Source organism: Channa argus, chromosome 8 (genome assembly GCF_033026475.1).
Source record: "Channa argus isolate prfri chromosome 8, Channa argus male v1.0, whole genome shotgun sequence".
NCBI classification, from domain to species: domain Eukaryota; kingdom Metazoa; phylum Chordata; class Actinopteri; order Anabantiformes; family Channidae; genus Channa; species Channa argus.
Genome location: NC_090204.1, coordinates 2,680,138 through 2,752,226, shown reverse-complemented (window position 1 = coordinate 2,752,226; position 72,089 = coordinate 2,680,138). Strand labels below are relative to the sequence as shown.

Sequence of the window (72,089 nt, the reverse complement as noted above, 5' to 3'; positions counted from 1 at the left end):
TACTTACACCCTAAATGTGCAATCTAGGGCATAAAGAGAGCTGTACACACAGCTATTATTTATTCATTTTGTTCCGTGGTTTATGTGATTGTAATTGCCATGGATGTTAAAATGTTTCAGATTCCAAATTTGGCATTTCTGGGCTCTAAACACATAATCAGCACATGAGACTATGTTAGGAGTTTTATATCAGAGGCAAACTTGGCAATAGTACACACATTATTTACCCAAGTAGAAGTACAAATACTATAAAGAACACTATGGTAAAAGTAGTACTGATTCAACTTCTTCACTCAAGTAAAAGTAAAAAGTAAAAGGCCCTGAAACTTCACAAAAATGAACAACTACAAAGAACATTTCATCAGTTTTTTCTAGCTGGACCACACATCATATCAATAAAAGTTTTCATTTCAAAATATATTATTCTGTTTTATTTAGTTTTTAGACAGAATACAGACAAAAATTATTTGAAAGAATCTATTGCCTTACTCCCTTGGCCACCACTTAGAACTGTCCTTACACACACACACACACACACAATCACACACAAAGACTGCAAGCATTAAGTCTTTGAGCCTTATAGAAATACAAGCTAAGTCTTCTAACGTTACAGTAGCTGTCTGTGAACAGCTGCCTCGCACTGTAAATCCCAGAGACATGTCCGGAGCCTCCTGTGAGTAGAGCTAACCTGACATTAGAATACAGCTGAACTGTGGAGGTTAAAACACTGAACACAGCTGCTAGTCAATATCGACGATTGCTGCAAATGGGTAAAAGCTGTGCAGTCACACACGCGAACATACACAAAGGAAAATCATCTCAAACGCAGTAAAAGTACTGAGCCGTTTTTTTAAAATGTAAGGAGTAGACATTACGGGTATTAGTGTAATAAAGAAAATTGCAGATTGCAGTAGAAAGGTATTTGTCCTTTGTTACTCGTCATCTCTGTCCAAAACAACTCTAGAACATCTTTCTCCTCTTAAACACGCTTGTCAGGTTTAATAGTTTTAGTAATCAAATGTCCAGCCAGTGCAACACTTGCTGATTCAGTCACGATTAAATCAAAAAAATTGCATCTATGTTACTGTCATTACCTCAGTGATGTCAGCAGTTTCAGACAGCCAGCACTACTTAATAGGAACATATAGGATGAGAGCGTTTATGGCCCGGTTTCACGTGTGGCTCCTGCCGACATCTTACTGTCTAATGTGATTAGCATCGTCACCATATGACCAACATTTTCAACATTCAGTTCAACTGGCAGTGACTCTGTGGCTGGAGATGAGGAGCTCAAAGGGCAACCACAAGAATGCTATGGATGAGTTTCTGTGAGCGTAAAGCTGAGGCTGAGACTTCCCCTTTGAAATGAAATAAGCCAAATCATCTGAATTTACAGCCAGGTCAGATGCCACCTTAAGGAATATGGTCAAAAATTCATGCTGCCGTACTGTGACGTTTTACATATATTGGAAATGTCCATTCTTGTTTTGCTCTTATACATTTTAATACCGCAGGGATGTAAATTCAGCAACCCAGCCCAAAGTGTTGGTGACTTTTAAAGAAGCCGCAGTGGTCACAGCACCACACCATTGTGGGATATTATATGGGCCTCTTTTGTCTCTCTGGAAAATGTCAAGGCGTAATTGATATTTCTCACTGGGCCCTTTATCTTTGTGCCATGTTTCAGGCTCTATGACCTGGATTCACGCTGACCTTTACCAGTCCACTCTTTTCTCTCACTTTTTTCGGAGGCCTCACTGAAAATAGCTCAATAGGCTTTCGATGGGGTGTCTTTCATTTGAGACAATCTTCTCTTCCTTTTCCTACCCGCAGCCTCTTTGACGGTGGCTATTTATTTTGAGACCCAACTTTTCAGCATGTTGTTTGATCTGAGATTTACTCCCGGTGCTTTGTCCACTAAAGTCTGAAAAAAAAAAAAAACCCCTGTTCCTCAGCAACGGCAGAAGACATGTTGTTGCTGCTACTGTCCTCGGCTGCCAAATCATCAAGGTAACTGTATTTAACATCGCGGTATTATGTTGATCAAAAAGCTGTGTTGTATTTGCAATAATTAATGAAATTTCAAAACTAAAGGTGAAACATGAAACATACTATTTTGGCTCAGTCCAATTCTAAAAAGGTCAAAATAATGTTAACTTGTTCTCCATTATATCTTATTTTTATGTTTGTGGGAATGATTCAGTCAGACTCTATCCCTGCTGCATTAACCTTGGCATGTCTTTCTAATTAATCTCTTTCTTTGCCTTCATGACCACCTAACCCAGCTGTTGAATGTAAACTGTATTTACTCGATGTGTGGAGCATTTCCATTCTTCACTAGGTTAATGGAGAAAATCATGTGCTACCTTTGTCTTCATGGATACAATTCTAAACATGACACTACAACTTTGTTTGGGCACAAAAACTACAAGGTTAGAGGTTGGCACACATGCTTTTTGTTACAGTTAGAGATCAGTGTGATGGTTTGCAATGCAAATAAATGTGACAGCACTGAATAACTTGACTGCATCTTGGACAATGGTGTGTCTTGTTTCACCCTGGCCTCCTAAATGATGCCACACACCGACTTTATGCCTATCAGCTGAAAGTTAGATGGTAAATGCTCTGCTTATATAGCACTTTACAATTTTTCTTCTCTTTCACTCATTCACACGTACTCACAAACCAATGACAGTGGCTGCCATGCAATGTGCTCACCTCACCGATCAGGAGTCACCTGGGGTTCATTGTCTTCCCTAAGGACACTTAGACGTCTAAGGAGGATGGGGAGTCAAACCACTGACTCTGTGGTCCATGGACGACATGCCTTACCCACTGAGCTACAGCAGCTCCCTACAGTTCAGATCTCATGATCAATCAGTAAACATGAAGCTACAGACAGCATAGTTTAGCACAAAACCAGGTTCAGACCACGTGGTTTTTATTTGAGAACCTTTTCACTCTTTCATGGTTGTTCAGTTGCTTTGTTGCTGCCATAGCTTCACAAAAAAAAAATCTTCTGTTCACAGTATTGCTGCATTGTTTGTAATGTCATCATCATGTCGTGTCATGTTATAAATTATCCAAGACAAAATGATCATTGGTCTATTCTGATGTCCAGTTTTTCCCCTGAACCTACATCTATCAGGGTGAATGAGAATGAGTCTCAGAATGATACATTGTTATTAGACTTTGTCTACAGTGGTTTGTAGCTTTGGAAAGAGCTAGAATAGACTTTCTATGCTAAGCTAACTATAGGCAATTTTTGTAAATGATTTTTTTCTAGATAAACTTGAGTGGATAACTGAAATCTGAACTGAATTGTACGCAGTTATGTTTAAGGTTAAATGTTACACCATGGTTCTGTCTTTTTCCTTGTCCTGTGGTGGGACACTGTATGTATCTGTGTATTACCAGGGTCTCTCAGCCCATCATTAAGGGTCTGTTCTTTTAAAGCTTTTGGAAAAAGGCTGAAAATGTGATTTCTTGTGCACAGCGGAAAAACCTGACAGAGATTCCTCATCTGATGCTTAAACCTTCTCCTTGACCAGTCACTGCCGTCTTCCACCCTCTTGTTCACGTCGTTATAAGTTACTGGAAAGCTCCCGGTTCTTGCCCGTGAGGTGTTTGTGCCACTGGTAAACTGTGAAGCAGCCTGCTCACTTGCTCCTTGTCCTCCCTCAGTCCTTATCTCTTGGTCTTCCACACAGACTTCAGCTCTACTGGATTTGCTCCACTGCAGCATTTCTTTAGCACTGGTGACCTTTAGCTCAGGTCAGGAAAAATTCCTTATTCAGGCAGCTGATGGGGAAGCTTCAGCTCAATCTCCTGGTTGGGGAAAGAAATCTACAAGGGTGGTGGCTGATATACCAGTAAGTGAATAATATCATTTAATAAGCATATTCTGAAGAGTTCAAGGTAAAGACGTGTACTGTGTTTTTAATCTGTGCATAGTATAAGGTTTTGTGCCGCTTAGGCCTAAGGACATGTGGGATAACAACAAAATGTGTTTTAGACTGTGGTTGAAGTGCAAATATGTATATATTTAATGGCTTTTTAAAATTGTTTTTTTTTTTTTTGAGAGGACACAGTGGGGCAAGTTACATTTACAGTAAGAGGTGGTGGGATGATTAGAAGGATACTGTAGAAAAATACATTTCTGCTACACAGAGGCCGACATTATCAGAATGTGTTCTAATCTTTACTTGTTAAATAGTGTAAATTATGGGGTTAAAATGTATATATTTTAAATCTGAAAAGGAAAAAATAGGAGATTTCTTGTGTTGACTTAAAATTGCAGTTGGTTGGTTTTATCCATCGATCCGTTATTTCAACTGCCTATGTTGTTCAGGGTCATGGGGGGCTGGAGCTTATCCCAGTAACAAGTCAGAAAAAAGAATTAAGAAACCAAAGACTTGGTGACTAACTAAGCATGTATCAGTTTTGCTGATTAAGATCATGTGATGTGATTGAAAATTGGAGAAAACACAGACTTTTCATTCATTGTACACTCATTCCACGCACTTTTGTCACTTCTGATAATGAAAAAACATCCCTACTAGCTGTGCAGTATTATTATGGTAGGAGTAGGATTGCATCCCCTCCAATGCCATTTCATTAAGCTACTCTACTCTCCATCAGGGTCACTTCTTATACAGCGGTTCCTGTGGAGATACTAGCCCCAAACAAGCCCCACCAAAGAATTTCAACTTCTATGCACGAAAAAGAACTGTGCTTTTATGCTTTTATCAGTGGCAACACTGATAAAAACTACACTACCAGTAGGAGTTTGCCCAACTTGTCACTTGATGCCATAACAACAGCCTACAGCTCAACACATCAAAAACACAGGAACTTATCATTGATTTCTCCCCCAACCCCACTCACAAACCTCCCGTCTACATTTCCTCTCAACCAATAACCATCTCGGACGCATTCAAATTCTTAGGTACACGCATCACTAATAATCTCAAATGGAAATTGCACTCGGTTTACAGTGATCTACAAAAAAGCCAATAACAGACTGTTTTTTTCAAAGGCAACTCAGAAAATTCAAAGTTCAACATAATATTCTCCTCCAATTTTACAATCTTACCTGCCAGATCACAAAGGCTCACAAATAGTTACATTCCCTCTGCTATAACGACAATAAACTGGGTCATGAACTGAAAAAAAACCTGCCCTTGAATATGTTGAGATGTACAGTATATTTGTCAGTGACTATTTCCTGAATCGTTTGTATGTGATTGTTATTGTTGCCTTGTTGGTTTCCCGGACACAGTTCGATGTGAGCTTTGACACACTGTGCCAAAAGTAAATTCCACCAACTTGTGTAGCCATCAATAAACAATTTAGATTCCGATTCAGAAATATTCTTCATCATCAGAAGTAAGAAAAATGATGAAGCAGCGTAATAAAAAACTTTCACTGGTGTAACAGTTTGCATCAATTTGCAAGGAACAGTTGTACTTGTTGATTGTGCAATAAATTAAATATTATGTCGATGAAAAAAAAAAAACCTGGCACAAATATCCACCTGTACTTAAAGATAAATGCAACCACAAGGCACTAATTGATTTTTTTTTCTTCTCTCAGCAAATGTTTGCCAAAGGAGAGCATGTCATACGATCAAAAGATGCAAACAATCAATTAATGGACCTTGAATTGTCGTTTGTCAGTCATATTGTCATTCAGAGGCCAGTGTTGTGTAATGTGACAAGTTACATTCAGGGTTTATGGTTGTTGTGCGTCTGTTCATTCATTTATGTAATCGTTTATCTATTAATGTCACCAATTTCACGTATAGTTTGTTTGTTGCGTTCGCCTACTGTGTCAGGCCCGAACATCCTGACCATGTAACTAGTTGCCAAGGAGACGTTTCAAGTTCAATCTGCTGTATTTTGTGTTGTCATTTGTATATTGATTTTCCAGTAGCGTGACTATCAGCTCAATAACATTAGATTCTGTGAGGAACGCTGACAGATTCTTGTTCTGAGGAATGTGCAACTGTTGTCATTTCCACAAGGACTCATTGTGTAGTTGAATTTGTAATCCCTTTTGAAATGCAAAAATAAGCTTTATATATGACATGGTTGAATGCATCTAATTACAGACTTTAATTTTTTAAATGATTTTTGATGTTGAAACATATTCCAGGCAATATTTTGTACTTTAATCTTGCAGTATGGAATGAAACTCCACAGACTAAAATGGGCTTTCATAACTTAAGTGAAAATCACCCAACCTCACACAAGTGTTAGTCTGATGGCCTTGCAGTAGTGTGTCATTAGCATTCATTATAGTCCTATAAGCCAGAGTAATTACAGGCCCAAGTGCAGGGAGGAATAGCAGTTTACACTGCTAGTAATTTGATTTGCATCTACGCTAATAACTTCTTTTGTGCGTGTTTATGTGCCGTGTCAGAACACAAGTGCCATTTGGCTGCAGGCTGTATGAGGCAAAAAAAAAAAAAAAAAAAAGCCTTTTAAATTCTAAGATTGAGTTGCCTTTGCTTTCAGCACTCGAAGCCCCCAATCTGCTAAAGCGTTCAGATTAGCGTGATCACATAACAAGTGATACCGCATTTTTCTGAAAGTCATTTTGATGGGTTTTGAAGGAAATGTAGGGCAGTAAAGGAACAGGCGAGGAGACGGGCAGCTGAAAGTTTCTCAGTACAGTTTTTCTTTGCAGCCTGCATCTCTGTGTGACATGGAAATTGTATCATTATCACAATTCCAGTGACCTGTTTTGAACCACATCATGAAATAGATTCTATTTATTTCCATACGAAGGCATCACCCTGCACAATCATTTATTCACAAAGCATGTGGTGTATCTTTGTATCATAGTAGCTTCCTTTATGAAGCTGTTAAAGAGCATTAAAGCAAACTCCCATGTTGCCATAAGTTGCAGTTCTTGTAACCTGTTCTGCAAGTGCACCACCGGGCCCTGAGGGAACTAATACCTGTGGTGTATAGGGAGTGTCGTGAAAAGAGCCAGGCTCTCTCTTCTGATGACTGACTGAGTATAGAGAAACATTTCCCAAAGCTGATGAGGTCACAGGGTTAAGACTATGCCTTTGTTGTAGGACAATGGGATTCTTATTTACCTGGTGGGGTCCTGCTTTCTTCTCCATGCAACTGTGACCTCGGTGTGAAAACCAGACCTTTGTCTCTTTAACAAATAAAGGCTCAACGCTCAGATTCGGTTGGTTGCACCTCAGTGGCCCTTAGCCGTGAAGCCTGCGGGCTCCTTGTGGTTACAATGTTTAGCCTCTACTGAAGCTATTTCAGCAACAGCTGCAGGAGCTTTTTGGTCAGGTGTAAACACAAGGATTTGTAAAATCTCTTTAATTGTACTGTAAAGCAAAATAAATCAATCTACAATCATTACTGTGAGCGTTCAGCTGAAGTTAAAACTGCCTACGTTGATATTTCTCTTTTCACGTTCATCATAGCAACTTAGGTGGATAGGAATGTTGTTAATGTTGTTTTTGAAACATTTAAGTTTTTAATGCATCTTTGAAGGCATAATTTTAAAAAAATAAAGTTTTCAAGTTCCAGTGTTTATTTTTTATTTTTTTTATTTTTTGTTTATTTACTGAATCACTGGTGTTAAAGGTGTTTGTCAAATATATGTAAATGCTTTTTTGAGATGTGTTTTGAGTCAACGTTTGTCCCTGAACCATCCTGTAAATGAATCTAATGTAATTAGGGGAGACTGTGGTTAATTAACTCCTCCTCTCATATAAAACCGTACGGACGGTTATTACCTACTGGGTATGATCTTGCTGCACACCTCAAACTGTTCAACTCTTAAATTGTTAAACTTGTTAATGTCCACCAGTTCACTAACCCACACTGAGAGACATTCACAGAAAGACAACCATTAATGCTCACACCTATGGGTATTTATGGTCACCAATTTATCTGATATATCTGTGGATTGTTGTAGGAAATGCGCACAAGCACAGGGAGACCGTGAAAACTCCACACAGAAAGGCTGCGGCTGGTGGATTCAAATCAGGGACCTTCTAGCTGTGAGGCAGCAGCGCTAACCACTCAACCGCAGTGTCACCTGCTCTGCTAGTGTATTGGATAGAAATTAATGTTGAGATTGAAAGAGTTTAAGGAGTTTAAGGATTTGACAACTTGTTAAAGAAGATAACAAAGATGACCACGTTCTAATCCAGTGGTTCTCTAGTGTTTGAGCAGAGATTTGACTCAGTATCTTAATACAATTACATTTGCAAGTTTAGAACAGCAGCTGAAGCGCTGTAAAGGCAAATAGTAAATAATTAAGCAAGTTTACTAGAGTTTTACACACATTCTAAGTTTCCTATCTGGGATATAGCATTTAAAGGAATCATGTCACACTGGTTTTCACTACTTAAACAATTTCACTAAATGATACTCAGAGTGTTGAGTTTAATTTCACTGCTTAACTGGTCTTAATATACTTTACTGAAGGCATCAGTGGCTTCATTAAAACGTCCGCACTGGACTTGAACTCACTCAAATACATTACCTTTTTACTTGGACCACACACACTACTGCTGATTGGCTGATTTATATAACTCGTGTGCTTTGTCTGGATCGTAAGGCATCTTTTCCTCAACATACTGTTATCTATCATACATTGATATTTTAGATGTTTTAAATTTAGGCTTGTTCAATGTACATTTGTTTTTCTCACGTACAGTGTTTTAAGTTGAATAAAAGACTTGAACAGAAGGAGCTGAATAAACAAACTACTTTGGCTGATTAAATTACCTGGTAATTTAAAAAAAACAATAACAGACTTATCAGAATACATTGTTTTAAGATGTAAAAAGATTCCTATTGTGGACTAAAAAACCTTTAGTGTTCTAAGTATATATATAAAATGCGTTCTTTTAGTATTGAATTCATCCCCAGTCCAGGCATTTAGAAATTAACCAAGTAAGTAGCAGCTACATTAATCTCGGTACTGATTTTGGTACAAAATGATCCCAGCAGCTGCAGTTGTAAGTTCTTCATGCTGAATTAGGAACTTAGTAGCATTGATTTCCAATCTTCTAATAACATCTACTAATTTAGGATGTATGTACTCTACATCACAGGTTATTTTTGTTTTTGGATTATAGTAATCCTACATAGAAGAATTATTTACAATAGTACACAATACTTAACAAAATTGGTTAAGTATTTCTTTTATTTAGTTTGCTCAAACAAAGCATGTTATAATAACTTTTGATTGATTAGCAGCTGAAATTTGGTTTTCATGTTTGCTCGGTAAAAGTGAGGCAATCGGTTTCCTGACTTTACTCAAGTCAACATGTTCCGATTTGCAGTGTATTTTCTAACCCTGGATGGTCATCCGTGGATGTGAGTTATGAAAGCCACCTGATAGCCGGCCCCTGGAGCCTTTCCTCTTCCGTTTACCCGCTCTCCTAATCCGCCGCTAATGGTTAGCAATGGAGGCCCAGAGGAAGATTCAACCATTGGTGTGTGGAAATCCCTGCTGGAGTAGGAGTGTTGCGCTTGAAGAAGTGCTCAGCGAAGCGCGCCAGAGACAGCGACGGGACCCTCATGCCATGTGCACCAAAATGCTCAAGGTGACCCTGCAACACAAATTTACCAAGCACACACTTCTAGACACACATCACACAAAGGACACACTTTGACTGTGATCACTGAGAAAAGCTGTGCTGTAAAGAAGGGATCTTCCTTTCTGAAAATGTTCCACATCTGGCGCATTGTTGAAGGTGAATTTAATTTGTTGTGCTTTCTCACTTGTTGTAGCAGTTATGAGTTCTCATGTATTCTGAAATGAGGATATTGGAGGTAGGAATCAACTTTAAGTTAGATTTGAAAACGAGACGGAAAAAGAACCCAGATCACAACAGAAACAAAAGACATGAAAGAAGTGTTCAGTATCAAACCTGCTGCAATCTGCTCCAGGCATTTAGGGCAATTGTAGAGAAGTGGTGGCAGAGATGTGATACATCCCGATAGTAACTAAACTGCTAATTAAATGTTTCAGGGTTGCAGCCGTGTAATTTCCTTCATCAGCTGATAAGGGACTTAAAGGTTTGTTCTCCCCATCTTGCTTGCAGTGCTTTGGCCTCAGCTTTGTTAGCCTTTGATGGAAGGCTTTGTGTCATTATTTCACAGGTCTAACTTTTCATACTGAGTTATTGTCACACTCAACACACAGTGTGAGTAAGGAACCATGTTGTTTGACCTCATTGTTTTAGCCCCGGGGCCCGAGGTTTCGTTTAGATGTGTTGGGGGTCTGAACTTTGACCCCAGCGGTGTCTGAGTGGGATGCTGGTGTCAGTGTTGAACAATAGCAGGGTGACGGGAGGGATTGATACGGTGTGGTCGCAAGCCACAGCCCTCTGGTGCAACACTTAAGCTGCCTTTTAACTGAAATTTGTTTTCTATTTTTATTTTATTTTATCACTTTGGACTGGAAAGCTATTGTTAAATGCATTATTTACCTCCATAATAAACTCAGCTCTCCTTCTTCAGATTACTGCTACTCGAAGAAATACTATCCTTGTGCCAAAGTTTGGACGTGGGGAAGACGTGATCTTTATGTCACCAACTTATGTAGGCTTAACTTAGATGTGCATGTGCTCACAAACATCCCAATTTTGATTTTATTCTTCTTGGGCCAAAATATGTTTCACGCTATTCCTACTAAAGCACAGTAAATGTGAGAATGGGGCGAAAGAGAGGTGCTAATCTCAATGAAGAGAAGTGGAAAAAAAAGATTGATATTAATATCAAATCAGGGCATGTGTGGGAGAGGCAGCGTAGCGCGAAATGCTCAATCTAAACCATCGGGACGTCCATCGAGGAAGCACTAAATGTGGACTGACCTCCTTAACCCATCCGCCAGGATCTTTTTTGCTGTAATGAATAATAGAGGATTGGTCGGGTCAAGCAAAGCACCACTGGGTGCCCTCTCCTCCCACGAGAGGTGTCTGTTTGCTGATCACCTCTGAAGTCCCAATATACAACGTGTCCCAGAAGCTTCAATCAATTATTGATGCTTGATGAGAGAGGAGCCAAGACAATCTCTTAACTTCCAACTTCCTGGAGATATGAAAGTGAGATTGAATAGTCCTCGAGTACACAGCACACCCTCCAGGTTAATTGTGGTTAAGCATCATTTGTGTGCACGCGGCATGATTGCTGCCCAGCACAGCTGAGATGAGACTGACCCCGAAAAATGGGCGCTTTGAAATTGGTTCTGCGTACAGATTTTTGTCTGGAGTCCTATTAAATTGTGAATGTGTTTGAGCTCAGTCCAGTGAGCATGCTTGCATTGCACTGAAATACTACACCTTCGTCGCAACTTTCAGTTTTTCTCTCTTCCTTGCTCCTTTTCCTGCTTCCTCCTCTCCAGCCACCGTCATCTCGTCACCAGAAGATGCTTGGAGCCTGATATAGACGCTGAACAAATATGTACAGATCAAAAACAACTCCCGTGTAGTCTCACATTTCATCCTTTATTGCATGTAGTGTCCTAAGCAGAGATTATCTGGACAGCTGATCTTGATTGTCTTCCCCTTCTCACTCCCAGGTGGCAGAGCGAGGCCCACATGTTTGCACAGGCACAGCAGCGGTCCCTCGGGGGCAATGCTGCTGCAGCTTAAACCCTCTGATGCCTGTGATCGGACATCGCTCTGTGGTATGTGTGTGTGTGTGTTTGCTTGTGTGTGTGTGTGTGTGTGTGTGTGTGTGTTTATCTATCTACTGTATGCATCCAACACACAGACACATCCACACTGACGGTACAGTTGACATCGTATTATGCCAGAGCAAGTTTGTGTGATTCTAATCTCCTCCATAGAAACACAGTTTTAGCTGAAACGTGCAATTAAACACTAGACGTGTGTCATCTGCTGGTCCGGCCGTTAGATATAATAGATATAATTTTACGATGAAGTATAGGAACAATCAAATTGCATTAGTGGCTTTGTGCTGTGAAAGCTGACTGATTTGCCAACACTTGGCTTCATGACAGTTGTTTATTGATGTCTTGGGGCCGGGCGACAAAATGATGAATGGAGAGGAAGTAATCAGAAGGACTCTTGAGATGCACCACAGATAGGTTCCCTCAGCAGGGTCTGCTAAAGTGCCATGTAACAATAAGGCTATTGGATGATCTTATTAATACTATTTGTTTGCATTAAAATGTTTCTTTTTCAAAGGATTAAGTTAAAAGCGAGAACTTTTTACTGAAAACAATGCAGAAAAACCAACTAAATTCCTCCGATCAAATTGCTCTTCATTCTTTTCCAGTTTTTATCTTTAAGTCCCGCACAGTTGTGGTTTATGTGGGGATATTGCTGCCTAAGGTTAAACGCATTTTGTCTGCATTCAAGCCTGCAGTTTGCTCAGCTTTACACAATTACAAAAGAATTAAAGTCTGTTTTCTCCCAAACATAATTACAGGGTATGAAATGAGTCATAGCGGAGACTCAACAATGGTGGAGGAAAAACTTGTTCATCCGATTGTGACTGCCAGAACATTGCCCTGTGGAGACAGAAGGGGAACAAACACATACATGCAGAAAATAAACAAATCCACATTCATCTCCTTATTCTTTCATTCGTGCATTCTTTTAATTTAATACAGATGTATTCACTCCTGTGTCAGTCACTCCTCTAAAAATGCTTTTTACATGAAGCTGTATTCACTTTTTAGGGTGGCTGCTGAATGCCAAAGATTTGACTTTTGTTGTGGCACATTTTCAGCTGCTTGAAGACTGTGGCAGACTAAACTTTTTTTTCTCCAAACCCCCCCCCCCCCCACCAACCCCAACTCCTGCTTTTTCTCGAGTAAATAGAAACACAAGGACACCAAGTGTGAAGGAGGGGGTGGGGGTGGGGGGGTGACGAGAGGTGGCTCACCCTGTGGGAGGATTTGCCCATGAAAATATTTTGCAATCAGGAAAGAATGAAATAGATAATAAGTGTTTAAGAATCTGTGAACCCTATGGAGCATTCCCTTCCATTTTATCTGATGCAACTATCGCTTGTCTTCTCTTTATCAGCTTACAGTATGGGATGCCACACAGCAGCAGCAGCAGCAGCAGCACTTACAGGGGGGAAAGTGCTTGGCTGCAGTGCCCTCTTGTGGCAACTGGTGGAATTTGTACTTAGGAAACTTGGGAGAACTTAAAGAGAGAAGCTCAACAAAGATGTGCAGTCATGCCTGAAGTTGTGCTGAGCCTTATAAAAAGATTTATAAAAGAAAGGACTCTGTTTTTATCTCATCGTTTGGGCTCTGCCATCACACAGAAATAATATATATATATTTATATATTTAGAAAGTATGTTTTTGTCATCTTTTGGAAATAGAGTTATGGGCAGGCCTACTAGAGACAGGTGTTACAGTGAAGTTTGGAGAGTTAAAGGCAAATCCTCCTGACATTTTTGGATTCCTTTGTCCACACCCTACCCAAATGAGCATCTTCCCTCTGCTATGAGGATGAGAGGACAGGAGATAGGATTATGCGATGACTTGTGTTCGCCGATGATGAACAAGCCCTCGTTAGCAAGCACTTTAATGTGCAGACAGATAGCGCGCTCATTAGCTCTAGTAATGACCACTTCACAGTGTACCGCCGCTCTAATTGCATGTTTTGTTCTCTCTGAGGCTCTGGCGCTGCAGAGTGGAAGACATCTCTCCCTTTTCCTTTCCAAGTGCCGAGCTCTATCCCTCTCTAACTTACTGTCTTTTCTCCTCCTCCGCCCCAGCCATCTATCACAGTTTGAGGATGCAGCATATTTGTGGTCACTGTTGTGTGTGAATGAGGCACCGCAGATTAGAAGCTCAGAAAGTCATGTCGACTTAATGGAACAGATGAGACTGGATGAAAACCTCGGTATTACCCCTGTAGCTAGGGCAGCAGAGGTTCCAACTCCAATTGTACTTCTGTCGATTAATTCAGTTATGCGGCAGTAATAATTTGGGGAGATACTGAATGATATGACAGCACTAGAAATGTGAAAACTTAAGATCTCACCTTTTGATGCGGGGAAAAAAATTTGAGTAGCTCCCAGCATCAAAAGCCCTAATCATATCATATTTTCTGAACATAAAAGGTTCTCTGCTTTCCCCACTTTATTTCCCCTGCTCTGGTAATATGTCATGTCAATCGTTATATTATGCACATGTGCTGTCTTTTTTATTGTAAATTCCAGATGGGGTGGGACATTTGATATGGAAGCTCAGAGGATTCTGATGCCCTTCTCTTTTCCTTGACTTCCTTAGCAGTGGGACATTTTTGCCTCCGTATTCTTTCATGTCCCTCCCTTCACTGAAAGTAAGTTGTTTATTCTTCGTGATGACTATCTCCAGCTCGAAAAATATCTTCTGAAAAGACTTCTGAGCAAATCTGTCCAGGCCTGGTCCCTTTTTAAATCTAAGGCTTGGGTAGAAGCCTACAATGGCTTAGACTCCTTGGAGGAGGCAGCTTTCTTTTATTCTTTCAGTCATCTTTGTGATACTTGTGAACACACAGCCTTATGACAAGGAGCTAACTTAAATCAATTTAAAACAGCTTTTAAAATGCCTTTCGATATGCCATTGTGTTTACTTGAAAACGAGTGAAAAGAAAATCTGAATTGTAACATCTGTCATATTGGGTGCCCCCCTCCTGTGCAGCTTTCGTCACACACACAATGAAGTACTGATCGATTCAAGTCCATTTAGGTTTTGAAATAAATATAAAAACACATAGAAACTATCCGGGCTCGAAAGCAGAGAAAACAGGGAGAAAGAATCAGAGGGCCTGCAGGCAAACAAATGCATTAAAGACATCCAGAGCACAGAGGCAGCCAAGCTATGCTAAGCCAGCAGGATGATTCATTTAAGCACATCTCTCGTCTCTGTAAGCTCCACCGTCATTGTTGCTCGGCTGTGTACATTGCAGTGAACAGCAGCTTTAAGTGGAAAAGAACGGCGGTGGTCATTCTTTGGAACCACAATAAAAACTATCAAAGTTTGCCGAATAAAGAGCCGCTCGCTCACTTCGTGCGGTTACTGTACTCCAGACCTGGGCTCGAGTGCTTTTGCTCCCCGAGAGGATCAAGTGCCACTTGAAATCATCGGAGGAACTGACCATGAAAAAGACCTCAGACTCGTGCTCAGTGTTATATCTTATAGACCATCAGCCTGGCACACCATTCAACTCAGGACCCTCAGAGTGACATCTTAGTACAAACAGAGAGATAGAATTGCGCTGAAACACCCCTTTGCAGAAGCCAACCTGAGCTACAAGCAAATCCTTTTAATCCAGTACAGTATACTTAAGGACTGACCATTGGTAAACCCTAGAGAAGAGAGAAGTATTAATAAGCTGTCACAAGGCTTACTCATTCTATGATTTCCACAGACACTTAACTGCCATGGTGAGAGGCAGGGGAGGGCTCGGGGATGAGTGCTCACCCCTGATCTTTACCCCTCTTAAAGCAGTAGGAAAAATGGAAGCAGGCAGGGGATTATGGAGTGCAGTAATTGTGGAGAGGTGTTGGAGTCAGGATGCAGCGTTTCTGCTGGATTAAGACAAGAAGACAGGCTAATCTTGGATTGAGAGAGGAGACACAAGGGTCGGAGTTGTTCTGGAGCCCCGAGGCCGTTTGGAAAGCTTAAGTGGCAAAAAAAAAAAAAAAAAAAAGGACCGCTTATCCACACCTCTCTTGTGCTGCAAGACGTCCCTCTTCAAAATCATGCAATGCCACCATCTTTTAGCTTATGAAATGGTTTCCACGCGTTGTCATTTAGCCCGATAGAAGCAGACTTGCACGGAAGTCTAATTTTCTCTCCTCCAATCTCGCTAATGCGAATGCGAGCATGGGATTTTGGAGAATGGTCACTTTCTTTTCCATTTTTGTGCCATGCTGCCGATATTCAGCCGCCCTTGGTGCTTATTAGCAACAATAATCACGATGGAAAACGCTAGCAAATTGCATCTTTCCTACTTTATTTTCTCCCCTTTGCCTTCCTCTAAATGCCTTTGTGCCGCCACAGTCCCCGGTGCTTCCTCACTTCAGTTTGTTGTTGTGCTTTCATTGTCTCCCTGAGGGGAGGTGACCCCGTGTCTGTTGGTTGTATCAGCAGCCCTGCATTGTACTCAGGGGGGGATTTAGACTCTCAAAGCATCTTCCCGCTGCAGCTTTCCCAGCAAACACCCAAAGTGGTATCTCGCCTTTTCTCTCGCTCAGACATTAATCTTGCTCTACCCTTCTACATCAAAAATGCTTGTATTGTCAGGGAGCGCTAATGTTTGCCTCCTATTCACTATATATACACATATATGTATTTTTGTGTCTGAGGGAATCAGTCGAATGAATTGTTCCCAAATCATTGTAATATCTATTTAGAGTGGCAACAGCACTGGCTGCCGATGCTCAGTATTCATGCAGCATAAACCAGCCTTAAGACTTAGAAAAGCTGAAAGGGCTTATCCCTATATTCTTAAACTCCCCTCTTTTATGTTGGTCTTAGGCATTAAGGATAGGATTGTGAATAGCAATTGTTCAACTGCTGCACTGAGAGTGAGTGTGTATATGTGGGTGGGGGTGTTTTATTCCCTGGCAAAATCTTTTCCCTTTTCTCCCATTTTTTTATTTTTTTTTCTCAACTGTAAATATTAACTGTGTTCTTAACTCTTAACGGTGTATGGGACAGAGTAATGTGCTTTTAAGGATATATTATGTGAAAGATTTTCCACTGCATACACTGCTGCTCGAAATAAGAAAAGGCTATTTTATGGAGCCTGAAAACAAATTTGCTACGGCAGGAGAAAAAGAAGAAGACGAAGAAAAAGAAATAGATAGAACTTTGCAGTATCAAGTCGTCAGCAAACAATGAAGGAGAGCTCCAAAGGGGGCTGGGCGAATCTTCAAAAATGACTGCGTCCCGCTTTTATTTATTTATTTTTTTCCTTTCTCTTTTTTGTTCCGTTGCTATGTTTCAAATCCGTGCTCGGTCTTTCTTCAGAAAGTGTGTAGTGCTAATGCATTTCAAAAGCCCTTTTTCAAAGCACAATAGAATATTGCCATAGAAGTTTAGTGGTTCCGCTAAAGAAAATGGCTCAGTCATTGAGAGCTGTACTCCATTGTGCCTGAGCCCGAGACTTTTCTTGCTGCAAAGTCACCATCATTTTTGAGTTTGCATAGCTGCTGCAGGAGTTTAAAGGTTGTCGAAAAAAAGCTTACATGTTTCCGTGTCGCCTTAGAACCTGTTATCATAATTACTAAACAATACTTTGTAGCCGAATAAGATCTGCCAATGAAGGAAGAAGGAGCACACATTTCAAGTTCAGTGAATCAGTGTCCTGAAGGCCGATCCGTTCCGTACAGAATCATACGTTGACCTAATCTATATAAGCATAGGCTGTATAAACATGTGTTTCATGTATGTGTAGGAGCAGGATTGAGAAAACAATTACATTACTGCAAAGTGCAGTCAACTGTGTCTAATCAAAATGGAGAATGCCACTTAGGGGATTGTGACAGTTGCAGCCCATCCTGTTGGTATCAAATAAGACCTTCTGAAACCTTAAGGATGAGTTAGCATGAAACAAATTGCTCCTAATTGTCAGGAGGATAAATTGTGATGTGAGCGTTTGTAATTCTGTCAGCCACCCTTCACCCTCTCATCTCCATTCATCTGGACCCGAGCACTTTAATTGAGAGGGTCTGGGCAGGCTGAATGAATTGGTAATAGAAATAAGGACCCAGTGTGGATATTTTAATCAGCACTGACTTCTGTACCGGGGCAGAAATGAGCCGCTGCACCATGGAGCGGCAGGCCATCCATCTCCAGAGCCTCAGGTGGAGATGGAGGAGTGGCTCCTCCATTGGATGTGACAGTCACTCGAGGGGGGCTAATGGCTCAGCAATCACTGGTGATGTTTATTGGGATTTATGCTGCACATCAAAAACAATAAAGCCACCGCTCTGATGCTGCACAGGCAGGGAGATCCTCAATGCAACACTCAAGAGGTCATGCTAATGGTTAAACCTTATTATATTTACTTACCCACTGTACTTAACACAAAATATATCATCCGCTACTGTGTAAACAATACAATGTATTGATATAGATTCAATTATCAAACTGTGTATAAAGAAGATAACTTAGGAAATTAGCTCTGTCTCTGATGATATATTTAAAATATTGCATATGAATGCAAGAGTCAGAGAAGACAGGGAAACAGACAGATTCCGTCCAAAGATTTAAAAACAAATCTATGTACCAGCACCTCTAAAGGTCAATACTTCAAACTTAATTTAACGAAGACAAGTTGTAGTGTGACATCAGGAATCCAGAAAGTCTGTCCCAAGCCAAAAACTGGACATATAACTCCCTGAAAATAACAATGTGTCCTTTTTAGAGTTTGGTTTCTGTTTAAATCAAACAAATAAGACGGGTTATTTAGTCATTATAAGATTTGCTTACATTTAGATTTTTCTTCCCCTGGATAAAGCTACACATAAATGTTTCCCCGAGCTTTTGGTCTGTAGGCTGAGCTGTGCCAACCTCTCGGTAGCTTCATACCGAGTGCAAGGGGGAGTCATGAGAGTTGTACCGATCTTCCTCATCTACCTTTTAACAAGAATTGTGGTCAATTGTGGTGACGCTGTGGTTTTACCAATTTGATCGACGAATGGGATGCGAGCACTTTACTGATCCATTAGTGATCACTGGGTGTGTCGATGCTAATTACTCCATGTCTGCAGTATTATTAAACCGACCACTGGAGTCATGTCCGACAAAAAATACATCATGTATTAGTTCATAAATAGGCCGACAGTTCTATTTATAAAAATGGACAACAGGGAACAGATCGAGATGCACGTGGGTTTATTTAGCTCCGGGATATTTGGCGTGGCTCACAGATACTAACTTCTACATATTCTAATTTGTCCTTGTCATGTTTATCATTAATCTTTGGCCCTGGTTTGCTTGGGACATTGTGATTTGCTGAGATGTCCCCTGGGAGAACTAAAGACATTCTCCGATATGATAATGGCATAATGCCTCCCTCAGTGAAATGTCTCATATAAATTATACATTAGCGGTGACTACATGCATCATATGTTGATATGACAGTCTTCAGTCTGGGGCAAAACACTTTGATGTGTCACGTTTAATGCATTTTCACAATCCCTGGGCTCCAGTTATGTGTCACCCATCACAGCTCGCGTGTGGTCTTTGATTATAATTCACACGTACAGTATATAGTCATAGAATACAAGATAGAAGGAGTAAAAAAAAATCCAAATAAAGTGATTTGCAATTAAAGTCTCCCAATGACATGGCTGGATTTATTTGAGGGATTTAAAAATAACACTACACACCATCATAATTTCACCACTATGTTGTGAACAGAGTGAATACAACACTTAAGGGTTTGGATGTTGTGTGTAACAGAAACATGATTCCTGTTCGAGGTGATATTCAAATCCATTTTATTAATCATTTATTTGACAGCTGCATAAACTGTTTTAGGCTGTCGCTTGACAAAACTCATCAATCACATGATACAGTGCAGCCCACTTGATATTACTGGGCATTATTCACCATTGTCCCACAGTGACTACACTTATTGAACATGGTCATGTATCAATCATGTGCTTTGTTACCTATTGATTATTTTAACCAGGCGGAATCACAAGATTAGGAGGAAATTATTAATCATGGGTTTTTGTGTTGTGTTGTTTCGTCAGTATAATGTAAACCCTTTGTGCCTAATGTTGCTTTTGCATTTAAAAAGCCAAGAGGTTGATGAGTGGGTGAATCCGTGGACTTATAGGCCTCATTTTGGTGCAGGCGAGAAGAAAAGGAAAGTGGAGACATGCTGCTGGCAGAGATGAATTAGAGCTTTGGAAAAGCACTCAGATACTAGCAGGTGACATTTTTCGCCCTGCCTCTCTCTTCCCTCGCTTCCATTTTCTCTACACCAAAAGAAGGGAACAGAGGGTAAAAAGGGTAGCATTGTGCAAAATGGGACAAAGTGTAAAACATATTCAAAGAAAGTATGAAATTCCCCAACTTCCGAAAGCCATTTAGATCGTCTGCCCAAGTGACGTAAGGGAAAATAATATACTTGACCCTTTTGTCTGCGCACTTTGAGAAGTTTGTTATAATGGCAAGCCCTGTAATAATTCACTGTACCTCATGTATATTAAGTAGAAATTCACTGGCTTTTATGATAAATTGCCAGGGTAACGCCAGGACACCTCTTTTGCATTTCAATGCAAGAGAGTGTCAGATTCTTATTTCATTACCAGGCGACACATTAGCTGATGGATTTTAATTTTCTTTTTTTTTTTTTTTTCCCCCTCCTCCAAGCAAAATCCTCAGAGATGGGTTGGTAACAGAAAGGGTTTGAATATGAGGATAGGTGAAAAATTAAATAAATAAATACAAATCAGTGTCAAGAACCCTTATTGCAATTTTTGAGGCCATCACCAACAAAAAAAAAAAAAAAAAAAAAAAAAAAAGGGAGGAAAATCAACTTACTTCCCTTTGCATATCTTTGCGGATTGCCTGTCCAGAGTGTGAAACGATGTAGCCCCAATATCACTGGCAGAGCTCTCTTGCTGAGTGGACAGAAAATCAAGGTTTAATTCATATTGTGATAAGAATCGGGATGTGGTTGAATCTGAGACATGCTGAGCAGGGGCAATGTGGAGCAGATGTGAGAGTGGAGCCTTTTCAGAGCGTCACACAGCAGGGTGCTGCGTGGCTCCTCAGCTGTCTGTGCCTTCACTGTAAAAGCTACAAACTCTGCTGAGGAGTTCTTTCACTCGTAAAGGGGGAGGCAAGCAAACCACAGGTGCTAAAAGCAATTATCAAATGATCAAAGTCAAGCAAATCCAGCTTTTAATACATTAGGGTTTAAAATATTGCGCCACTTTATGATGGTAAATATTGATCAGTGTAGAGATGCTTCAGTTTCACTGGAAGAAAAACTAGGTCAGTGTGAAAACTCTGCTAAAACACAAGTTGTCTTTTAGGTTTTCACTTTTTTAATGGTGTTAAATGAGAACTGCAACATAATTGTACCCTTAAACAAGCCTCAATAGTGGTGTTAGGCCAAATTTGTCTTCTCACAAATTACAAACTCACAGAGATGTTACAGAGAGATGAGATGGAACAGTTTATTCTAAATTGTGTTTTATGAAAGAGGATAAATACAAAGGTTAAACCGGGTTAAATAATCAATGTAAAGCTGAAGCACAGAATAAATGCTAAGTATCCTCTAAATGATGCAAAGAATATAACACTAAGGTTTAGATTTGGTGTCAAAATGTAAATTGTATATGTAAACGGCCAATCAAATCAGAGACCTTTGATCTCAGTTTTTAATATCATAACTTACTTTAAATCTCTGGACACGACTAGCTACAGTGTTGTATGTATATGTGTACATACCATTATTGATCTAATATGTTCTCAGTTTAAACATTTTTGGTACCACTCAGTCCATTTAATGAGAATTAGAGACAGCAGAAAAGTTTTTTAAAGCAGTTCAAGGACAAAGTTTCTTAATACATTTAAATATGATACCTTGATGGGCACAGGAATAATACAGCATAACTTTGTTGAGTGTGAGGCATTATCTGGTGTCAGACGCCTTAACTAGTAAAGACTAATCATGTGTAAATCAGTTGCTAGAAAATGTTCACTTGAACATTTTGCATGGTCTTACTGCTCTAAGTTTGCCAGTTCAAGTAGCTTCAATAAGTCCAGTAGTGTAGTGGGCTTCATGTATTTACAGTAGCTTTTGGTGTTGGCTCTCAACTACTCTGTACGTCCGACATTTCCACAGTCTTGCTCAGAGGAACAGCACTGCTTCACACATCTGACTATATTCACTCTCAATGACGAGAACCTCCCTCATTTCATGCCTAGTGCTCCGTCCGTTGAGTGTGTTCCTACAATCCATTGTCACTGCATTAACCGTAGGCTAGCATAAAAGTAATTGGAAACTGATGCGAGCCAAAGCTTCAATTAATGCACCACCAAAGTCCCCGTTCTGTGTAATCGGCAATAATGGTTTCATGTTTGGGAGGGCGTTTGGTCACTCGCATTCAGCACTCACCTCCTGACAGACACCGTTAAACCCCGCTCAAAATCCCCACTACACAGTAATCTTCATTTCAGTCATTTTGCTTCTTTCTCCATCTCTGATGACAGCTCCAGTGTCTTCGCATTGCTTGCAGTCAGATCGTGCGCCCGAGTGAACAGGAGGTGTAATTGACTACTGACAACTCGGCGACAGGATTCTTAATTATTACTCTAGGGTATGGTGGCTGGTTGGCCTGGGTTCAGCTCTCTTACTGAGTATGCTAACAGAGTCATTTTCCTCTTCTCTGTGAATATTGAAATGCGGTTTTGTCTGCTGCATTTCCACCTCAGACCCAGAGACTTTGAATTGAGGGGATGATTGCAAATGAAATGCGTGTGCCTGTTAGCTTAAAGCAGTGGCAATTTTACACAACTGTACTGCAGGCTACAGAAGTGCTTCTCTGGCACGACAACCACATCAATTATTGACCCTATCAGGGCTGCTAAGACTGAGTGTATTAACAAGATATTAGATTGGCCTTCTGTGAGAAGTCTTAATCATATATGTATATATACATACATATTTTGTCGCAACTAAATTTTTCATTACTGACCTTTATTTAAAAAAACACCGTCTTCTGGGCTATAAACATGAGGCTGCGTAGTACCTTCGCTTCCCTTTGCCTTTGTGTGTCATTTCTTCATCTGCCCTTACAGTGATAAGACATTACACTGCTGCTACTAGTACTAACACAAGAGCATAATTCCTCTGGTCCTTGCCTGTTCGTGCCTGCACTGGGCCTGCTCACTGTGATAGAGCAGAGTAAAGAGGGTGAGCATCTCTTTGTGCTGCAGTCTATATCTTTTGTGCGGGTGGATATGGAAGAAGGCGTGAAACAATTGGACAAAATGGCCCTAATGTGCTTAAAGAATCTTCTGTCTTTAATCAAAGCTCACACACATGCACCACAAAGAAAGACAGAGCAAACCCAATTCTCCACCGCTACTGCCGAGTGACTGTTCCTCTCCTGGCTCCAGTGCTTCTCTATGTGCTTAAAATCGGGATCAGGTCGGCTTTGTGTTGTTTTTTTTTTTTCCTCAACTGTCATTCCCATAGATTTATTGCCTCATCTCTTAAGGAAAGGACAACGGGGATTTGGCTTTAAAACCAGACAGCAAAGTGAAACTTTGTCTTCGTGTTGTCAAGATCATATCCCGTTGTTTTATTGCTTGAGCCACTAATAAGTCGTAATTTGCCCGCCACCTTCTTTTCATTTATTATTCATCTTCCAAAAACTAGCAGCCACGAAAAAAATAACACATTCATAATTAAAGCTAAATTGACAATTAGCCCCCTTGTGACAAATATGACTTTACGACTGCTGTCGCGTGGTGCACATTGGTGTGGTTTTGGCAGCCTCCCAATTTTGGAAACTTGAAATTGTAGGAGGTGGGCAAACTGGACATAATGTAAAATAGTTTGAAACAGGCAAACAAAGGCTAATATGAAAAAAGAGGCAAGTAAAACTGGATTTGGTTTTACTACTACGTAGGTTTGATGCTGGTAAGCTCACTACAGGAAAAAGACATTGAACAAAACACAAGAAGTTTCTGTAAACAAACCAACACGTGATTTAAGGAAGTACACATTTTTAAGGCCGACTGCAACAAATTTACTCACCCTGATATGTTCTTTTAGTGTGTAACCCTACAATAAACCAACACTCATGGTTTTTTAACCCAAACTAAGCTGCTGTGTTTGCACAGTTTAAATGTTGCATTTAAATATGTAGTGTTTAGAACAAAAATTGTAAAGTGTGAAATTGGCCGCCATTTTGGCTCTATCTTAAGGTACAGTATCCTCTATTTGTTGTGCCATTTAACAGACACTGCTACAAGTTATTTACTGTCGGACCACTGTCTAGTGCTGCTCAGGGTTTGTTGGTTTAGTTTGCGGTATAACAAATACTGATCTGCACCTATTTTTTTTACAAATTAAGATGTAGACTCCAGTCACGTTGAGGTGAGCTACATGAGACCTTCTTTGATCTTACAACTTGCTCTGCAGCCTGGATTTTGAAATGTACGATAGTTTCACTTATAATTGATAATTCTGGAAATTTTGTACAATTATTTTACTTTGCCAGGATCTGGCAGCACTGGTAGAAGCCGCTCTGCATGAGTGCACCATCGTTCCTGGGGCACCCAATAGTGAAGCCAAAAGGTACCTTTAGCATCCGTTTGAGATGCATTGGAACATAGTAAAAGTCACTATTTGACGCCGGGTCCTGTGCTCTGTCATAATCTGTTGCTGTGAAATGAGAAAACGTATAAGTAGTTCTGGTTCTGTGTTCATGTCACATGCCCCATGCTAAACTCCAAGGTAGACTGTGGATAGGTTGCCAGTTTTTCTGCAACGCATAAAGACAATTTAGAGTCACCAATTAACTTAACTGCACTTTTTAGGAGTCTTGGAGGAAACTGAAGTACCTATACAGGCACAGAGAGAACATAGTGGCTCCACCCAGAAAAGCCACACCAGGCCAAGATCTGGACCTGGAAGCTGTGGCATGAGAGTTCAAACCCCTCCAACACCATACCGCCCTCGTACCCTCCCGTGCATGTTTTAAGACCAACTTTCCAATGTCTGCAAATCTGCAAAGTTTTTAACAAACTCATAGAACATCAGCTTGATTGTGGCTAGTTGAGAAAAGTTGGGAGGTAAAAGTTGTCTCAAAGGACCCTTTGTTTAAAAAAAATGACAAAGAATTTAAATTTATCTACCACTGTTTGTCGGCAGCTGACTTCATGCCTAGAAACCGTGGAAAGACGACAGGCGTTGCCGTGGTGTCTAAAGGAGGCGGCCGAGTTTAGGGAAGTTCCTTACAATCACTGGCCACAGTTCATGTGGTTTTAGTGATTACCACATGGCCCACTGTCATCCGATGTCTTTATTACCGGTTCTGCCTGTCCAGCACAGTTAAGAGATCAAGAGAGTTATCAGAAATGGCAGCTCATCTCATCTGTAATTTGATGATGAAATACATGGGAACGAAAGGAAAAAGGGTGCATACCTGGGAGCAGAAAAAGCATGATGGTTGCTTCATGACCGCTCCTCTTGCCCTTAGTGTAACATTCAGGGGAAGAGTGTCCCTTTGTTATCACCCCCCTCTCCCTGGCAATTATCACAAACTCCACTTCCCCTGCCCTCCGGAGCCCAGAGAACTGAGCGGCCAGAGTGGGAGAATAGCTACATTTATAATTTTTTTCTTCTCTTTTCCATAGATTAATTTTCTAGGAAGCCCTGTCACTGCTGTACAGGAAAGCGGAGGGAGAGGAATAGAGTGTAAAAAGGGGGGAGGTGGGTGGGGTGGAGAGATTGGGGCTACAGTGCACAAGTCTTCTCGCTTTTTCGTTTTTTTTTTTTCCTCTTTGACAGATCATTTTCCATGCAGGGGTATCAGGGGGTCTGGCCAATAATTGGCATGCAGATTGCAGCTGATGGCGTCCTGCAACAGAAGAAAAGAACTGGCTAGTTAGAATAATGAGCCAGCCTGGCTGATGGATGGGCGAAGGAGGAGGTCATACAAAATGTTTCAGACACAATTCCTAACCCCCCCCCCTCCTTCTCCCAACCATACTGCTACCTGCACCTCCCATTTTTATTTTTCTATTTTTCACAATGCCCTGATATTTCATTATTTCCTCCTCTCTCTACCCTTCTAGGGCAGTAAAAGTGTCCCGTCTTCCTCTTTCTTCTCCTCTCCTTTTATTTTTTTTTCTCCTTCTTCCTACTAGCACTAGCACTGACCACTTTCCCTGCTCTGTGCAGAACCATCTATGTATAGGAGGTGCACACTGACAGTACAGTTTTGGGTAAGTGGAGCCTTTGAAATGTCACAGCTCATTAGGAGCCTGACACCCTTAAGAGACTCAAGTGTTTTAATTACAGTAAAGGAGTTAATTATTGGCCCCTCAGTGGATTTCTGCTTCTCACCCTGCGCTCGCTAAGAGAGTCCAAGTTTCAAATACAGGCCAAAATATAATGGGAATCAAACTCTGACATGCTCACAAATGTACTTTTTTGTTGCAAACTTTTAATGGGATTTTGAAGGTGGGACGGTGTGTATCTACATTGCTTTCACTTGATTGTTATTCCTATGGAGGTGGACACTTCTCTCCATTGGAAGCTATTGCAATGAACAGCAGTAGACACTTGTCAACCATTAATTACGTCAGCGCTGTACACTTGCTATGATACTCTGGGTTTGGTCATGAGTATGAACCCGACGAATCCTTTGGTTAGCTTTAAACACATACTCTCTGGGTCTTCACCCTGGAATGTGTGCTTGATTTCTCCATTCTCCATTTTATGGCGAATTCCTCTAATTCCTGGGGTTTTACAGATAATTAACCAACACTGTCATTTTACCCTGCACATCACCACTGTTTTGATACCTTTCACCTCAGGTAGCTGGGTAAACACAGGAATTATAAAAGCCTGTAAGTGTTATTAAGTAGCTTGTTGTGCATTACAGGATCAAGCACTTTTGCTGTTGTTTACCGCCAAAGAGTGAACTGTGCCGTTGTAGAAAAATGTCAAAGTCATGAGTACAAATATGAAAAAGCTACTGCCTAACCATCAGTAATCTACTGTATATTAATGAATCTAAAGGTCTAAATACAGTATGAAGAAAACAGAATATAAAGAATATTTGTGTATTTAATGCAATAATACTAGACCACAAAGTGAACAAATTAATGTTACATGTAAATGTGTACAAATATAAGTTTTAAGACAAAATGAAAAGTCTGTTCTGTCTCTGTACTGTAGCTATGTACTTGCCTTATAGCTTGTAGCTCACTTACCCTCCTCTGGATACGTGTCTGACCACAAGTAGAAATGTTTTCTGTGAAACTCAACAGTTTTCGAGGTCACCGGGCTGCATTAAAAAGTCAGTGTTTAGAGGATATAAAGTTGAAAAAACAAAAAAAAACTGTGTTGCATTTCCTCACTACATACTTATTGTATAAAGTAGATCCTAATTGCCGTAGTTTACGATTTAGCAGTTAGGACACAAAAGATCCACAGACTGACTAAAGATGATGTAATTAATACACAGTTTGACGTGAGTTTGATTTGATACAGCTTTATTTATCTCAGCAATAGCAATTGTATAAATCAGTAAAAACAGCAATAATCCTAATTTATAAGAACTGTAAGTTATAAAGTACAGGAAAATAGTTTAAAATATACTGTTTCTACCTTAATAAATAAATACATACAAATACTGTGAGATTAAAATATACATATCTGAAAAAGGGGCATATTAATCGAGTATAGTGTTTTCTAAAGATTTAATCCTGAATTATTTTTATTTTCAAGATACTGTCTATCTGGCACTGTTTTACCTTTTTCTTCTTTTTAATCTTGGCAGCTGAGAGTAACTCCTTGATTTCTTCAGTGCCTGGGATTGAGGGAAAATACTACCCATCACCAGCACACACAAAAACCAGTGTTTTTGTAACGTGAACACACCACAAAAACCTGCTTAGAATTACAACGTAAGTATGAAACTGGGACAGAGCTACTGGTTAGTCCAATCATATTTATTTTTGAATGCGTTATCATTTGGCAAATTGAATCATTTGGCTTCCTGGGGAGAAGGCGGAACATTCCGGTGCATCAGCTTGGAAAACATATGAAACAGAGGAGTTATAGAAACAATGAAATTGCGATCATGATTCTGGTGTCACTCTTTTTGTAACATCAATAAGAAAAAAGAAAAAAATGATGCTGCAGTATTAAAGTCTAAGTAAAAAAAAAAAAAAAAAAATCTCGTCAATGTTTGATCAAGTTCTGTGGCTGCAGCAGCTTTCTAAGCAGCTCGGCAATGCTTAATCTCACTTGCACCCTCATCAACACAACACAGAAGGGAACAAATTTACTGTTTCATCCTCATTCTTCCAGGCACGCTAAGGAGCTGTATACAGTACACACCAGATCAAAGCCTTAATTGAAAAATAATTATAGGTACTTAATCATAGAAAGCACTGGGCTAATTGAAGTGAAAACAAGGAGGCAAACGCAGACCCTCAGAATCGTGGCAGAAAGAGGATATTGTAAAAGCTTCTTCTTCAATCCCCATTGTCTTCCAGATTAAATAGGAGAGGGCTATTAGCAGAGTTAATTGGCTCTCTAATTTAGATCTCGCCCCACTGAAAGCATAACGGATGCGAGCCTTTCGACTAATGATGTGTGCACTCTGTCACACTGTCCTGTTGGGCTGTGATTGGTTAATTGCTCAGGGATTTTTGAAGTTTTCTCTCATTCTTCAAATGTAACACATTGGTGGGGGATGTGTTTGTCTCCCTGGCAGCCCAGGTAGAATTCATTGTTGTGAGGTTTGAAGTAGGTGAGAGCGGGAACTCATTTGCAACAACGGGATCAGTCAGTCTACCTTGTGGCTCACACCAAACCACTTTTTCTTTTTTCTTTTTTAAACTCCACCAAATGCTGTAACACTGTTTTCACACTGATTTCCAGAGTATGCACCCTTGTTCACAGAAGGAAATATGCACTGAAATCCCGATTGTCCCCATCCTGACCTGCTCATATTCTGTAGAAGTTCCCGATGCCCTCGGAGAAACAGCACATTCACTCCAGGCCGTGTTACGTGAAAGGCGTCCTTATCACACTCCCAGCAAGTTTGCTCCCTGCTGCGACAGCGGCCCGTTTTCTCTGCACTCCTTCTGCCCTCTAGTGTGTGGCAGGCAACAGTGCACTGATTACTGAATGAAAATCCATTTAGGCTCCCAAAAGGTGGAAGAAAGTAAATGGGCCATTTTTCTACAATTTTCCAAGACAGCCTTTCATCATTTCCCCACATCTCTTTCTAGTGTTTTCTTATTGTAGCCCGAGTGGTAATGGAGCTCTTGACTGAAGTTCAAAATAGAAGCTGGTGTGGAAATTTTCTTTCAAGGTCTGTCAGCCAAACTTTTTCTAATCAGATTTTTCTCTGACTTAAAAAAAAAAAAAAGTGGCAAGAAAATGACAGCAGATTATGCCACGCCAAATGAAGTTGCTATAAAACTGCTCTAATCAATACTTTTAGATGGCGGGGACAGATCAACAGGGGGCCAGTGGGACCCCTACTGTGAAGATTCATATCAATTTGATCTAGGCTCACAGAAATGCTAACATAACTCTTAATCTTGTCAAAAAAATAAGGTAAATAATACTGCACATGTGGTTCTTATTAGTGAGAAATCCATAAATAATTATTAATTCTGTGTTAGCATGTTAGCACCTCAGAAAGCTGTGATAAACCCACCCATATTTTTCCTGCCCAGCACCAACATCATACCCAAAATTAGCTAATGAACACAGTGAAGCCTTCAGCAGCTAAATGCTTGTTTTTTTGTTATTTGGGTTATGACTTGCAATGCGAGACTTTTCATAACCAATAAAAACGGACATAAAAGACATTGAAGGAAGCCAACGTAAACTCCATCCATCTAAAAGATCTCTTCAATTTAAATAATTTTGTACTGGATTAATATTATTTTAGGTTAAGGGTTAATATTGCATCTTTTCCCTTTATGCCATAGGATGCAAACTTAACTCTAACCTTCACATAATAACAATGCACATTCACAGGCCATGTTTTCTATGGATTTCCCCAAAAATGAGCCTGAAAAGTTTAGTTTTTTTTGCTCTCCAGAATAAAGAATAAAATATTTAAGAAAGAGTTCTTATTTCAGGCAGAACAAACGGAGAAGTCTTGCATCTACTTGGCAAATACGTTTGTGTGAAGTAGCTTCTGCTTTGTTGGACATTTCTATGGGCCGCTCACACTATGTCAACAGGTTTTCAGAGATTCTTGAACAATTGTTTGCTTAAGGCTCAGCCTGCTCGAGACAAACGGCTTTCCACAGCAAAAATCATTAGTGTAGCAGGTAGCAGGTTACTGTTATTTGTAATGGTGATCAAATGCGGTGGCCTGGGTGAGTGCGTGGGTCATTTGAGTTGCTTTCATCTGTGATTTATTGCACAGTAACCTGAAAGGACAAGTTTGCCTTTAAACATATTTAACCTTTGGCTCGTGTGGATTTTTTTCAAAGCAGCATGATTGATTATTTTATTATTACATTAATGGTGAAAGCTAAGATTCTGATTCTGAGCTCCTTTCCTCCTCTTGTCCCTCTAACCGCTCCTCTCACCCCACAAATATCACCACTGTATGACATTAACTCTGTGTTGTCTTTCTCCTTCTCTGTCTCCCTCTCTCCGTCCCTTTCTGCAGGTGTCCTCGGATTTAAACCGGTGTGTTTTCCAGCATGCAGCTACTGGTCCTACCAACCTGCCCGATTTTTGTTGTTGCTCCCCCCAACCGGTCAAGGCAGATGGCCGCCCACCCTGAGCCTGGTTCTGCTGGAGGTTTTGTCCGTTAAAGGGAGTTTTTCCTCTCCACTGTTGCCTAGGGCTTGTTCAAGGGGGAATTGTTGGTTTCTCACTGTACATCTTTACAGTCTTGACTTTATTCTGTAAAGTGCCTTGAGTTGATTTTGTTGTGAATAGGCGCTATATAAATAAAGTTGAATTGAATTGATTATAGTTTGTAAGTTTACCCAAGATTAGTCTGTGTCATATCAGTTAATAAATCGTAGTTTGAAACGAAGTGTTTCAAATGTTAAATGAAAATGACACATTTTCGACTGACAATGTTTCTTTTAGCGCAGGTCAGAAACAAATTCCAACTTCACGAAATAAGGAAAATTTCACAAGTGAAGCAAAGGTACTATTCAGTGTCTTTAAAATAAGGTAAAAGCTAACACACTGACCATTACCAAAGTTTTTACATAGTGAGCAAAGCCCCAACCCAGTTTTGATTCAGTCCTTGTGTCTCACATATTCTCCTGCACATATCGGCCTCAGTCAAATTGGTTTCAGTTCACTACAATCATATCAGTGTTTACTTTTGCCACAGTGATACTGAGCACCCACCCCAGCAACAACGTCTTTTAGTATCGTTTAGAAGTCTGGCTATAACAATATTCCGTTTTTAATTTTTAAATGACGTTTCGAAAGTTTAAGATACATTTTTTTAGTTACGCTGATGAAAACAAAACCCTTTTTTGGTTACAAGCACGTTTATAGCTTTCTTTCAGGAAGGTTGTTTCTGTATAGAATATTTGTGTGGAAAATAATATATCTAATAATATACGTCTAATGTTACACTTTTGACAAACCGCAGTAACCTGCAGACAGTGGGAGAACATGTTTTATAGAGGCCAAACCTCCTCTTACCTTGTACTGTTGGAACAAGGTTTAGATACAGCTGTTATATATGTCTGATACATATTTGATCAATATTTACCATACAACGGACGTGTGGCATACTCAGTGTTTGTTATGGTGCATGGAGTGGATGCCCTCTCCCCAAAAATGCTTATTAGTATTTATATAGTAGTATCTGGCATTACAAGCAGTAGTGCATAACAGTCTTGTAGGTGGCATCTCTTACAGTGAACAAACACATTCTTTATTAATACAATGAAGTTTGTTTTCTTCTAAAAACAAACTTCTTCTTTTTGTTGTTGCATCTGAGATAGTTTTGTCTCCTCATTTATGACAGCATAGTGCAGGATAAATATCTCGGCCCAAATGACTGAGTAACCCATAAACTAACACAAGCCCACCTGCAGTCGAAGTAATTCCCACTGTGTTTTTTAAATTCACAGTTCACCTTGTGCAACCCCGATGCCCTGTGTCTAAACTAGGAGACACACAGCACAAAAGAAGCGTAATTACACAGTCTCCTGTTTGTGTAAAGGTAAAATATGTGAGCCATTCTTTTATAATAAGTCTCTGTACGCGAGTTTCCAGTAGTGAGGACGCTACAGTGGATTTAAAGGTTTCTAAAAACAAAAATTGAGAACACCTGTAACCATAGAAACGTTAGAGCCTAAAAAAGCTGGCGACAGCTGTTGCTTCAACATGCCTTGACATCGATATTATATAAATATAGAACTATTACAAATACAGGATAAAATGAAACAAAAAATTACTGATGAACTACTAAATCAAATAAACCTTTAACTAAAGTGGTTGCAGGGCCACATTTTAGTCAAAGGCTTTGAGGATTTGACTTATAACTAAACATTTGGCCGAAAACGATTTATTTTCTAAATTTTTTACAAATAAATATGTGAAAAGTGTGGTGTGCATTTGTAATCAGCCCCCTTTACTCTGATACCACTAACCAAAATCCAGTGGAACCAATTGCCTTCAGAAGTCCAACCAAGACATGGCCGTCCACCTAAACTGAAAGGCCGAGCAAGAAGAGCATTAATTAATGAAGCAGCCAAGAGGCCCATGGTTACTCTGGAGGAGCTGAAGAGATCCGCACTTCAGGTGGAGAATCTGTCCACAGGACAACTATTCCACAAATAGTGGCAAGAAGCAGCCACTGTTGAATGAAAGCCATAAGAAGTCCCCACAAGCCATGTGGGGGACACAGCAAACTGGAAGAAGGTGTGATGAGTCAGATGAGACCAAAATTTAACGTTTTGGCCTAAACGCAAAATGTTATCTGTAGCTGAAACCTGAAATTGCACATACCCCTGATAACACGTGCTTTTCTTCACAAAGGAAAGGGAAGCTGGTCAAAGTTGATGGGAAGATGGATGGAGCCAAATACAGGGCACTTTTTGAAGAAAACCTGTTGGAGCCTGCAAAAGACTTGAGACTGGGACAGAGGTTCACCTTCCAGCAGGACAACGACCCTAAACATACAGCCAGAGCTACAACGGATGGGTTTAGATCAAAGCATGTTCATGTGTTAGAATGACCCAGTCAAAGTCCGGACCTAAACCCAATTGAGACTCTGTGACAAGACTTGAAAATCGCTGTTCAAAGACGCACATTTAATTCTCTATATGTGCAAAGCTGGTAGAGACACAACCCCAAAAGACTTGCAGTCGTAATTGCAGCAAAAGGTGGTTTTACCAAGTCTTGACTCAGACGGCGCTGAATACAAATGCACGCCACACTTTCCAGGTATTTGTTTTGTAAAAGATTTTGAAAACCATTTATCATTTTCCTTTCACTTCACAACTATGTACCACTTTGTGCTGGTCTATCACATAAAATCCCAATAATATACCTTTACATTTGTGGTTGTAACGTAACAAAATGTGGAAAATTGCAGGGCACTGTACAGCAGAAAGTTATAAGCTATAAATACCTAATTCCAATGTTGTTGTGTAAAGCTTGATTCGTTAATTAGAGAGGATCTGTTCAAAGGTTCATGTGAAATACTCTGTAATTCTTTAAGCTGTACACATACTACATAGTACACATACTACACTATACACTATAAGATTCTGTAGGATTTTTGTATGTTATGATACTGTAAAACTTTCTGGGTTTGGCCAATGTTTGATGTTGGTGACAGACTGAATTATCTCTTATCTCATGTTTGTGACAAACACAATTTGCACAAATGAAACTAACGTGATTCTAGAACATGATCAGTCACAGTACCACATCATGTTCCGCCTGCACCAACCACAATTAGTGAGCTGCATTAGTCATATTTGACTGATACCCACATGCTCCACCCAAAGTCTTCTGTAGCCTACATGACTAGAGTGTGTGCAAACACACAAGGTCATTAATAAAGTCCTTTGTCACCTCACACCTGCAGGTACCATTTTCAGACACACAGCACAACACAGCACTGAGGAGCGTTCACTTTAGAAATTTCGAGTTTTTGAGTTGTTTCCACCAGCCGATCAAAGACAGCACCATGGCAGCCACACTCTGTCAGGTGATGGGCTTCATCCTGAGTTTGATAGGGGTGGCGGGAATAATTGCTTCGACGGGGATGGACCAGTGGGCCACAGAAGACCTCTTCGACAACCCCGTGACGGCCGTGTACTCGTACTCTGGCCTGTGGAATTCGTGTGTCCGCCAAAGCTCTGGCTTTACAGAGTGCCGACCTTACTTCACCATTCTGGGACTGCCAGGTATGTTTTTAGCTGTCGTCGGCAACACAGAATGAATTGGATGAGATGACTTCATAGACTTATAAGGCAAAAATGAAGGTAATTACACAATCAGCACAAGTCAGTGTAGCTTTAAAGGTTCCTATCCTGTTAACAGTTTCTAATTAGTTAAGCTGGGATTTTGGTCCGTCACCTTAAAATATATTTTAATCTGAAGACGGAAAAGAGCCTGAGAACTATTTGGCTCCTGCAAACCATTTCAAGTCTGTGTTTTCCAATAATGATAAAAGGTTAGACCACACCTTCTCCCACCAAGGGGCGGAAACTGTTTCCCCCGAAACTGGGACAAAGACTCATGAAAATTTTAAGTAAACATCTGATAAGACCCGTTCCTTGTTGAAACATACATATTGATAAGAGGGAGCACCCAGACGGCCATTTCGTGACATTGGTGGTAACTTTCTTTGAGCGGGACATCTAACATGGCTGCCTCGATGATACAGTTAATAGGATTCATGTTGTCTCTGTTGGGGCAATTTTTAATATCAGCAGCAACCGCAATGGACATGTGGAGCTTACAGGACCGATCTCTTACAGTCATAACCAATGTTTACACCTATTCCGGCTTATGGAACTCGTGTGTAGGGACAGCATACGGTGCAACACAGTGCAGGCCTTATTTTACCATACTAGGGCTGCCAGGTAAGAGAATTACACTTAACATAAAAAAAGACATTTATCAACCATTCTCCATCTGTTGGATTAAGGAGAACATTTTTCCAAAGGCCCCTTGGAAGGTATTTAAGAATATTTAGAGTTTTTAGGGCAGATTTTCTCCATTTCCTCCTCACATAAAAAATGCAGTCGACTGCAGAAAACATGGTGTCTCTCCAGAATCAAATGGAAATTTGATGAAACATCCAAAGCTTAGCTGAGCAAGCACAAGCTTTACCAGAGTGTCACACAATGTAAAGTACATTTCCACGCTCTGTACTTAACCGTTGAATGTAGTGTAGAGCAAATTGCATATAAGGTTTTAAAGGATAGAATAATACAGATACAATATCTCTAGACATTGAAAGACGGCATTTAGGTTAGTGTGTAGTCTTAGAATGTGTCTTGGTTTTTGAGCTTTTATGTCACTGCTGTGTAAAAATGCAACTGTTTTTTTTTCTTACTAACTTCCTCACTTTTCTTTTACTTTAATTGAAAGTGAATGTCATGGGTGTGGAACTCTCTAAGCCTGTTTAAAAGCATATTCACCTGTATCAGGAAAACTAATATTATTTGTCAAACAACATACAATACTTCATTTATGATTCATCCAAGGACCATTTAGCAACATCTTACAGTTGTTTACTTTTTCCTTAGCGTTGTTGTTTATGTATTTGTACATCTGAGTGTATTTGTACAGTATGTACAGTAAGCGTTTGACTATCTACACTTTATTCAGCCTTTTCTATAAAATGCTTTAAAATTCTTTAGTTGGAAACAAGTCTAATTTAAACCTCGGATGATTAATATTAATAATAATTTGATGATGTTTGACCTGCTTTCGCCAACCCCAGGGTTTCTGTTCTTGATAAAGCAAAATACTAAGGCCTGTTGTTGCTGGTTTGTCTTCTGTTGCTTTTAATTGATGGACATGTTTAATGTTTAATATTATAAAGGATTTCTAAGCAACTATTTACTAGTGTACTGCCAGAGGTGTTTAAATATTTTAACACTTTTTTGTATGTAACATTTGACCTAAAAGTAATTGAAATAAATGCAGTATTTCCCCCAGAGATGTGCTTAAAACCCTTTTTGAGTAAGTGTGCTTCCACTTGTGTGCGTACACTTACTCTACTCTTACTCTTCGACGACAGGTCCATTTTTTTAAACAGATGATGTGATGACACATGTTCTGAATTGTGCAACTCTGAATTTCAGCCCTCCTCCAAGCCGTCCGGGCCTTGATGATTGTTGGTATTGTTCTCGGAGCTATCGGTTGCCTGATCGCCATATTTGCACTCAAGTGCTTGAAAATGGGGAACATGGAGGACAACATCAAGGCAACAATGACTCTGACAGCCGGGATCATGTTTCTTCTCGCAGGTACTGAGATGCTTTGTTTGTAGTGTCTATTGAAGTTGTGGTAGTTAAGGAATTGTGCACCAATTCTATTGTTTTGTGTTACACTTAGGTGTCTGTGGCATTGCTGGGGTGTCAGCCTTTGCTAACCTGATCGTGCAAAGTTTTCAGTTCACAACATATGCCAGCGGTGGATACAGTATGTATGGAGGAGCTGGCGTAGGCGGGCTCACAGGATCTCTGACTCCAAGGTAAACACGATCCATCAATAACCTGCTTTTTTGCTAAACCAATTCCTCGATGATTTACCATTTTTATTGCGTTATTAGGTACACGTTTGGCCCAGCTCTTTTTGTGGGGTGGATTGGAGGAGCCATCTTGGTCATTGGAGGTGTCATGATGTGTCTGGCCTGCCGTGGAATGGCTTCAGATGGAAAGGAACGGTAGGTTCCACCACTGCAGAAAGCAGTCTGGCTTCCTGTGACCTTTAAGGGGATTTATTGCAAATGGAAACTTTGAGGAACTTTTCTCCTCTTATACTGTAAAGTAACAGAGATAAGCAGGCTGCTAAATAGAGCACGTCCAACTGAAACGTCTACTAAGCAAGTACTATGCAAAAATACTATAGATATTGTATGTTAACTATTGTGAAATAAAACCACTGAACATCTGAAATGTTGGCTCCTGACAGAGCTGAACAACAATACAATCCACCTCTGGATATATTTTGTTATGCCATACACCATAGGGCAGCAAACATCTTAGTTCCTTTAAAATCTAAGAGCGCATTCTCAGCAAAATGTAAATGCAACTCTTTGGGTGTGTGTGTGTGTGTGTGTTTGTGTGTGTGTCTGTGTTTTCATATATAATGCAGAGTAGCAAATGCTTACAAAGCTGCTTACAAAAAACTGCATGTCCATATCTTCCATCTTCCTTTTTTTTAACTAATATTCTGCTAAGTGAAGGACACACTGTAGCTAGATATGAAGACACTTGTCCTAACGTCAGTCTGAATGACATACAGTAATTTATTCCAGGAGCCAAATAGTTCTCAGGCTCTTTTCCGTCTTCTATTTAAAATGTATTATTTTCGGATATTCTTCAGGTACAATGCGATGGCCTACAAAGCTGCATCTCACCACACTATCTACAAGTCTGATGTGAGACCCCAGCCGGTCTACAATGATTCCTACAAGGCTCAGAGTGCAGACGGAAGGCAGCCAAATCAGAAATTTGACTATGTGTAGAATTGTTTCTTCTTTTTTATATTAGGCAATAGCCCTGTGATAATCTGATTATCTTTTTTGTTTGCCTGCTTTCATGGAAAAAGTTTTTGTTTTGTTTTGTTTGTCTGATATATGAGAACTGCTAAACATTTCGTTTTTTGAATTACATTTTTTGATAGCATGAAATAATTTCAAACAATTTTGCTTCTGTGCTTTTTGTTGTGTTTTTGTGCTAAAATAACAAGAATGATGCCTTTTTTGTCTAACACAAAATTTCCCAGCATGACATATGTGACGTATAGTGACAGAACATACAGCCGGAACTTAGCATAGTTTGTACGAATGAACTACTGTAAATGGAAATGTATATGTTGTTGCTAATTTAACCAACATCAAATGCACCGTTGACATTTATTTGCCTGATACCCATCGTACCCGTCGTACCAGGTAAATGAATGCTGTTTAGTATTAATGTAATAATATATTTATGTATTTTTCAAAATTACCCAATGTACCCGAAATGACAAAACAATAGACTAAAAACAATAAACAACAGTGTACATTAGCTTAATTGAATACAACCATATTTCTCCATGTATTTTACTGCACATGTATATATACAGTAAATAAAACAAAGTAAACCCTGCTTTGGCATGAATGTTATGTCATGTTTTATTTTTAGTCAGTTTAAATGTTTTATTAGATTTGCATTAGCATGTGTTTTATGAATATGTAAGAATATAATGAAAAGGCAATGGTTGTCTTAAATTCATCAAAAAGACAACTTCTGTCCGCTGTCCATGCGACAAATATTAATTCAATTTGTGTTTTTCTTGTCATACCAGTGATGATCAAACCATCTGGAACGAGCAGCCATGTTGATGATTGTTTTGTTGTTTATCCTATTAGTGTTATCGTTAGAAAATGTGGTGGTCATCAGTTTATCCATGGTAGTTAGCTGTTATCTGTAGCCCTCCAGCTCCATATGATAAATCAAACAGTTCACATTGTTTCATGGTAATTGATTAAGAGATGGTTCCCCTCAGACAGACACTGCATCTTTGATGTAAGACTTGTTCGTTTGTCATTGGACATTTTGGGTCCGGACCGGTCTTTGATGGCAAGACGACACAGTTTCTGTGACTCCTCTAGGATCTACCTTATTTTCCCAGGGAAGAGGCAGAAAATGATTTGGATGATTTGCATGAAATCGCATAAACAATCACAAACACACAATCAATGTATGTGATATTTACAGCCTAACATTTAATCACACATCAGAGTTATTATTAGTTTTAAAAAATGTATAAAAGTAATGTCCCTGCTCCTTTTTAAGATTTGGTGGGACACTGCAATGAAAACTCTATTATGGCCTGAGAGTTACAATGAAGGTGGACTGGATTTAAACAGACTTTACTCTGTAAATGTCCTTTTGATATTTTGTGATGCATCATAGATCATATGGAATTGAAATAATTATTACTACCTGCCCAGTTATGGGGCTAGACTTACTTTTGGTCTTTTTGGGAATTTTAATGATGAAATAGTTAATGTTATTACTTTTCATCCCTTATGTTTATGAGCCTCTTACTTTACGCATTTAAAGTATTAACTTATTTTTACTTAACAAATTGGTTAATGTGCAATGTCGTATGTACATATAGGACATATGAAGCTTCTTTTAACTCAACATCTATGGTTGTAATATAGGGGAACCCTGAGTTTGGTCCTGGCCTGAGACAGACTGGCAACCTGTCCAGCACTTAGCAGTTACAGTTGATCGATGGATGGAGTTTGGCTCTGACTTGTAATTCCAGTTTATTTTGCTGAAGTCAGACTACGTAGATTCAAACACCACAGCTTCATCCTTAAAACTCTGGCACCACCTTCTGGTTAAGACACACAGCATTGCTGTGTCGAGCAGGACTCGGGTACTTAGTTCTTGACTTTTGCCAGTGGTTTGGTAAAAATACAAATATTTGGAAAACTTGTGTGGTTTGCATCGAAGTCTCACAAATATCCTTAAATTGATACAAAGCTGCAAAGTCCTGTGAGCAGTTTTAAACGAATCACGAATGTGAGATATGTCAGATAAGGAGTTTTCGTTGCTTCCGGGTCCTTTAGCTCTTACACTATCTTCAAAAGCGATCCAGTGAGGTCTTAACAACAGCAGCAGATGAGCTGTAGTGACGCAGAATAAAAGTGGAACTGCAATTATAGTTATCATTGGGAAATGGTTCCAGCTCATACAACAACTCTATTACAAACCCTGGAGGTAGTGGAGTAATAAGGGGGTGGGGGTTAGAGGCTAGGACATGCTGCACCAAGCCCAGCCACATTAATCTCCTCAGTTAATCTCAATATACACTTTGAGAAGCACAGGAGGAGAAATAACTACATTATCGAATAGTTAGTTACCAAATAGTACTTTTCTTTGTGAGGCCAATTCCTTAATATTTGCTGTAGACTGAAAACATTTGGATTTGACATCAAAAGAATAAGAGACAAGAGATCAACATTTTTGCTTTTATTTCCAGGAATCTACATCTGGATCTGATATACAATTTAGAAGATTGTTTGAACCCACTTATTGACTGACAGGTGGGTTTTGTTTCCCTGGTGTGTCCTATGACATTGATTATTCAAACAATAAATGGCACTGAATGTATATGCTTAAAATAGATTCAAGTGAATAAGACTTAATATTTAGTTGCAAACCATTTGTTTGCAATAACTGCATTAAGCCTGTGACCCATTGACTCACATCACCAAACTTTTGTTCCACTCATTATCTTGCAGTACAATGAAGGATCTCCCAATCAATTTGGTTGCATCTTTCTATTAATTGGCAGACAAAATGTTTCCGAAGACTTCAGAGTTCATTTTGCTGCTATCATCATGTGTTACATCATCAATTAAGATTAATGAGCCCGTCCCAGAAGAAGCCAGGCAAGCCCTGACATTAACTCCACTGTGTTTCACAGATGAGCTTATATGTTTGGGATCATGAGCAGATCCTTTCTTACTCCAAATGTCAGCCATTCCATCACTTTGGTAAAGTCCTAAACTATGTCTCAGAGGTTTTGAGGCTCATCTCATCTCAGTACACCAGTAGTTTGTTTCCTCTCTCTCAGCTTCACAATTGCTTTATTTTCACCCATTGACAGCTCTCTGGTTTTCATGTTGGTTAGACCTCTATATTATAAATCCAATCTGAACAGGCAAAACCCAAATCTGAAATTAAGTGTAGACATTCAGGGCTATTTATTGTTTGAGTAAGAAATGTCATAAGACACACAAGGGCAACAAAACACACCTGTCAGTCACATTTTCTAATACTTTTGCTCACATAAAAAATGGGCGGGTTCAAACAAAAGGTGCTATCTTCTAAGTTGTTTATCAGATCCAGATGTTTCAGTCTACACCAAAAATAAAGAAATTGGCCTCACTGTTCCAATACTTTTGGAGGGGAGTGTATAATCTGATGATTGTGAATAAACATAAAATGAGATTTCCGTTCTAGGTAAACTGTTAATCACAGATTTTGGCTGCACTCTGCACTTTTGCCGAGAGCTGATCAAAAACACAATAAATATTCAATTGTTGACTAAAAGGGCTTCAGATGTCCAGACCAGTGGATTTAATTGGTGCTGTTTTTTGCATTTAAAACTTTATAGAGATATTTTGGGAGCTACGTATTAAGGTACCGAAGAGACTAAGTAACTGTAGCTATACAGTGAACTACAAAAAAGTGAGGATGATCATTCAAGTACAAGTGTGTTCATACCCACTAGGCACTGAGGAGACAACTCAGCCAAAAGAAGCATCACCTGTGTGGATGTACCTTCAAATTGTATCAAATGATGAAGTGTTGTCAAAGTGGTTTTTTTTTTTTTTTTTGTTGACAGAAAGTTTGCACGTCATTTTTGAAAATGGAATTCTTTCATTCCAAACGTGTGAATTAAAACTTGTTGTTCTGTGTATTTTATGGGGAATTAAATTATTCCATATTTTCCTTACTACGCTTTGCATGTTTAATCATTTATAATAGAACAGTGCTAAAAGGCCTTGTGTTGGGCTCAAAGATTTTCACTTTAGAAAGTTTAAAGTTACTGTTTTTGCAATGAAACTCAGCAAATACTTAAAGTACTCGACAACTCTGATGCCAGGAGAATAAAAACTACATGTAGATTTGGTCTTATTGTCTCTCTGATGATACTCTCAGTAATGATGATTTGTAAGTTGCTCAGTGGTTCTACATTGGAGACCCTATGTATGTGAATGGTATAGAACTTCTCATATCCTTCCTTTTATTGCAATACTGCATCTCTCTGCTTCTGATAAACAAATGTCACCTTAACGAGTCCTGAGGGACAAGTAGACCGTAACTTCAAACCCTGAAAAACTCCTTTTCTGCAAGAAGCAGAGAGACGAAAGATGCAAATATAATAAAAACTGAAAAAATATTAGTAACCTCTCAGCATAGTGCAGTAAGATTCAAATTTTCAAGTACATATTCAAGAGGCTATTGTATTGTATTGTTTAAAACTGGGCTACAGGGAAGCTATGATTGCAGTCCAATGTGTGATATGATTAAATAGGATTTTTTTTTTAAGTTATCACAGATTGAGTCCTCGTTTACAGTAAAAGTACAATATGTTGCGTACAAATATTTGGTCCTTCAGTTACAACCAGTCACCATCTGGGACCAACATCACCTATGTAAGTTTCCATCACTTGGACGTCAGTCAGATAACATTTGTAAAGTACCGTGGTAATAATTCCTTTTTTATTTCCTCATCCAGCACATAAATAGCTCACAGTTGCACACGGTACTCTTCTTATCTCTTGTTATTGTGGTTGTCTTTTAGAAGGCAGCAGCAGTCAGGACCTGAGATACAATACAAATAAGCAGTTAGAGAACTCATAGTTTCCTGATACATCCCCAATTCACTCATTTTCTCAACCTACTTCCCAGCTTACAGTGTATGAGGAACCAAGCTTGTTTAAAAATGTCTTTTTCTGTTCCTGTTATTGGTCATGTATTTATTTGACATTAGAGGTTTAATCAGCTGCTCCATTTTATAATGAAACATGTCACGGTGTGGTTAGTGAATCAGAGTAATGTAAATAACTGTAAGTTCCTCCAACATTATGATTAAGTTTTTCTTTAAAATGTTGCCGATTACCATTCTAATATAAGGCTTTCACTTTTCAAGGATAGAGTAGATTAACCATTACAATCAATTATCATTAAAATACTTTAAATGTGTGACTGGGGTGACAGAGGTCAAAGGCTTTGACACTTGTATAGTCTGGAATTCAAAGAACCACAGTTACGTTTATTTATCGTGTACAAAGTTGTGACCAGACAGATTTGAAGATGAATCACATGTGGGCCTACCAACATTTCATGTCTTTCTGTGTTTGATTGGAAGGAGACTTTCAACCCTGTGTCTGCAATGTAAAGTAGTGGAAGACTGAGAACATGCTCTGCATTTTAACACATACAGAGATATAAGATAAGATTAATGAGGCAGGGAACCAATGGAGCTTAGGAGACTGCTGAGAGCAGGTGATAGATCAAGAGAAATTAAAATGATTAAAGTTGAGCCAAGGCTGGAACAATTTTGGGAATGATTAATTGTTTCTTTTTTATGTTTTAGTTCATGATCGAAGTTTTTCTCGTGTGCATTAATCCGCAATTTTGTATAACGACCGGCACTCCAGTGCAGTAGGTGGCGAGGGGGTAACTTTTCTATGGCTTGGCGTTTATGTAGTAAACACGAAGAAGAAAGAGAAGCGTGTAAAATTGAAGAAGAAGAAGAAGAAGAAGAAGAAGAAGAAGGATGAGACGGGAGAGAACTTCGGCACACAGTCAGGCACATAACTGTAGCGTGACCTCGCTATTGACGATTTATTTATTATTTTTTTTGTAGTTTCTAGTCGAGTTTAGATGGGGCTCCGTTGTGTCCTTATCCTGACGACAATGTTAAAGGAAAACAAACCCGCATTAAAAATGCCGAGTGCGCATCGTCTCGAGGTCTAAAGATGATGCTACACTTACCGTTACGTGGTTTGATAATTACTTAGCAGCCAGATAGTGTTCGGCTAATGCTATGTTGGCTAACGTAGTCCTGTTGCACCGCCGTTAAATAGGCAGCTCCGATGGCGCTAAACAGCTAACATTGGCCAAAATCACACTGATTTACTTAAAGTGAATTAATACATTTTTTGGCAGGCAGACAGGCTGGTACCCCTTTGGCTAGGTTTTTCCATTAACAGTGGACTAGAGACCCTGCACTGTTGATTTATGTCCGCGGCATGAATCATCTGCTTGTTCGATGGGTGTTTTTAGGATCATGATGTCGCCCAAGATCCAGCTTTTGGCTGTTTTGGCATTTGGAGTGGCGATGCTCTTTATAGAGAACCAGATCCAGAAATTGGACGAGTCAAGAGCCAAACTCGGTAAGACTAAAACAAGGGGGGTAACTTTGTAATCTGACGCCAGATTATTACTGGGAAGTGCAGTTTCATTCTTTATATTCCTGAAGAAAATGTAAATGGCAACATGTAGCCTCACAGTTATATGATGGAATAGGTTTTTGTCCCTACATCTTCCTTAGCAGTCTTAAAATTCTCCCCAATTTCCTGAAGCTGAAGCAGTAAAGGTTTATACTGTGTACTGTAACACACATGTGAAGGCTGGTAAAGTCTACGTTTTTAGGCTTTTGGTCAAGGTCGCCATTCTTTCATGCTCAGACAGAATGAAATCAATCAGGACACATTTATGCCCAGTAAATCAGGCTTCTTGATTTATCTCATGTGCAGCCTACAGGCTTGGATGTCAGGTATCACACTGACTGCCAACTATACTAATACACTAGAATGAAGGTCTAGTCTAGAATGAACTAATATCCTGAAAACAGCCAACACAAATCAGCTAATTCTGGTTGTTTGCTTGTTTGAAGTAAACATCTGCTGCATGAAAAGTATTGTAACAGTCGCCATCTTCTAGTGTATATTTTGAAGCTTAACTCAGATGTATCAGTGCTTGCATCACTGAATTACACACTGCTATGCTATTAAAGAATGTATTACTTATGTGTTTCAGTTCCATCTGTAATATTACCAACTAGCCGCCTGCACATTTACTGTGTGGTATATTTCAGAAAATGGAAATGGCAGACGAAGCTAAGAGACCTTTTATCTGCATTCTGATGCAGTGCAGCAAACAAATGGTTGTCATACCTTTTGAGCTTTCGCTCTGCCGTGGTGTTAGAAACTGAGGGGCTGACTGGGCAGGAGGATGGTTACATTCCACAGAGCAACACACAGCCGCTCTAAGTGATGTGTACAAGGCAATTCCTGTAATAGGCTTTAATTAACATTTCAGTGGAGAAAAGAAGTGGGAGAAACACTTAATTATGCCTCCTGTCAATGTTACCATCAAAAGCCAAATTACTTGTTTCAGGGATATTGTGTTTTGATGGACTTTTTTTTTTTTTTCTCCATAAGGCACACTAACAAGTCTCGCTCACCTTCATTTTAAAACTGCTTATTTATTTACACAATGGGTGTACTTTTCTGTTTTGTTTTTTTTTAATTGTGGTATTGGTGTCCTCACATCTGCTGTGTGCACTGCCAAATGAGAAAAACAATAAGCATCAACTAACTTTGGGCTCATTGAAATCCCGGCAGCAAACAAACACAGCCTATCCTCAGTCACAGAAATTACATTTATATTGATTCAGTGTAGAGATGCTTGCCACAAACAACAACAAAAAAAACAATCAAAACTTGCTGGGTCTCACGAGGTATGTGTGTCTAATCATTATTATCATCCATTCAGAACGTACAATAGCAAGACACGAGGTGGCTGAAGTAGAGCAGCGTCATAGCAAAAGTGCTGGGCGAGAGACATCATCATCACTTGCAGAGGAAGATGACGTGGTCATCATCTACAACAGAGTGCCCAAGACTGCCAGCACGTCATTCACCAACATTGCCTACGACCTGTGTGGGAAGAATCGCTTCCACGTCCTGCACATCAACACAACCAAAAACAACCCTGTTATGTCTTTACAAGACCAGGTAAAAACATGGCACTTTGTGTATTTAAATGCAACAGACAATTTGTACTAAATGCTCAGGCAAGATAAAAGGGACGTCAAAATCCAACTAAACCAACAGAATTCTTGCCAGTAGGGGCTCCGTTAAATCACCATGTTCATGGGCAGCACTGAAGCATTCTGAACTATCACTGCATGCAAATCGAAATTCCACAGTGAATCTACTTAGGAGATTCATTTTGAGGAAAGACATTGGGCCTCTCAACACAGTGACCAAGGCTCAATTAAAGGCTTTGATGGACAGACTGAGCAAGCAGAATAGCATGTCCTTACACACTTAAACCAAACTGCAATACTGGAGCTGTACAGGGCATGAGGAAGCGTTGTGTCGCATCGCAGAAAAAGGATTGTTTAGCCTTAATGTTCGAGCAGCTACAGTCTTCCGCTGATGTATTTATTTGGTTGTAGGGGCCAGGAAGGAATGAAGGAAGGAAAACCAGGCCATATGTGCCACAGCTGCTAAATAAAACATTTCTCACAGCACTAATGAGACTACCTATTACAACAAAGACAAAAAGATGGAGGAGTCCTTTTGCTGAAATTACAGACGGCCAGTTTTAGACAGGCGTGTGTACCCTTTGATCATCACACCTGAAAATAATATAAATTCAGTTTCTGAATTAATAAAGTTCTAAATGTAAAATGTAGATTACATTTAGTCATTTAGCAGACTTCTTTCCAATGCAACTTACAAATAAGGAGCATGCATCAAAGGCAACTTTAGTGTTTTAGGGTTTAGTGTCCTGCTCAAAGACACGTTAACATGTTGCCACGAGGAGGTCTGGTTCAAATCACTTGACCCTGTGGTTGTTGGACAACTGCTGTACCGAATTAGCCATCGCCCCCATTTAATGCTACTAAAAGGAAGGAAACGCATTCAACATGTTTCTTGGAAGATTTGCAGTACCACTGAAGGTAAAACTTGTTCCTTCAGATTCAAATTTCAGAAACCAAGACACATGAAACATACTGTTATTAATGTGTCTCTCTTTCTGCACCTTGGGGGAGAAACAGGTTTCCCACTGCTTCCACTAGGCAAAGATTGTCTATATGTATGATCAAAATGCCTTTTTTCAATAAATACCCTCTTGCAGTGTGTGCACTTCATTTTCAGCTCTTTTGTGTGGTGAGACAGTAATTGCTGCTGATAGGGTTTGATCCCACATTACCACAGGAGGCCTGTGAGCCTGAGCTGTTATGCTGCTGTTAATCAGTGCAGGCTTGAGTGGTGGAGATGCTATTGTTACCTTTCCATACCTTTAGTGAAGATTTCTTGTCGGTGCAGCCTAGGACGTATAGTGTTATGTTTGGCAGCTAGTTCCAATGTAATCCTGTCTGCCTTCTTATGACAGATTTACAAACACTATACTGCAGATGACGTGAGCAAAGGTTCAGCCCAGTTAACTTTATAAAAGGAATGTTTGCTTTCTGGTAATAGCATGCAGCTTAGCCACAACTAATGAATATGTTTGCCTTTCATATTTTTACTGTCTCAAACTATGCAGGTGTGTGGTTCAGAGCACAACTATTTATAGATCTACATTTTCAAATTTGATATTCGGATTCTTTTTCAGATTTGCTAAAAGTTGCCAAGGACCAGATTCAACACTACACCACAGTTGCCACAAAGACTATATAGTCCATTGGTTTCAGACTTGCTAATCTACCATAAAAGGCAGCGATGAAGTATTTGAACCATTTAGGCCACGTTAAGAACAGGCATCACATTAAGTCTAGCATTACATTTTCTAAAAGATGTGTCACTTAACCTGGTTCACATATTCTACCGGTCATAATGAAGAGACTGTCATTCTCCATGTTGATTGAAGCTGGTCATCTACTGCACTAATCCATACTTTTCTCTTACTGCATATATTTTACTAACATGGCTTCTCTTCTATCGTGACTTTGGTTAGTCTCTTAACAATATTTCATACAGTTCAGCAGGACTACATGCACCCTCCATAAATGACCATAACATATAGTCTGGACCTCTTAGACAGAAGTTTATCAGTTTATCTTTTTTGTACTTAGGTAAACTTTTTAAAGTTGTCATTGTGGAATTTCCTTTTTCTTCTCTTTTCAACAATAGTATATTAAATTTAAATTGTGTTTACTGTCTACCGATTGTGTTGCAGCACATTTAATGTGAAATGCTAACGTAAAAACACAATATCATATGCTATATACTAGCAGTATGCGACAATGATAATATTTTCTGGCATTCACTAGATGTTCATACGCTGTGCATCACTCTCTATTGTGAACTAGGCTGTAGTCACCTTGTCAGAAAGTTCTTCCTCCAAAGTCAACGCAGAATACAACTTTTAATGAGTCCTACCGTCAAAATTATTCCCTTTGCCCCTTTTACTCCTATGACCTGCTGCAAATGTGATGCCCTTTTATTGCTGGTCAAATCAAAGCAAACCACAGTCATTTCTTTTCTTGCACCTTTCACCTTATTTTTTCATCACTTCTTCTAAAACAAAACACCCCACACCCTTTTTATTCATTTAGGAATTTTAAGTATTGTCTACCTTTGGCCTTTTTGACTTTATGTCATAAATGTGTGTGTGTGTGTGTGTGTGTGTGTTTTGTTTCCCCTCCCATAAACGTTTATTGTCAAATCTGTGCAGGACAACTACATCCTTTTAATATGCATGAAAATAGTCCTTTCTTATAAAAAGAAATGGCATCATTTTTTTTTTTTTCCATCTTTTGTCCAAGTGTCTTTTCATCTACTAGAGTTTACCTGCTGGTCTGTAATCAGTTTTCTTAATCTTCGTCTACAGGTGCGCTTTGTCAGGAATGTCACCTCATGGAGAGAGATGAAGCCTGGCTTCTACCACGGCCATGTGGCCTATCTGGACTTCTCAAAGTAAGGCCATTTATCTCCTTTTAATACCAGTAATATCCAGATTAGTTACAAACAGTTAGCAAAGCAGATAAATGGAGGCCATGTATTGATTGCTACTGTGTGATCTACTGTTGATTAATAGCATTGTTGTCCTTATCTCCCCTGACACTATCATTTCAGTGATCGCAGGTAATTATCCTAATGATTTTTCACAGAGAGGGATTGTGTTAACTTTCAGGCACAGTCCTTTCTGATGCCGCTGCTTTTTCACTGATGGAAAAGCAGATTCTATTTTAAAGCCAATCTGTCCATAGTCTGAGGTCTATTGGATTCTTCATCGAGTGTCGGTGTAGTGCAAGTTTAAAACACGCTGACTCTTTGTTCAGATATAGTGTGAATAGTAAGCCGTTGTACATCAATGTGGTGCGAGACCCCATAGAGCGCCTGGTGTCATACTACTACTTTCTACGCTTTGGAGATGACTACAGACCTGGCCTTCGACGAAGGAAACAAGGGGACAAAAAGGTGTTTCGTCAGAGCTTATCAGTCTTACTCAATAACTAATTGATAGACCCCTGGGTCTTTTGGTGATCTGCACATTTATTTATCAGTGTAAGTGTGTGTGTTTCTTTCAGACCTTTGATGAGTGTGTCTCTTCAGGGGGATCTGACTGTGCCCCTGAGAAGCTCTGGCTGCAGGTACCTTTCTTCTGTGGCCATCATTCAGAGTGCTGGTAAGTGGGTTACACCTGCTTCTTCAAAAGCAGTATACAGTCCCAAAAGTATTCACTAATATGTCTTGCCTAGATGGTACATAGCATGTGCGATATTGTGCCATCGAGCTGCAGTCTGCTACTCTGTACATACGTTTGTTCTCAAAAGGTAATTTGTTGGGTTTTCGCTGTTAATCTGTATAGTCTTTATTACACTACTCACAAAAAGTTAGGGATGTTCGACTTTCAGTAAAAATTTCACAATGCACTATAAGCTTTACAGGTGAACTTATTTTTGAATGAACATTTCCAACTGTTCAATGTTTCAGTACTTATTGCACAACATGCTGTTCTCTAACAAGGTGATCCTGCAGGCAGGTCTACTGTAACGCGCTCCTCATCGGGATGCCTTGCAGGACCCTTCAAAATCTCTTATACTTACAAAATCCTGTTGAAAAATTAGGAAATATGAGCACATCACCGCCATCCTCCACACACTCCACTGGCTCCCTATTCACCTTCGTACAGAGTACAAACTCCTCCTTCACACTCATCTCTGTCTGTACGGTGATGTTCACATTTTGACATCATAAGACTTTTTGTTTTCTACTTAAATGCCCTACATCCATAATATAATACCACTTTTTGCAATTTCTTTTACTTTTTAAAGTTTTACCTGGAAGTTGAATATCTCTAACTTTTTGTGAGTACTGTGTGTAAAGTGTCTTGAGATTAATTTATTTATAAATAAAGTGGATTTGAACAACTCCCAAGATATACAGAAAAACAGTGGAGCACGTGGTCTGATTGGATCTGGCATAATTTTGAGCACACGTTCGCAAAATAATCAGGGAAGACATGCTAACTTTCATGTTAGCTACAACCGCTATAGTGCAGAACTGTCAAAACCGATTGAGACACATTTCACACAGTATAGTTGCTTTTAGTTCAATTTTGTTTTAAAGTTTCTATTTGTGGGATACTTTAAGGAAACTGCTATCTCACTAGTGTACTGAAAATTTGTAAACGGACATTTACCTCAGATATACATAGAGAAACAGTATTGCAATATATAACAATACAGCACATTGAATCACATAGCGTGATACATATTGTAACACGAGATTCTAATATGAAACTCTGATTGTCTTCTTACTTACTGTTTTGTGTGCAGGAATGCAGGCAGTAGATGGGCCTTGGAACAAGCCAAGTACAACCTTGTAAATGAATATTTGTTAGTTGGAGTAACTGAGGAGCTAGAGGACTTCGTCCGGATCCTGGAGGCAGCACTCCCACGCTTCTTCAAGGGAGCTACAGAGCTCATCAGGACAGGTACCAAAACGAACCACGTAACTCTCCTGTCGATCGGTTTTAAATCTGTGTTCCAGACTGACGCTCAACATCACTTAACAGATTTGTGTAATTCCAGGAAAGAAGTCCCACCTGCGCAAGACCACTGAGAAGAAACCCCCAACCAAAGAGACAATCGCCAAGCTGCAGCAGTCAGACATCTGGAAAATGGAAAACGAGTTTTACGAGTTTGCCCTCGAACAGTTTCAGTTTGTTCGTGCCCATGCTGTCAGGGAAAAGGACGGAGAACTTTATGTCCTGGCTCAGGGCTTCTTCTATGAAAAGATCTACCCCAAAGTGAACTAACAGTTCATGCACAAAAACTATTAGAAGTCGTATACACTGAGGGAATTTGTTGAATGCTGGACTTACTGTTCCTGTACTTTAGCTTTTCCTGGGATTCAAACTTTTGCTGTGGAACAGTACAGAAAGGCCTGTTGAAATGAGACAGTGGCATTTCTGCAAGGAAAACAATTTTATCGATGGTGCAGCTAATAATGTTACCTGACATGGAAATAAAATTATGGATAATGAATGTATCCATTAATTTATGGTGCGCCAGTACTTGTTTACAAATGACAGGAAATGAAGCTAACTGGGTGGCGGGCTAAATTTTTACCCTTTGTACTGACATGCAGTAAATGTGTTTTGGACCAAATGGTAGCCACAGAAAATCAGCTGCACCATTGCGTACTTTGGTGCATGATTAGTAATTTTCTTTTGTAAACCAACTGAGACTGTGTTTTTGTTTTAACACATCATACTAGTATTTAATCACTGAAAGAGTGATGTGCATTTGTGCTATAATAAGAAAGGTAGTAGTATTTGAACACGAAGAGTACAGGGTTTCACCAGAGCTTCGGCCTGGGCACAGGGTTAATTCCGGGGGAAAGAGGTAGAAGTGATAGTGCCTTTATAACCACATACAGAATACTTATGTTTTAATTTTCCTTTTGATTCCAATCATGTTTTCTCTTTACTTGATGCATTCCTGTGAAATGAATTTCCTGTTTCTGTTCCCGTTTTTACACCTAGCCCATAACATCCCAAACATAAATACGTCACCACAAATGTGTTCGCTCTCACTTTTATCTGCTAAGAGCTGTTGATTTTATCCGTCAGCTACTTATAATGGCACCACTGAATCCTGAGTTAGCTTTGTTTTTGAAAGAAATGCTTCACAATTTTCACTATTTCACTCCGTACGCTAAGAGTCCATCTAGATTTTAATACGCTGGATCAAGCTTCAGAGTCCATGGATCCTACATTTCCTACAGCGCCACCTGATCGTATCTTTGGACGTTGACATCTTAAGATTTCTGTTAAGCACGAATGTTATTATTCATGTCTAAACATGGGGGAACCTTGGCTCAAGAATGTGACATTTATAATAAACATCATACCATATGTTCTTCCATCAGTGAGTTTGCAAAGTTCATTTCACCAAAAGCTTTGGAAACATATCTGACTTGTGTATAGCAGGCCTGTGTGCTTGTGATACGTCAGTTTAACGGCTTTCACTGCCATTATGTTAGACAATGTGTTTAACCCCCTGCTGGCATCTCTGAGAGTTCGTCATTAAGCACAGTTGTAGTTTAAGCTAAATATTCATGTCACTGTGTTACGGTGATGTCTTCACTTTGACATAGTTAACATGCTAATACTGCGCCGGTATAGTTACAGTTACCATCTTAAAGGGCGACTTCACTGATCTTTCAACTTGTTTTGAATGTTGTTTGCGGTGTCAAATTTTTAGTTTTTTAGTTCATGTTGCTTTTTGCTCAAATCACGGAGGTTGTGTTGCTTCACCTACTCCTCCAGATGATGAAAACCATTCTCCGTTATGATGTCTAGATGATGATGATATCAAGTTTTTCAGATGACGCAGCAAGTTGGAGGGACATTTAAAAGCATAAATATACATGTGTTCCCCTAAATAAAATCCTAGACACGACTAAATGAAAACAGAATGGTCCGTGGAGCAGAAGTCAAACTATCCTGATTTTTAGCCCTGCAATTGTGATTGTCTTTATAAACATTCTGCTATTTAGCTCTTAACTCAAGAAGAGTGAAAAGGTTCGTTTTACTATTGCTTGTGTTGTTGGACCAACTTGATAAATAGTTTACAAAAGTATAGTTTACTAAATTTGTACCTTGTCAGTTTTGCTTAAATTCTACTACAGTTATATAAAATGAAGTGACTGTGGACTCATTTGCTATTGATTGACTAAACAAAGTGCTCCTTTGCCTTGCCCCCTGTCTTGTGATGCAGGCGTTCTGTTAAAAATGAGTGGTGGCTTTAAGCCCAACTGGAAATTACACCTGGAGTCATTTTTTTCAGGCTTAGCAAAGCTCCTCCAGAACCTGTGACTGATAAAATGACTCTCACGCGTAAAATTGGAGGCGCACTCCTTCAAGTTTAACTCTTTCTTTTTTTTTTATACCATACACTTTGATTAGGGATGATTCAGTTTGGGGGTGACTGTTATATTTATTTGGAGATCATCTTACTGTAAATGGGGCATTACTGTTCTCATGTGTGCAATAAGACTCCTTTTTGCACTCATTTTGGGTCTCTTGCAGTAATTTACACAAGCCCAGTAACTCTTGACTCCATTTCTCGTCTTTTGGCTCCATAATTACAGCATAATTGCCTCACTATATCTTACTCAACAGGGACTACTTAACCACTGAAACCGTGAAATAACAGACTGGGATGGGATGATCTGCTGAAGTCAGCGGATTTACCACCTCTTGCCTCGTCTCTGATGGGAGAATAGACAGGAGAGAGGGAGAGAGTCTGGAGGGAAAGAGCAGTAGCACGCTCCACCAGTCCACAGCCTGTTCTTGTGTCTACACAGAGACAAGCACAAAGGCCCCAACCCATATTTGACGCTTTGTGGCCATGGACACAAGGAGAGGCTGCCTGTCTCAGAAAATAGAACTCAATTAACAGTTTTGCTGCAGGCATATTGGAAAATTGTTTCATTAACGAGATGAATACAGTCTGATAATTACTTCATCTCAATTAGGAAAAAAAGGCTACAGTATATTGATTGTAGCTGATGAGCTTGAAGGTTAATTAGGAAACACAATATTTCTGAAGCCTATCCTGCTTTGTTGTCGTTTGACAGTCATCAGAGCTGTTTGGTATTGACTTTTTTGCTTTTGTGCAGTATTTTTACAGGGCTGTGCAGCGCTACCTGTCAGAATGCTCCATTTTAATTGTTTAAATAAAAAAGCTTTGTGTCATGTTGGAACTAAATAGCCTGCTTCTTTTCTAACCTTGACTGCAGCTTTCGCTTTGGCTTTGTGTCGTACCCTTGCTGTTCTGCTGGGAACCACTAGAGAGAGCCGTGGTCCTGCTGAAAGCCTCCACAGAACAGCATGCGGGTGTGGACTGACTGAAACGGTTCACCAAGCCCCCATTAATGCACCTGTGCAAAGCCAAATGGAACAAACTAATAGTGCATTACCATTAACAATACAAATTACACCATTAGGCACACTTGGCTCTCAGGCTTTGTGATAGCTATAAATAGTTTCACTTGGTCTTGGACAGTTTGTGCTGTACTTGCATAATGACAGCACTCAAATTAATTCGGGGTGTGTGAATGGAGTAGCCATATTGCTGCATGTTGTGAAAGGAGACATTTTGGAGCTTTTTTAAATCATCTGCACTCTTTCTGCACAGCCACCGTTTTGCAAGAGGACCTGATCAGCAGGGCCAGCAGCTGGAAACGTAAGTAAAATGTCTCCATTACAAACCATCCAGAGTATTTGATCCTGCTATTGCTGAAGCAGTGCACAGGATAGTGACCTCTTTTTGTCAATGAAAGTTGGCTGGACAACTACAAATGCCCCTCTGGATTAGCTTTGGAACCCTTTTCAGCAGACCATAGGAGACCCAGCACAGTTTTTGCAGCTAGCTGACCTCAACATGGATTCACTAGTGCTCCATAAAACAAACAGAGCAGAGCAGAGGCAGCTTGACTGCCCCTCGCTCAGACTGTGGACAGGACCTTAAAGCACTTGGCCAAAGGGGACCATTATGTGTACTACTTTTTGCTGCGTTTTATGTAAATGAGCCACGCTGAAGTGGAAGGTAAAATGAAGCCAGCGTGTCAGAGGCACTAGGCCAAGAAAATCTCAAGTGTTTCTAATATTCCTCTTTTACTGTAGCCTTCTGCAGATGATAGATTATAGTTTATGGGGGCAGAAAACGATGGAAGCCATCACCATCATAAAGCATTGCCAGATTCATCCATTAACGCTTTCTTGCCTTCTAGCCTGTTACACATTGACATGTTTCACAACGTGAAAAGGATAGTTCAACAAGACTGAGTTTGCGGCCACCCAGTAATTCTGTGAAGCTGTATTTAGGCACAGTTTAACCCCAGTTCTTGTATTTTTCATGTATTATGGCTGCTGAGCTTTAAAGTTTCATCCAAGTCACAGACCTCAGCACCAAATTTCTCTAAAAGATTAATACCAAAAAAATTTATTAGACAAGACTTGTAACTGTTCTAAAAGTATTTCCCCGATCCTCAAAAACTCTTCTAACTATACGGATAAGAAAAATCTTGCAGAAGAGTTATTTTTTTGTCATACAGTGAAGAGTCACATAGTTCAGTGCAGTAACATGAGCAGCAGAACATTCATTTAGCAATAAACACAAACACAATAGAATGGATGAAAATGTCATGAGGTATTTTGGTATAAACCGGACTAAATAAAATGTCTTCCTGATGATAATGCTAGAGGAAAAGCCTAAAAATTCAATAGGCAATATTGAATATGTGCACCCAATTTAATTGAAATCTTTCCAAAAGTTGTTGCCACAAATGTCAGCCTCACAGCGTGGGCTAGAAGAGCCAGTGATCACCGAAATCAGTAGAGATTATCCATGGGATAATAAATGTCTGTACAAAATGTCATGACGTGTCAAATATGGATGTCACGTATCCTTTGGTGGCCATGTACAACCCCAATTCCAAAAAAGTTGGGAGGTAGTGAAAATGTAATTAAAAACCGAATGCAATGATTTGCAAATCTCTTCAACCCATATTCAAATCACAATAGAATATAACTGAGACATTTTTGCCATTTCATGGAAAATATTAGCTCATTTTGAATTCGATGGCAGCAACACAAAAGTTGGAATTGAGTTGGCATCCTCTCTTCTTTTAACAACTGTCTGTAAATGGCTGCGAAGTGAGGAGGCCAGTTGCTGGAGTTGTAGGAGAGGAATGTTGTCCCATTCTTGTCTGATGCAGGATTCTAGCTGCTCAACAGTACTTGACGTTTGTTGCTTGATTTTTCGCTTTATGATGCACCAAATGTTTTCTATTGATGAAAAGTCTGGAGTGCAGACAGGCCAGTTCAACACCTGGACTCTTCTCCTATAAAGCCATGCTGTTGTGATGGATGCAGTATGTTGTTTAGCATTGTCTTGCTGAAATATGCAAGGTCTTCCCTGAAAGAGACATTGTCTGGATGGGAGCATATGACGCTCTAAAACCTCTACGGACTTTTTTAGCATTGATGGTGCCTTTCTAGATGTGTAAGCTGCCCATGGCATAGGCACCTGTGCACCCCCATACCATCAGAGATGCAGGCGTTTTAACTGTCCACAGATAAGAAACTGGATGCAGTGCCACCTGAGGGCCTAAAGATCACATGCATCCAGTTTTGACCTTCGGCCTTGTACCTTGCGCACAGATTGACACACATGAAATAGTCAAATCTGATGTGTTGTTCTTGTTCTATTGTGAATAAAATTGAAGAGATTTGCAAATCGTAATCTGTTTTTATTTAAGTTTTAAACATCCTCCAACTTTTTTGGAATTGAGGTTGTAGTAAATAATAGCAAACTCGGCAATAGTTCTTAAGCGATTTGCCTAAAAACCCTAAATGTTATGGTGGTGCTACAGGAAAAGTCAGATCAGCAAAGCGATTAGTGTTGATCCTCTGGGTACCGTGAATGATTATGAAGACACCATCCTAAAGTTGCTGACATTACTTTGGGCTGACTGACTGACAGCTCCATCCCAGCAGTAATCCTTGCATATATGCTCCTGGTCAGTGTGACACAGAAATACAATGCTGCTACATCTGTTTTTATACATACACTCAATCAATTAAAAAGAATATGGATGGGAAGATGAAGTAAAAAAAAGATTTAATCAGCATCACATGGAGAAAGACATGATGTAATACGCTATGTAATAGACAATACGGGCCCATGAGCACAAAAGAGAGGTTGACCCCATGCAGGAAACTCTCTGATACTCTTAATTAGATTGCTGTATTGTAGTTTGACCTTGGTGGAAGACACTCTACACGACTCTGTCTCTCCCTCCTTCTCTCTCTATCTTTCTCTTGGTCTTGGTTGTGCTGGCAGGCTGAGAGCACATAGTGGAGCATGGGCATTTTCTCCTGGAGGGTAGGAGAGAAATGCAATCAGCAATTCAATCGTGGCCATTGTGTAGCAGTGCTGATGAGCTTTGCAGAGTAGATAATGGATTAAATTATTTATCCCCCCCCCCCTCCTCCTCAGTGCTCATTGTTGCCGCCTCTTTGTGCTGCTACAGTGGTACACAGATGTAGGCTGAAGGCCTAGATCACTCGCTGCCTTTCATAGATCTAATTTTTCTAATTAGCGCTTGAATGCAGAACGGTCTCTCCCCCTTTACCCCCTGCCTTCACCACGGCGTTCATTGTCAGATACATTCCATGAGGTGAGCATGTGAACCTATCAGCGTCCAATTCAATGACAGAGAATACCACTGTACCACCACATCGCCGTCACTTCTCCCTGTACGTCTCTTATTGAAACACTAAATGATCGTTATAATAACCTAATCAAGGACAGTTTCGTTGAATGAATGCTATTAGTCTGCAGCAGCTGTGCCGAGGACTGGCTGATGTGGGATCAAGAACACTGTGAGCGCTGTCACTTCGCTAAGTGTTTTCAATTATGCGGGGACCATATGGAGGACATAGGAACGCTGGCGACTCCAGACATATTGAAACATGGACATTTCATTCACATTATAGATTGTGAAGTCCCTCAGCTCAGAACACATGCATATGGCTGAGCTTCGTGTTACCACAGCAGCTGTCAGTTTTGTCAGTAATTCATTAGTAGTTTATCAACCACAGTAATGTACTTATCTTTGACACAAAGAAGCAGGAAAAATGTAAAAAATAAATTAATTCTTTACTGTACTTAAGAGATATGCAGTGCTTTATGTTTGAGCCATAAAATAACAAAAATATTTGACTGCTATTTACACCATATACTGTAAATACCGAAGTATAAATCTGAAATGACCGACAATAACATTCTGAAAACAAAAACAGAAAAGCAAACTAAAGTCAAATACTCAGTCCAAGACCTAAACTGACTGAAAAGGCAGTAAATTACATTTAAAATTAAACATGTATTGATTGAAGACAGATTGAAGTAAAACATATATATAATGTGTGTGTGCATAAGTTTGAACTATTTACTGTGTTACTTGATGTCTATAGTTTTTATTGTTATATGATTTTTTGTTATAGTGCCATATATACCCTTTAGGGACTCCGCATTTATTTTTCCAGTAGCTCATATTGATCTTATTCACTTTCTGGCAGTATAATATAATTTGTATTTGTTTACACTGAGAGAAATTGTTTGAACAGAAGACTTAATGTTTTTATGGCTGCACTTGTGACTGCCCATCAAATGGAACTCTACATGTGTTGTACAGCACCTTTGTAATTTAGAATAAAAGATGTGGGTTGTAACAATGTTTGGCTTCCAAGCATCAGTATGTATCGAGTAATTCTTCAGCATTTCGTTTGGGCGCTGTGCAGGTAGTTCACATAGACATAGACAGCACATTTGTTGAGAATGTTTACTGCAAAAAACTCCAAAGAAATGGATGAGCCATGTTCAAATTATCCATTCAACAATAGAACGTATTCAACAATACATTAATGTGTTTCAACAACAGTTGATGCCTTTTTGCCACAAAGGAAAATATGTCCATCAACATATGGACATTTAAGATGTGGGAGAATGTCATCCACATCAGGTTTATCCTTGTGATGTGTTTTAGATTAGTTAAGTCATGTCGAACTAGAATAGGCATTTCCTAAAAAAAATGCATGTGATTGCTTAAAGCCAGCTGCTACAGCTGCTCGCAGCCTTCGCCTTCACGTGATTAGAAGCTCGGAACTTTTTAGAAGTGAAAGCACATGAAAAAAAAAAAGACCAATTGTCAATTGTAGTTCCACCCGGTGGCACTATAGAGGCCATACTGTAATATGTAAAGCATTTCATCATCGGGCCGCTGCCCAAGTTTCATTATGCTACCATTTGTAGTTTTTGAGATATTGCTTGTTGCAGCCTTCGATGCTGTGAGATTGGAAGCCCTCAACCGCTTAGAAGTGAAATCACATGAAAAAATAATAATTCCCCAATTACAATTCACCAACTATCCAGCAGGTGGCAGCTTGTGAAAACGATCAACTGTGGTCATCTTGCCACCTCAAAACTAATTGAGTAATTCTGCCTGTCCTACGTCACCACAAGGTGGCGTGGTGACTACCATTTATAGTTTTTAAGATATGATGACAAAATAAGCCCCGCCCATAGCGTCCCCCAGTGGAGAATCGGCATGACATTTCCCAAGCGTGTTCAGGATAGTGTCCTGCACGTATATGTGTAAGGCTTCATTTAAGTTGGCCATTCTATTGAATTGGAAACATTTTTCCCATGCCCGCTCAACATTTAACAGCCTCGGGGCGGCAGTGGCTCACTTGGTAGAATTGCAACCATAGGGCCGGAGGTTCGCAACCCGTTGTTCCCAACCACATGTCGAAGTGTCCCTGGGCAAGACACTGAACCCCTAACAGTCCATCCCCATCCCCAGCCACACGGTGCCAGTCCCAGGCCCAGTAGAAATCAGGGAGGGTTGCGTTGTGAAGGGCATCTGGCTTCAAAACTGTGCCAAATCAGCATGCAGACAAAATAATCAACTGCGGTGACCCCGAACTTACAGGATAAGCCGAAAGGACAAACAAATATATAAATCAAAGTGTGTGGAATCGCCATATCCACAGTGGTCCAATAATGGTGTGTATCAAGTTTTATGAAGATTGCATGAAAGCTGAAGAATAGAGAGAGGAACAGGTGTTTTACAAAATATTGAAAATGGCAGAAACTCTATATAGATGTACGTGGGGGATCCCAATTAGAAAACGTTTCTGCATCATCTAAGAACGTTCCCTCTAGGTTGTAGTAGTTTTTGAGATATTCATGTTTTTGTGATCGGCCCCATAGACCACCATTCAAAAACAAATCATATAAACAACATAACAATTATTGTACATTAGCTATCAGTATACAAAGTAATCTCACACCTCCCCTAACTATGCTTAACATGTTAGAGTTGGAACCATGTTTGTAGCTGTCAGCGTTTAGGACTAGTAGTGTGCCAATATTAAGAATAATAAAAAATGGAAACAACAAAAGTGACTAAACTTTTGGACAGCATGTATTACCTTTGTTATGAGAAGCAGAAAATGTAGAGGAACACTGTGCATGTGTTACTGAACATGCAAACATTCATCTTCTTTTCCTTTGTTGGAATCAGGCCTGTGTGCCATAGCTCATTCCTCTTTCCACAAGGCCCATTTTACAGTGTTGACAGATGATGCAACGTTTGTGGTCACATCTAAAAAGAAAAAAAAAAAAGAAAAAAAAAAAAGATGCCACCAGTATCTCACAAGCATTTGTTAGTGATGCAGACACCGTGTCTACAAGCTCTCCCTATTATTCTTGTTGTGGCTGGTGCAAGCTTGCATGGGCTGTAAGTTCCAGAGCAATGTGGCCTGCTTGTGTTACATACTTTTGCAGGCCGCCTCCCTGACAACTGGCAACAAAGGATCCATTGAGCAGAGGCAGCAACGAGGGGCTTTGATGGGTAATCTGCATGCGTTTGTAGAGGGAAACTGGAGCTGGGTTAAAGGAAACAGGTGCAACTAATTACAATATCCCCAGTCCTTCTTTCCTCTGGATTTCCTCCCTCGGTTCTGTATTTTTTTTCTTTTTTTTTTTGTCATCTTTGTTTTCTTTATTGCAAAATCTTTTGCAGGGGTAAAATTCCCCTTAATGAGACCCTAATATTACACACACTGCAATAACAGAGAGTGTGCAGCTTCACTCACTTCTCCATCACAGGTCAGACATCAAAGTGGCGAGGTGAAATCTTTGAGGGAAGTCGCAGGAAGACATTTTAATTTGATACTTCACACTGCACGTGTTAAGGCTTTGTTCTTTGCACGTCATCAATATGCTTTCCAACCTTTGATAGACTGAGAGCAGTGTGACACATACCTACTCCTCAGTACAACACAGTCTCTCTTTGTCGCAATATATGTAATCTGTGGGCACAACTGTGCGCTTGCAGTGTACAGTGGAAAATAATGGAAATGTGAGAGCTTTCTGAAGCACTAGGAACTTTCCTCTAGAGTAACTGTGATTTCCAATATTCTAAATCTCAGTCTCCATTTCTGAGTCCAGCACAGCCTTGTAATACATGAGAGGTCATTGTGTGCAGACACACTATATATGGATTTAAAATGTGATCCATGGTCAGACCTCTCACTTTCAAATGTCTCTTTTCCACCATGTTCCTCTTGATGTGTACAGACGCGATTGGCTAAATCCATACAGATAAATCATAGAAATAAGCTCCTCGGTGCAAAATACATTATGTGTTTGGCATCGTCTGTGGTACTTTAGAGTCCTAAGCAGATTTTTTTTTTTAATGAGTTATAGGCTGAGCTCAAATTTGGCAGCACATATAGTTGAGGGGATTTGCGTGTTGATAGTCGAGGCTGATATGAAAATGACATATTTGACAATTTCTTAGCAGCAATCACAAGACATGATAGGTTTTAGGTTTCTTCACATGATGGGAAAGGCTGTACTCAGTGCAACACGCGGCTTTTAGGGGTAGGCCAAGACCTTAACCTTTTTTTTTTCCCCCTTCGGCTTATCCTATGAGTTCAGGGCTCATTTGTCCGCATGCTGATTTGGCACAGTTTTTACACCGGATGCCCGTCCTGACGCAACCCTCCCAAATTTCATACCGGGCTTGGGACCACCACTGCACAGCTGGGGATGGGCTTTTGGGGGTTCAGTATGTTGCCCGGGGACACTTCGGCATGTGGTCGGTAGGAGGCCACTCAGGCCCAAGGAACATTTTCAGTGTTTGCTGTCATGGAAATGTTAGCTTGCTACCACCAATAGCAATAGGCTAAATTTAACACCTAATGGAGGATATGAATGTTATAAGGATTAAAAATAATACTCTGAAACTACGTATTTCCTCAACATACTGAACTGTAAATAAAATGTTATTTTCATTTTCTACATACAGTAGGTCTACCAGTGTTTTTCTTGTGACTTACAGCATTAGCATCAAGTTTATTATTGTTATTAATAATATTATTAGTTGTAGTTGTAGTATTAATGTTGTTGTTGTTGTTGTAATTTTGCATAATAAAACCCCAATTCCCAAAAAGTTGGCATGATGTGTAAAACCTAAGTAAAAACAGAATGCAATGATTTGCAAACATCATCAACCCATATTTTATTCACAATAGAACCTAAACAACATATCAGTTGTTGAATCAGAGACATTTTACCCTTTCATGGAAAATATTAGCTTTTATAATTTGATGGCAGCAACACATCTCAGGCAATGTTTACCATTGTGTAGCATCCCCTCTTCTTTTAGCAACTGTCTGTAAACATCTGGGGAGTGAGGAGACCAGTTGCTGGAGTTTTAGCAGAGGAATGTTGTCCCATTCTTGTCTGATGCAGGATTCTAGCTGCTCAACCATTTTGGGCCTTTGTTGCCGGATTTTTTGTTTTATGATGCACCAAATGTTTTCTATTGGTGAAAGGTCTGTTCTGCCGGGAGGCCAGTTCTGCACCCGGAGTCTTCTCCTGCGAAAGACCAATCAGAGTTTCTAATCAAAGTAACAATTTAGCTCATAATTAGTGATTAGTTTAGATTTAGATTAGGATTAAACAACAGGAGAACATGTTCACTCATAGGGTTTTAGTAAATTCAAGCATTAACTTTTACTAAGCACATCTTTTGAGGTGAAATTAACATAAGAACAAATTCAGCTTGTGTAGATCAGTGGCCTTCGGTTTGTCCCTTCAGAGGTCGCCACAGCAGAACGTGTTCCACACGTTGATTTGGCTTTTTTTTTTTTTTTTTGGCAGATTTTGCCGCAACCTTCGCATTTTATCTGCGCTCGGGACCGTCACCAAGGTGGCGGGGGCCACACCTGATGGGAACAAATTCACTGTAAAAATGTCCAAATACATTCAGACTAAGTCAATGCAGCTGAGAACTGCATCTGTGCACTTCAGAGTCTCTGACATACACGCTGGATCAGGCAGTTAATTGATGCCTTCAGATCTCCGTCTTTTGTTGTACTTTATCTCATAAGTCTAGTCCTTGAGCTCTCCTTTATATCAGTGCGCCATCAAAATATGGAGTAATTAATTTGCAGTTCTGTGTCATGTGGTTTCATTTGCTGCAAATACAATCAAAGACCTTCAATAAAACAAGGTGCTGAACTTATGTGATGTCCCTTGTGTACACTGGAGAGCTCACACTTCAAATTTCCCCCCTTTACAATAAGTCATTATAATCTTGGCGGATATAGAAAAGATCTTATTTAATGATAGGGATCCATTCATGATGAGTCACATTAAGACAACTCAAATCCTGCAATCTTGCAACAACACATTCCAAAGTCTATGTTTCATGCAGGGTGCAATATCTTCTCCTGCACTGCCACACCTCCAGTGCAGATTAGCTCTGTCTATGTGTGTGCGAGGGAGGAAAGAAAAGCAATCTTGCACTAACAGAACCATTATTAGTTCATTATGAATTAGAGAGACACATCTGCAACTAATAGATGGCCAGGTGGGATTTGTAAAGAGAGTACAGTGTAGAGTTTGTTCCACTAATGCATTATAAACACTGCAAGAACATGTGGCCTTTGAGGTTATAGTTACACTGAATATGGAGGTTGATGTTACTCAGATATAATGTTTCTCACATGGGTCAACATTTTTGAATTAAACAATCCGGGATGAAACGAAGCAGCACCCTTGTTATTTTCTCACAGAAAGCTTTTATTTCAGTGCTTTGGTCTCTCTCCACTTTTCCTGCAATTTTAGCACAAAGTTAGTCTGTGTGCTTTTTGGGATCACTTGTAGAGGCATATCCTGCAGAACAAGATGAATGATAATACATGTAGCAGGCTATTCATCGCAATCGGAATTAAGACACAACCAATTTATTTGCTCTCAGCGTTCTTTTAAATTGCATTCAGCTCTCGGTTGTCCGGTCAACTCGGTGGCTAAGAAGGTGGGTAAAAGCCCATTTTCCCAGGCTGCTCAAGCAGATTTGGGCTTGAAAGAGAAGCACCGCAATGAGAGAAAAGGGACATCAAAATTGGTCTCTTGTCATCAGGTCCCGGTATGATCCCCATTTGTCTTTCTCCAGCCAATCCGTCAGCAAGCCTTGATCAAAAAGGGATACGTCTTCGAGCATCCCCCCCTTTGCAAGAGATGAGTGTCCCTCACTGTCCCACTGCAATCACTTCCTGTGAGCCAGGAAGGCCCAAACAAAGACTTGCCCTTTCTCTCGACCAGCGTGAGTCCAGAAAAAGAAGTACAACACATATTTATGAGATTATCTGGCATCTAATGTTTCGTCATAATGAAAGAAAGAACTGTTTCAGCCTCACAAAGTTGAAACACGTGACACCAGAAAATGGTTTGTACTGTTACTCTCTTGTCTGAGAGAAGGAGTGTATTTTTTTGGCAAGCGGGATAAGTGATGATGCTATTCTCGAAACTAGTTGGACAGTGTGAAATCAGCAGGGGAGACGGTGTTTGGAGAATGTAGTAAGAATGGGCCCACATACAAGAACAATAACAACAATCTTACTGCCCTCTTTTTTATTAAAATTGTATTGTAGGTATTTTTTTACAGCAAACTTTTGCTGAGGAAGCTAGTAGGTTTGGATCTGTTGGAGTCTCTGCAGCAGCTGGCGAAATCTCTGCTGAATGAGTAATGTTTTTGCGTCCAAAAATAACCGCTTTTCCTCCATTGCCTCCACTAATGCGGCTTCAAGGCCAAAAACTAGACGTTAGCAGTTGCGAGAGCAAGAGCAAAAAAAAAAAAGGCCCACTTAGCAAAATCATTCCCATGGTAAATAAAGGTAAAACATCAACAGCTGCAGGGACAGTTGCCTTGTCTGCATTTGTTCTAATGTGTCCGAGTGACACAGACTCAGTTTCAGTGGGATCATCTGAGGCAGAGGCCTAAAGGTACAGGGGATATTAAATGGCCCGTTTAAAGACAATGTCCTTATTTTGACTTTGTTCTAAAGATCACATTTTGGAACAATTGATTTTAAAGGTACAGTTGCACAGAAAGTGCCAGCGTTACCAAAATGGGCCAACAGTAAGAGGCTTTAAAGGAAATCTGCAAACAGATAGCAATTTTAAGGGGAACCTTAATGGAACGATTTGAAACTTTCATATCCATTTCAGACTTTTGAAACTTGTGAGTTGAGTTAATGCTTTGAATGAATGAGTTTAAGCATAGTAGTACACTTTCAAGGAAACAGTTCCTGAGACATGCCTAGTTTAAGGAAGCACACTAAAATTCATATTATGCTAAATCATTGTTAAGTCCTCTGATAGCACTGAAAACAAGGTTAATCAAAAATTATGATTAAAGGTACAATCTGCAGCCTGGCCCAGATATACAATGGTGGGCGGTGCACTCCCAAATTTATCTCATGCTCCTGACGGTAAAGACATAAAAACAACCTCTTTTAATAATTTTGTTGTGTTCTAATGTGTCCCAACTTACAGTAAGATATAACTAAATGTTTATGATAAGAGAAATAAATCAGGTGTCGGCATAACTTGTATTGAAATATGTATTTAATTGCTCACCAAGTGTGGATAAGTGAATGTATTGTAACCTGTTTGCATTTAGTTGTTGCTAATGTCAAGTTAGGGGTTTCTGGTGTGAATGCTAATGCTAATGCTAGGCTGGTGGTGGAGTGGTTAGTGCTGCTCCCCTCACAGCTAGAAGGTCCCCAGTTCAAATCCACCTGATGGTGTGTGAATGGTTGTGTGTCTGTGTATGTGTCTCTGTGTTTGAATGTCCAGGATGTACTTTCCTTTTTGCCCACTGACAGCTGTGATTGGCTTCAGCCCCCTGTGACCCTGAGGATGATAATTGATTACAGATAATAGATGGACGGACGTTGTGATTTGACCTGTATGATTTTCAACCTACTGTGTAATCTGTAGGCTACTGCTTTGTGACTTATTCATCTGCTGCATTTGAATTCGGCCTATTTTAAAGTTTGTGCAGGTGTGGAAACAATGCTGTAAGTTGGGTTTTCTCTCAGTATAAATCTTTTCAAGATCAGTTACCAACAGCAGCTGGTTCCAGACAAAATCTACTGACAGTCTGTGGAATTACTTTCTTGTTCCAAACTCCATGTTGCTGAAAAGGTCACAGAGGATATGAGACAAAAGTACAAAATAAGGATGCAATTTAAAGCAGGTTAAATTCATTTGCTGGTGCTGGTTAATCAACAATTCAGCACTAAAACATAGAGGTCCAGTCTAAAAACTAGTATTGCTCCTAAGCTGTGGAACAAAAACCGTAATTGATTGTATCTGCATGCCTCAGCCCAAACAGGCTAGATCTGGCCCAGTATTCATGAGTTATCATGATACTCAAAATCAATGAAGTCCCTCTGCTATCAGAGGAATGCTCCAAGTTTTACTATCTATGATTACTTTATTTATTAATAAGATGCATTAATTTGTATATGCATGTATTAATTTACATCCTTTGGTTTGAAGAGTGAGCTTTTCCAAAAAGTTGCATTGCTGCCAATGCTGTTCAATGAGTCTTGGTCACAGGTGGCTTTGACAGCAGCCTTAACATTTTTCTACTAAAAGATCTGATCTTTAACATCAGTTATAATAACATTAGAACAGTAATTGCTGAGGTTATGCAATTTCGACTGCAAGCAGGTCGAAGAGGGGAAGAAATTTAAGTGACAAAAACAATCAGGCAGGCTGTAAATAAGTCGACAGTCAGTGTTAACATCACACATGTGAATGTTGCTAAAAATCCCCACACTGCACATAATTCATGAGTGCAAACTATTTGTGGCCAGTGTAGAGGGGAAAGGGAAGCAAACAGTCTGCTAGTGGTATAAATTCACAAAAAAAAAAAATTGAATCATTTTAGATTAATCTTAAAGTGAATATGTTTGATCAACTATATTGTTGTTTGCTGTTTACAAGCTGTCTGATTGCAAAGCTACATTTTTCTGTTTTAGCAATCCTGAGGTATCGGCAGTAACTGGTGTAGCCCACACGTTACCAAAGGTCCTGATGGCTAGAGAAGATGCCCGGGGATTATAGTAGCCTGTCTTGGTGTGTGTGCCAGTAGCTTAGTTAGCTGAGTTTATAAAGTGAAACGAATGGAAGTCGCATAGACACAACAATTTCAAGAAGAAATACATGAACTGGTAAGAAAATATTCTCATTCAGTATTCATGTCATCCCAGTGTGTGTGTGTGTGTGTGTGTGTGTGTGTGTGTGTGTGTGTTTATATTTCCATTACAGATGGAGGCCGTATTTTCATGTTTGCTTTGGGAGGGGAGGGCTGAGCTCTGTGGTGGCTCCATTTGGTGTGTGTGTGTGTGTGTGTGTGTGTGTCACTGTGGAGGTAAGATGTTTATTTTCTACAATCAAAAGCATTCCTTCAATGCTATTCATTAAGACAGTCACACTACCATGTATTTTGTGACTGATGCAGCAGACATGAGGTCTCCTTATGTCCCCTAAACACTTGAGTTGAAGTGGGTAACTCGGCTCAGACAAGAAGAAAAATTGTGTCTTACAAAGTGTTACTAAAGTGGGGAGGGTTTTAAATATTCATAGTTCAGAACGATGCAAGAATACTTCCAGTGAAGACACGTGGAAACGTCACTGTGGATTTACACAGAGAACGTGCTTTGGTAACCATGGAAAGAAACTTACATCACTCAGGTTTACTCGGTATGTACTAAACTACAGTAGAACCTTTCTTGTAGGCTGACAGGCCTCTGCAGACTGTCACTGTCACCATTTTTTTAATTATACATTTAAAAATAATTGTTACTAAAAAGTGGTTGTTGCCTTGGTTTCTCCTCAAATTACTCCAGCGTCCTATTCTTAGCTTTGGGAGTTTGCTGTTTGTTCAAAAGTCAAACTGACCTCCAACTTTTACAAGAAGATGACTGAAGAGTTTTTGAAAAGTTCACATTTCCCAAATAAAAGAACAAAAAAATTCATCTCCTGAAAATGTTTATCTCTGTAACATGTCTGTCGCTGTCCCACACTAACTCCATGGCTCCACTTACCAGTGGCCGACCACACCCACATGATGACCTTTTCATAAACTGGCTCACACTGTCGTCTTACCTCAGGCCTACTTCAGAATCTCGATACGATAAACATTTTAACAGTTCACAAATGCTCATAAAAGGGGAGGTGACAAGATTAAAAGTTACAATTAGATTTTGTGTCAAGACAGTAATTCTTCTTCACATGCAGCCTGTACATTCCAGTCTTAATACATCAGTGCGTAATATTTGATTGACATGTCTTTAAATATCTCATTACACAATATGTGTGGCTGCAAAAGGTTCGTGTATGATTAAGCCTGCATGGATCGGAAGTTATTTTGCCGTCTTCCTTAAAATCAAACATTAATTTTGGTCAGTTGGTCATATGGGCCTTTGGAGGAAGAGTTATTGTTTTTTGCTTTACATCTGTTTCTGTCTAACATCTCTGATACAAATTCTCACCACAAAACAGCATGTTTTTCTTGTGCTCATAGATTTTTCCTAAAAACCATTAATCCCCATCAGAAATGACCAAAAGCAGGAAACTCTTTCGGTGACTGATTGCACTTTGCGACATGTCTGGTTTTCTGTCAAATCTTTGTTTTGTTTTGACACAGAAAATAATAGTCCACACCACCCAGAGGAATGTTTTCTCCCTTCCCTTCCTCCCCCTCCCCTCCTTTTCGAGGAGAGAGGTTGAGGGGTGTATGCACACTGTTATCTGCTTTTCATTGCAGGCAACGTAACGGCTATAAATGAAGCAGGGCAGTAGAGCTTTGCAATGGTAAATAGGGTGTCTGATTGAAAGATTGGCCCACCTGACCATGACTGTCAGGAGGCCTCATCCAAATGCAGGCAACCACAAAGCTCAGCCTGCGTCCTCCAGCACCCACTTCCTACTCTGTGTCGCCAAAATAGCCTGGGACGGGACCCGTGTCTGGGGAGATTGCTTTTAGAGTGCTGTGACTGGACCCTGATAGAGGAACACTGATCTCTGGGTAATTACCCTCTGTGCACAATGAATAAAATGAGAGACAGCTCCATAATCTATGGTCTGGCAAGCTCGGAGATTACATAGCCACTCATATTATTCACCAAGACTAATATGCAGAGATGATAAACAAGTGAGGTTATCTTTGGCTTGTCTTGATATAGAGTGGGGGCTGTTCAGATTTATTTTACTACAATTTATTTCATTTTAATTACACGCATACTTGGAAAACCACTCTATTATTAGATCTTTAGGGTTCCCTTGGAAACTTACAGTAATAAGACCTAAATGTGAGAACCAGGGGGGAACTGAACCTGACCCATGTCCACTAATTAGGGCAACACACACACACATACTCGGGTTCTTACTTCTATTCCTGTTAGGACCTTTATTGAAATAATGCATTCATTAGCCCCTAATCCTAACCATAACAATTCAATACCCAACCCTAACCTTAACCGGAACCCAACTCTAGAACTAATTCTAAAACATGGTCTTAACCCACAAACAGACCTTTGAACTTGTTAGGACAAGCAAAATGTACTGTAGCAAACACACACACACACACACACACACACACACACACACACACACACACAAATGCATATTTGATTTCACATTCCAGGAAGGTGAGGGTGCTTTTGCAAAGTCACTCCATGCTTATGGATATTTTGAGCTCTCCATAGTCTGCCGTCTTTGTGGAGGGTATAAGACTTCCCCACTCCATTGTTGAGCTTTGTAATTGGCTGTGTGTTCATGACAAAAGAGGCTCATGGAGGGACCCTGATGAGAAACTGCCTCAATCCAGCTCCTCTGTTTCTGGATAGGCTTAATTAGAATTGCTGCAAATACCCCAAGGGCCAGAGAGAGGGCCTATTTCATTTTCCTGTTGTCTTTTGTCATCCTCACATCATTTTCCCTAATTATTTCAGAGCCAAGAAAATCTGCTGGAAGGATTGGGTAAGAGTCTGAAGAGGCCAGTCTCTTAGATTAGCCAGAAATGCATCATTAGAACTGGGAAAGAAGTAAAGTTTGGGAGAGAGGAGATTAATTCCAGTAAGCAATTAGCCACTAACTACAGGCTAATCATTGCACCCGTTATGCCACCAATATGGCAAAAAATATGAATAACAAAGAAGACTGGATAAAGCTATAGCTCATATTTGGGAAATGTGCTGAATCCGAATGATGAATGTGAAACTAAATCTAGCAGATTTCTTAGCATTGTCTAAGAGCAGTGACTTCCTGAAGTTGCCACAAATTGCCTGATGACAGCCTAGTCCAGGAATTAGTGAGCTTTCCAGTTCTGGAAAGTGTTACATTCGAACAGAACCACCCCTTATACCAAACCAGGCTAACTATGGTTGAAGTATTAATGATATAATGAGGCATCAGTTTTTCCTTTTCATTTCAAATGGTTCCTCTTAGTTTATTATTGTTACTGTTATTATTGTTGTTATTGTTTTTGTTGTTTTATTCACAGATAACATGTCCATGGGGACCTTCAGTGGGCAAAAGCACTATGATAGATTTGGCAAACACAAGTTGTAGCCGTTCTTAGTCAGTTCCTACTTAACAGTGCTGACTAAGTGGAGGTTTGCCCATTACATTTCACAGAAATGTCCATATATATATCTAAGACTTCAAAAATGTTACCAGATGCCAGAGTAACAATATCAGCCTAAAACACTAAAAAGCGATGGCCAGTCAAACATAATCAGATGTCCGTCCACTCATTCTATGCTGCATTCAGTGTGTTCTGTTCAGTTCTGTGTGGCCCACATTTCAAATTTAAATATGTGTTTGCATTTAAATTGATTACATTTGACTGGCGTTGACATATCATATATCACTTGGCACCAGAAAGCAGTAGCTTTTTCTTTTGTGTTTAGCGTGTGCTGCTCGGTGACTTCCTGTTTACAGTGCATTGTTTTTGATTGAAGGTGCTACAAATGTTTCATAGCAACCATATTATTAGTCTTCACTTACCCATTAAGACACTGTAATTTTAATGGTGCAGCTTGATTTAGTTAATAATTACTACTTTTAAAAACAAACTTTTGCATTACTTATTATTATGGAGTGCAACTCTATTCCTGTATTCATATCATTGTACAATACAGTACATTCGACTTATTTAGGCGAAGCTGTATATAATCATCTAAGATGGAAAGAGGATAGACATCAGTCAGCACAAATCCAGTGCACTTGCATGCAGCATTTGCATAGAGTGAAACTGCATCCTGGTATAAATAGTCCCTGACTGTGCAAATGAAATGTGTGAGGAGGCCGCAGTGCCATTACTGTACACAATAAGAACTCATTCAGTGAAACTGTTAGTTGGAGCAGTTAATCACTTGACATAAATAGCTTTAAGAGTAACAATTTACCTGTCAAATTTTACATGTAAAGTCAATCACATTGGTTCCTTCTGCAAATACTGCCTGTACTGTAGTAGAAAGCTATTTAGTGGGGATGTTGCGCTGTATGAGGGTGATAGGAGTAATCAAGGAGGGGAGGGGGCTTCTCCATAGGAAGTTCCTGCAAACAGAGTGCACCCACTTTTTAAACCCCATTTGTCTTGTTAATGCTCCCCTCTGATTACCTGATTGCACTGGATGACTGTGGAGAAATCTGATTGCGTAAAATTATATAGAGCAAACTTTTGATTGGGGAGGGATCTGGCGAGCTTGCTGCCACCATTGACAGGCTTTGTGAAATTTGGCCTCGCTGATTTGAAATCAGCTAAGTGTCACGTCCCGTAATTGTAATCAGAACTTAATTTTTTATCCTTGTTCTCTTTCACAGCACAACTTTTCTCACGTAAACTTTTAAAGCTTTGAACAATACTGGAACTCGGTTCCACATACAATAACATGAATCCACACCCATCCATTTCAAATGAGCTTTCTTGGATGCATACTTCCATAAAGGTCCGTGACAATGCATACTTATTATGTTCAGAGCACGCATGGCCCTACTGTGTTTTAAACATGGCACATCATGAATTCACCAGCTCTTTTGATAGTTTACACATATTGCTCTAAATTCTCACTTTATTTTGCACTTTGAACGGAACCTCTTCCTGGGCTTTTAGAGCCATCTGGATCAAAGCTGGTTAAATGTC

The 72,089-nt window shown here is 39.7% G+C and overlaps 2 protein-coding genes across 3 annotated transcripts; both read left to right on the top strand.

The window, feature by feature from the left end:
- The first annotated feature begins 33,749 nt into the window (after window positions 1-33,749).
- Window positions 33,750-38,043, top strand: LOC137132221 (claudin-18-like). Of its 2 annotated transcripts, none has more exons than XM_067514468.1 (5): window positions 33,750-34,119; window positions 36,031-36,195; window positions 36,284-36,422; window positions 36,501-36,614; window positions 37,277-38,043. In XM_067514468.1, exons 1-5 carry the CDS (start codon window positions 33,900-33,902, stop codon window positions 37,416-37,418), a joined length of 780 nt encoding a protein of 259 aa, XP_067370569.1. In that variant the 5' UTR covers window positions 33,750-33,899; the 3' UTR covers window positions 37,419-38,043. The 2 variants fall into 2 exon arrangements, with proteins under 2 accessions (XP_067370569.1, XP_067370570.1); XM_067514469.1 differs by lacking the exon at window positions 33,750-34,119 and adding an exon at window positions 34,274-34,800.
- Window positions 38,044-43,221: 5,178 nt separating this feature from the next.
- On the top strand, window positions 43,222-51,863 carry hs2st1b (heparan sulfate 2-O-sulfotransferase 1b). Its single transcript, XM_067514092.1, has 7 exons — window positions 43,222-43,865; window positions 45,250-45,491; window positions 48,322-48,407; window positions 48,773-48,911; window positions 49,022-49,119; window positions 50,273-50,430; window positions 50,528-51,863. Exons 1-7 carry the CDS (start codon window positions 43,742-43,744, stop codon window positions 50,752-50,754), a joined length of 1,074 nt encoding a protein of 357 aa, XP_067370193.1. The 5' UTR covers window positions 43,222-43,741; the 3' UTR covers window positions 50,755-51,863.
- Window positions 51,864-72,089: the final 20,226 nt, after the last annotated feature.

Bases quoted from the DNA above. Each gene is read 5' to 3' on its own strand.
- LOC137132221 (XM_067514468.1), top strand. From the start codon at position 33,900: ATGGCAGCCACACTCTGTCAGGTGATGGGCTTCATCCTGAGTTTGATA. The intron at 34,120-36,030 runs GTATGTTTTTAG...TCTGAATTTCAG, and splicing joins CACCATTCTGGGACTGCCAG to CCCTCCTCCAAGCCGTCCGG. The intron at 36,615-37,276 runs GTAGGTTCCACC...GATATTCTTCAG, and splicing joins GCTTCAGATGGAAAGGAACG to GTACAATGCGATGGCCTACA.
- hs2st1b (XM_067514092.1), top strand. From the start codon at position 43,742: ATGGGTGTTTTTAGGATCATGATGTCGCCCAAGATCCAGCTTTTGGCT. The intron at 45,492-48,321 runs GTAAAAACATGG...CTTCGTCTACAG, and splicing joins TTATGTCTTTACAAGACCAG to GTGCGCTTTGTCAGGAATGT. The intron at 49,120-50,272 runs GTAAGTGGGTTA...TTTTGTGTGCAG, and splicing joins GGCCATCATTCAGAGTGCTG to GAATGCAGGCAGTAGATGGG.